At 36.9% G+C, this 72,089-nt stretch overlaps 1 pseudogene; it reads right to left on the reverse strand.

The window, feature by feature from the left end:
• Positions 1–18,599: 18,599 nt before the first annotated feature.
• LOC123592713 lies at positions 18,600–49,630 on the reverse strand (annotated as a pseudogene).
• Positions 49,631–72,089: the final 22,459 nt, after the last annotated feature.

Below are 72,089 nucleotides of genomic sequence, written 5' to 3' on the forward strand. Positions count from 1 at the left end.
AGTTGAGAAAACAAACAGCTAAACTATGTGAGTAAGTGTTAATAACTACTCTATGTCTACCTTTTTATAAGTAAAAAAAAAATTAGGACTATAGATCTAGGTAGTAACATGGAAAATGCAGATGGGGAAAGGGTGTTTGTGATAAGATTCTTGTCTTTTGGGAGAGAAAAAAGATATTAAATAATTTTAGAAAAAATATTTTCTTAGGTATGCATGTTGACAACCTAAAGGTTATCACTGAAGAATAATAATCAAATATATAACTTCTAAGCCATGAGATATATTAATATACATTTCAAGTCATTTTTCTTCAGATGTTTTACTCCTTGAATAGAGACATGACCTTACTCTCCTTTTTCCCTCTCATCTCCTACTGGGACTTCTCACTCAGTAAACCCAATGGGAAGCCTTAGGGAAAGGAAACTGGTTGATGTGCCCACATAGGTAGATCCACCACTTGGGACACAGAGTAGAATGGAGAATTGGGAGATCTGATCTGGAGGTGGAAAGGAATATATTTGGTAAAACCTCATCACAAAAATAAATCCCAGGTAGAATAAAGGCCCTTATGTGAAAAACACAGCATTGAAATTATTAAAAGATAATGAGACTATATCTAGGGAGTATGGGAATATTTCTTTACCAAGATCCCAAAAACACATCTCAAAAGACAGATAGATGAATGGAACTATAGTAAAATTAATTTTTTGGACAGTAATACGCAAAACAATCAAATGTCAATAACAAACTACATATATAGCACACAAAGAGTGGCATTCCAGGATATATAAGTACTGTGAATCAATACAGTTGGCCAAATAATCATTAGAAGATGTAAACCATTATACAGCAGTTAACATGAATTGGTTGGATCTTTATTTGTCAATGTGGATAAATCTCAAGACAAAATACTGAATTAAAAAAACCTCATGAAATGATTATGTATAGAATATATTTAATATGATTGTGACTGGAATAATCCCATTTGTGAAAATTAAACTAAAAGTACAATAATGCCGTGTATTGTTTCTGGATAGATATGCAATAAAAGTACAAACAAACAGATTAGTTATAGTAAAGAAATCATGTTAGTTACTTGCAACTAGGATTGGAGGGGATTGGGAGTGGGTAATGTAATGTTGGTGTTTGAATGTAATCTCTAATGTTTTATTTCCTTTTTTATTATTGTTTAATTTGTATATATTTTTTATTTTAGAGAGAGAGTGCGAGTGGGGGAGAGGGGCAGAGGGAGAGAGAAAGAGAATCTTAAGCAGGTTCCTAACTCAGCACAATATGGGGCTGGATCCCATGACCCTGGGATCATGACCTAAGCTGAACTCGAGTCAGACACTTCACTTAACTGACTGAGCTACCTAGGTGCCTCCACCCCCACAGATGTTTTCTTTCTTTTCTTTTTCTTTTTATTTATTTATTTTACTTTTTTTTAACGTTTATTTATTTTTGACAGAGAGAGAGACAGACAGACAGACAGAGGACGAGCAGGGAGGGGCAAAGTGAGAGAGAAACACACACAAAATCTGAAGCAGGCTCCAGGCTCTGAGCTGTCAGCACAGAGCCTGACGCGGGGTTCAAACCCATGAATTGTGAGATTATGACCTGAGGCGAAGTCAGACTGACTCAACTGACTGGGCCAGCCAGGTGCTCCTATTTCTTAAAAAAATCTTAAATATGACCAAATGTCAATTTTACTTAATTAAAAGAGGTATAGGTACATTTTATTATCCTTTTTTTATTTTCTGGGCTTTAAAAGCTTTTTGGGGGGGGCTTTAAAACTTTAAAAAAAAAACAAAAAGGAAGAATACTTTATTAATGCAATACAAAAATACTTTCTCTCAGATATATGAGTGTGATTAGGGTCATCATGAGACTACTAATTTTAATTCTGTAGACCGAGTTCATGATGCAAGTTAAGGAATTCCTTTTGTGCTTTTTCCAGTCCTACTGTTTTTCTGGTAATGGAGGCAAACAAGCAAGACGTATTTTTCCTCTGTCTTTCCTTCCCATAGCAAAAGAGTATTAAAAATAGTCCCAGGAGTTCAGGAACTGAGCAGCCAGAAAGTGGTTCTTAATTCATGCATAAGTGTTAATTGATTTCTTAATTGAATAAGCACAATTGTACAAAACAATATTCGGGGCTATATAGATAAATACAGAAATGATCTTAGAGGAAAAGCAGGTGGCAGGAAATTAACATTTACTAAACACCTCTTGTGTGGCAGGCTCTAAACAGGAATTTGAGGGCACAATCAGACTATTAATATGGAATCCTTTAAATCTGATGTTTTAAAATATATACTCAGTGTTTACTTAATTTTGGCACTTAGAAACTTGTTTCCTATCAATAAAAATGGAATACTTGTGTTCCACATAACAGATTCATTCCATAAACTCATTATCACAGCATTTAACTTGTGTCTGCTGTACTGTTTGGTCGTTCACACTGTAAGGAAAGAAACACCTCTCTTGGACAGAGTTTAGACTGTATTTGAAGTTTCTTTTCCGTCTTTTCTGTTAGCAAAACATTTCCTATTTTCCAGGGGATTTTATTTCTCTGACTTTCTTTTCTGATACTCTGAAGTGTAAAGCTAATTGGTTGACATAAAAATGAAGAGCAAGGAAGGTCCTAAGGTTCGATTCTTGATTTTTCACTCCCTGTTTGACCCCTGTTGGGCAACTGCCTTTTTAATATTCCAGTTGCCTCATCGGGCAATTGAGATGTTAATAGTGCCACCTAGCTCAGAGGGTTGTTGGGAGTGGAGGGAGGGAGGTTAAAAAAGTAGGAAATAACACATCTCTGTCACTTCGACATTGAGCAGCATTAAGCTTCTGCAAGTGTAACCTATGGTTTTTTTTTTTTTTTTTTTTTGAAAGAATTACAAGTTAGGTGATAAAATAACTCATCTGTTCTTGGAAGATAGCACTATACCACACAATCGTGTGCTTCAGATTTTCAGACTTGATGCCCGAGGCCATGTCAGCTGTTCAGTCTCCAGCCTGGGGTATAGGTGGGAACCTGTACTATGCCATTTTCATCTTGCTCCAAACGGGTCCATTCTGTAGGGAGTGCTTTTTAAAACTTCCACTTGAGGGCGCTGTCTACTTCTGTGGGAATTAGAATATCACAAATGTCCAGTTACACAAAGAACCTTTTTCGATTTAGCCCATATCGTATTTCCAATTTATTCCAGGGTCATGTTAGTTCTCCTTATTGATTGTTGCCCCAGGCAGATGCCATCCTGACCTATGCTGAGCACTTTATATTAGACATTTCATTACCTTGCATTAATCTTCTCAATTATCTTGAGGAGAATACTTGTCCCAATTTTATAGATGAGCAAAAAGCCTGAGAAAGGTTAAGTAATTCTCCCAAGTTGTCCTAACTAGCATGTGGTATAAAACTCAAACTTAAGCCTAGATCAGTCTAACTACAAGACTAGTTGATATTCTTTCATGATGTCTGTCTATTTAATATATATATTTGTTTACAAATATGTGTATATATATATATGTCTATATAGTACATGTATATGTGCATATACATGTATATGTACATGTGTGTATATGAGCATATGTGTATATATTTATTAATGTAATTTTAGAATTTAATGGACAAATATTTCATATATAATTATTATATTTAGACTACATTTTAATTTTTTTTAATTTATTTTGAGAGAGACAGAGGCAGTGCCAGTGGGAGAGGGGCAGAGAGAGGAAGAGAGAGAGAATGCCCAGCAGGCTCTGTGCTGTCAGTGCAGAGCCCAACGCGGGGCTCAAACTCATGAAACTGTGAGATCATGACCTGAGCAGAAACCGAGAGTTGGATGCTTTACCAGCTGAGCCACCCCGGCGCCCCTAGGCTATATTTTAAAAACTACATTTAGATTATACTTTAAAACCGGTCCAAATTAAAGATCCTGATGAAGAAAATACGCAGATAAAATTGTTTGCCTGCAGAGGAAGTTCTGGTATTTTTGCTGAATAATTATGCAATAAATGTGCTAAAGCAGAGCCAGCATGCCCAACTGTTTCATCACATTGGCAAGCTATAATAAAACACCAAATTACTGTCTAGAAACAAAACACATTGTTGTTACCATGAGTTGCTTTAAGTAATAGGAAAGCATCCTGGCCCATTTAATACATGAACTCCCCCTCCCCCCTCACCCCCCTGCCATTTCTTGTAAAATTGAATTAGGTAAAGGCTATAATATTATTTGTATTTATAGAGAATCACTTCCTGGAGCAGGCTAAGCCACTAATTCACATAAAGTTACTATTTCCCAACATAAGTAAAAGCAAAAGAGATAGCATGAATTACTATTCCATTTGTATGCAAATGTATAAAAATTCCTCCAGGTAACCTGGCTGGTATTTGCCACTTCTCTTTTTTAAATGGTGCCAAATGGAATGCTCTTTTTTCAAAATTTTCAAACTTGAACAATCTCATTAACAGAAAGGTGACTGAGAAGAGCATTAAAATAATCATCACTCGAGCTTTATATAAGTGAGCACTTTCTTCATAACAAATAGTAAGCACTTATTGAATGCCTGTTGTGTCTGGGGCATTGTGCTGAGCAGGTCGAAAGCATGTCTCCTGCCCTATTTGAAAGGGGGGGCTTCATTTGGGGAAGGACAGAAGGTATTTTCAGTCAGAGTGAGGACTCCGGGAATGAGGGAGGTGGACCACAGAGAAAGGCTGGGCCCTGACCAAGATGTCCTCATTTCTCAAGACTTTGCCTGTACAGTGTTTTGTTACATGCAATGTAGTTAATATGCTCTAGGCATTTGGAGGAGAGAAAATGGTCCTAGATAGCCATGGAAGTGCATTCCGTCTCATCTCTTGGTAGTTTAGCGAGCAGCTTGGCTCAGCAGCTTTGAAGAGAAGAGGCTGACACTAGAGACTGAAGTCCCTCCCCTTCCCCATCATTTCTAGCAGTGCCCTTCTGTCACCAGGTAGCCACGACTGGCTTTCAAAAACCGGCATGTTCCCTGCAGTACTGTTTTGCCCTCTTTCCCTCTGTGCAGAAGGTTATGAAGTTCGATTCCTTCTCTGGAGTTTTTCCGTGCTGCGTGCAATATAGCTATGCCTGGCCTAAGCACAGCCACGTCTGTGGGACAAACAAGACTTTGAGAGATTGTGTGTGTTCTGCTGCTTCTCTGTTTTTTAATTAAAAAGGAAAAAAACCAAACCTCAAAACATCATCTTAATGCTGCTGATGGTGCTATGGTGTGTGTGGTTGTGATTTCGTTACATTGACACGTTTATTTATAAAATGCCATGTGTGAGCAAGGAGGGCAAAGACCACCAAATCAGTTATAATTAGAGTCACAACAAAAATCATCTTTTCTTTGAAGTCTGGCATGTCACTTGTGCTCAGAACCAGAGGACCGACTAATTCACAACCTGTGGATGTGTCTGCATAAATATTTCAATGAATCGACTGTTCTGTCCGTGCTTGTTGTGAAGGGACATGTTGAAGAATCCAGATTGTGAAGCAGACTTTAATTCAGGCACATCAAAGCGAAAATTTTTTGAGAATACATGGGCAGAAGCGTTAATGCTAGATAATATGTTATAAATTTTAACAATGACCTTTAACACTCCAAGAGCAGGAATTGCCAGAGGCTTGCTACTGTCTTCGCCTCAAGTTCTAGTTGAACAAGCTTTCATTTGGCCCTCCAGAGGGACTACTGATGAAATCACTTTGAGAAATGTCAGAACTGGATAAAACATTTTCACACACATTGCCCCTGACAGGCAAACCTGGTGGGCTGATGTCAAAAACATAACACCACATCCTAGACTTTTTTGAAATACTTTGCCTGTCCCCTCTACAAATATAGAGCCATTTAAGATTAACTTCCTTGCTGAGACCTCCGTGTGTGTAAAAAGACAGGTAGGGTTGAGAGCATTGATCTCTGCTGGGGCTTTGAGATGGAGATGTTGTCTTCCAAAATCTGGAGACTAAAAGGGAAAATTATGACATTTACTTTCCATGGAGAGAGTTCTATAGTTCTGTGAAAATTTGAAGCAGAGGGTCAAACCAAAAATAAATATGCAAAAAAAAAAAATGCTTGGATTGTAAAGGCTCTTTGGAAATGACAACCATTTTAGCTCAATGGAATATATAGCTAGCCATTTGAGGTTTTTCCTCGTATTAGAATGTACTTGTTAAAAAAACAATCAAACAACATAAAAAGACGTACAATAAAACAGAACTGTCTTACTGCCTCTTCCCCACCCCCCCGCCCCTATTTTTTAAATGTTTATTTAGTTTGAGAGAGAGAGGAAGAGAGAGAATGCCAAGCAGGCTGCATGCTCAGCACAGAGCCAGATGCAGGGCTCAATCCCACTTATCGTGAGATCATGACCTGAGCCAAAATCAAGAGTCCCATGCAAAATGACTGAACCACCTAGGTGTCCTGACTCCTTTTCTTAGTCCCTTTTATTAATTTCTTTAGTATACTTCCCACAAGTTTTTAATGCAAATATAAGCAAATAGGTATTGTATTTTATTCTTATCTTTACCCACCTTTTACATGATTCAAAAGGTAGCACCTTGTTTTATTCATTTAACACTGTATCTTGGCACTATTTCCATATCAAACTCAATGAGATTCCTTGTCTTTCCGTTTCTCCCTTTAAAAAATAACTACATAGTATGTCAGTGTATGGATGTAACAATTCAAATAGTCTCTTATTGAAGGCAGTCTATATGGTTGCTAATTTTGTGCAATTGCGAACAATACTGTGATGAATAACTGAATATGTGTCATTTGCTTGTGGACAATTATTTCTGTAGGATAAATTGAATCCAGGTAATATATAATTTTGAAAGAACTTGCCAAATTGCTCACAATAGGTTAAGCTACTTTGTGGTCTCAGCAGCAACTCAGAAGCATGTTAACAGTGTGTCAGAAATATTTTGGTTCTTAATAGATTACAAATATTTAAGATATCTGGATAAAAATCATATCAATGTAATTTTAATCTGCATTTCTCTTATGATAAGGTTAAAAACCTGTCTTCAGATGTTTAGGGGCCGTTCGCATTTCTTTTTCTATGAACCATCTGTACATATACTGTGCTCACTTTTTCTATTGGGTCATTATATTTTCTTCTTATAAACATCCTGAGGTATGTTTCATCTATCTTTTGACTTAGGGTATTTTTTTGTTTTGCAGGTTTGTTATTAATTATAATTTTTATATAATAAAATACATTTATCTTTTCTTCTGTGGCTTCTGAACTTTGAGTACAGGTTAGAAAACTGCCTACTTTGGGGCATCTGGGTGGCTCAGTTGGGTAAGCGCCCGACTTCAGCTCAGGTCATGATCTCACAGCTCCTGAGTTTAGCCCTGTGTACGGCTGTATGCCCTGACAGCTGAGAGCCTAGAGCTTGTTTCGGATTCCGTGTCTCCCTCTCTCTTGCCTCTCCGTCGCTCATGCTCTGTCTCTCTCTTTCTCTCTCAAAAATAAATAAACATTAAAAAAATAAATAAAAGAGAGTTGCCTACTTCAAAGCAATAAAGTAATTGTTCCAAGTTTTAATCTAATGGCTTGATATATAAAGTAATTATAATTATCAATATATATATTATGAAGATATTAAAATAAGATAAATAAATATAAATAATATAAATAAATGTACAAATATAAAATAAAATATAAGAACACAAATGAACTGATGTAATTAATCATTAATATCCAGTCACTAATAAAACTTCAAATAGTATATATATTTATAGCTTTGACACAAGATTTGAGAGTTTTATTTTTTAATTTCTAAGTGAAAAGGACTCTTTGTTTCTGAATTTAAAGTTATTTTCTATTTTTCTATGTTTTGATCAGTGAATATTATCTGTACTCATTCCAGTTTTTAATATTTATTTTTTGTGTGTGCAGCTTAATAATGTTCTACTACTGATATATTTCAAATTTTTGTTTGTATCTCCTGCATTATTTTGTCCTTTAAAAGGTTTCATATTATGAGATATGTAAAGGTTAATGACTTTAATATATTCATTGTGATTTGTGTTCTTTAGACTTATAAAGTATCCTTTCTAACTTTTTATTTTCTTATGTTTAATACATTGGCTGGAACTCTGCCTCATCTGATTCAACTGAGAGTTATATCCCAATCCTTATCTTTTCTTTTCCCCCTACACTGTGTGGTTTATACTTTTCACTATTCTTTTATTTTCAGACTTTCTGAATAACTGGTTTTAGTAGGATCTGTGCATACAGCACAGAAATAAGTTCATATTTGTAGTGTGATCTGTAGTTTGTAGTCCTGTTTTTCAGTGAGTTATAGATTTTTCGGCCCGTTAAAATGGGAGAGAGATTTGGTTTCATTGTAGCTAATTTTAATACGAATTCTTGATTTAACAATGACTGCATAAATGAATTACCTATAGTCGGACTTTGAGGCAGAATGGAATGTTACTGGCCTTGGTGATGAGAGAAATAATATGGTCAATCATGTACTGGCTTATAATAAACCTTTCTGCCTGGAAGTTTTCATTCACATTTCATTGACACAAGCACATTATTGCTATATTGAAGTTGAAAGCAGGGGGAGGGGTGAACAATCTTATCTTTGACCCGAAAGCATGAGACCAGGAATATTTGTGCATAGTTTATGATTACCACCTGAAGCTGTTTGACATTTTGATTTGTGATTGTCAGGTGGACTATGCAGGTTATTTAGGAGGTCTTGATGTGAGGACTAAAATATACAAGAGAAATATGGTCCAAATACTTTTTGACATTTTCATTATATCAGTGAGTGACTTGGATTATATTTTTTGTGTCTGTAGACAAAATATACTTTGGATATGGAGAAAATTTGAATTTCTAAAATACTTGGCTACCAGGAATAATGATGATGATAACAACGATAGCAATGATAATAACAAGAGGAAGATAATGGTAGGAAAACTATTGCACAAGAAATGTAATTATAGTATGTCAAATGGCAGAACTTTATTTAAAGGCCAATAACATTTATTTTATGGCACTAGGAGATGATCTTTTTGGAATAACAGCTTGGAGCATCACTGACCAGAATGCCTTTCACTCCTGGTTTATGGAACAATCTGTTTCCTTGTTTCCTTGGGCTCACTTTCTTACAATATGTAATTTATGTTCCTGATTCACATTTTTCTTTCTCTTTATTATTGTAAGTACTTCTGTTGGAGTTTACTTGTTGATAATATTTTAAACACAAGAGCCATTAAAACTGTACATCTACCAAAAAAACCTGTATATCTACAGCCTTAAAATTGTGGTAGCCTATAAGAATACTTTGCATGGTACCTTGACCACAGTAATTGCTCAAATTGTGTTTGTTGAAAGGCTCCCTGTAAAAAGGAATTTGATGACTGAAGAGCAGTTGTGCTCTAGGTCTTTTATTACCTTCCACGTAACAGATAAGAAGAACTAAAATTTCAGAGATCACAGGTGTTTGTGCCTTGTGTTCATTAATTGAAATTAGTCCTAATAAAATCCAGGGTTAGATGAGACTCATATAAGGGTACAGAAAAATATTTCTCTCTGGTGAACCTTAAAGAAACTGAGAGAAAATATCAATTTGCTATTACTGATTGAGCATTTAATATGTGCCAATAATTTTATCCTATTGATAACTTAATGAAGTAGAATTATTATTATATTTACACCCATTTTCTGATGAGAAAAGCTTCTTCACTATTCAGCTGGCAAAAGCATGGAAGTATGATTTGCACCCAGAAAGTCTAACTCCAGAACCCATTATGTGACAGACGACCTTGCCACAGTTATTGGAAAAGACTCCATCATTGCATTCAAACTGCATTTTATTCCAAGATACAAATTACAAAGCTATAAAAAAGAAACACTGGGGGGGGGGGGAATAAGGACCCTAATGTTCACTTTGTAGGTCTGAATATATCAAGCTAGCTCTCTGTTTTTTCCTGTGTTTAATATGCAATAATATCTCAGTGCTACCTTAACTATGTACCAAATGCTAAGCTCCTGATAACTAAGAGGCTGATTAGTTTAAGGGAATATCATACTTTTTTACCCACTGAGACTCTAATCTAGTAAATCAATAAAATCTTTTGTTACTTATAAACTACTACAGTTGAAAAGATTATATCCACTTTATTGCAGATATAAACACTTAGGAACTATTCTCAGCTATCATAAACTGTTAAAAATCATGAGTCAATTTAATCTTATTATTCTTGTCATGCCAGAAAAGAGTTAATTTTTGCACGTGGTATGAGGTAGGGGTCCAACTTTATTCTTTTGCTTGTGGCTGTCTTGTCCCAGCACCATTTGTTGAAGACTGTTCTTTTCCCATTGAGTAGTCTTGATACCTTTGTCAACAATCGGTTTACCATAGGTGCTTGCGTGTATTTCTCGATTTTCGATTCTGTTCTATTGATCTGTATGCCTATCTTTATGCTAGTACCATACTGTCTGATTACTGTTGCAGTATAAGTCTTGAAATTGGGAAGTACATATCCCTCCTTCTTTATTCTCTTTTTTTCTTTTTAGGACTATTTTGGCTCTTCTGGGATCCTTGCAATTTCATATGAACTTTAGAATCTGTTAATTTTAAAACACAAATCAGCTGGGATTTTCATAGGAATTGCACTAAATCTGTATATCAGTTTGGGGTCTGTTGCCTTCTTAACAATGTTAAGTGTTCTGATCCATGAACATGAATTACTTTCCCATTTGTTTAGATCTTTGTTACTTTATTGCAACAATGTATTATAGTATTCAGAAGTAAGTTTTGAGCTTCTTTGGTTAAATTTATTCTACTCTATTCCTTTTGATGTTATTGCAAACGGAATTTTTATTTTCAGATTGTCTATTGCAAATGTGTAGAAATACGGTTGATTTTTGCATATTGATATTATATTCTGCAAACTTACTGAACTCACTTATTCTAATAGTTTTTTTTAGTGGATTCTTTAGGATTTTCTCTATGTAAGATCACGCCATCTATGAATAGTTGTTGTTTTACTTCTTCCTTTGCAATCGGCATGACTTTTATTTCTTTGTTTTTGACCTGTGGGAACTTCCTGTATAATGTTAAATAAAGGTGGCAAGACTGGTTACCTTGTCTTGTGCCTGATCTTCGAGATAAGCATTCAGTCTTTCACTATTAAGTATGAGGTAAACTATGAGTTTTTTTCTAGATGCCCTTTATCATGTTGAGGAAGCTCCCTTCTATTCCAAGGCTGTGTAGTGTTTTTTATCATCAAAGGACATTGGATTTTGTCAAATCCTTTTTCTCTGTCTATTGAGATGATTGTGTGAATTTAAAAATTCTATTACTATTATATATTACATTAATTGATTTTCAGATGTTACACCAGCCTGGTATGCTGGGATAAATTTCACTTGACCATAATGTATAATTCTTCTCCTATGTTGTTGAATTCAGTTTGCTAGTATCTTATTGAGGATTTTGCATCTATATTCATAAGAAACATTGGCCTGTAGTTTCTTTTCTTGTGTAGTTTTCTTTCCTCCTCCTCCTCCTCCTCTTCTTCTTCCTCCTCCTCCTCCCCCCCCCCCCCTGCTTTCTTTGCCTAATTTTAGTATCAGGGTAATCCCTTATAAAATGAGTTGGGAAGTACTAACTCCTCTTCTAGTTTTTGAAAGAATTTGTGAAGAATTGGTATTCACTCTCCTTTGAATATGTGGTAGAAATCAATGGTGAAGCCATATTGGCCTGGGCTTCTTTGTTAAATTATGGATTCAGTCTTTTATTCACTTTTTATATAGATCTATTCAGATTGTCTATTTCTTCTTGAGTCAGTTTTAGTAGTTTATGTCTTTCTAAGATTTTCTCCCTTTCTTCTAAGTAATCTAATTTGTTGGTGTGCAACTGTTCATAGTGTTCCTTCATAATCCTTTTTGTTTATATAAGGCTTGTTTTATTTATGTAAAGTTGGTATTTATATGATGTCTGCTCATTCATTTCTGATCCTAGTAATTTGAATCTTTTCCTCTTTTCCTTTTGGTCAAACTGGTAAAGGTTACTTATTTTTGTTGTTGTTGTTGATCTTTTCAAGGAGACTGATTTTCTGTTGTCTGTTTCATTAATTTCCACTACAATCTTTTAACTTTTCTCCTGCCTCCTTTAGGTTTAGTTTGCTCTTTTCCCTCCCCCTCAATATCTGAAGGTAGAAGTTCATATTTTTGATTTGAGACATTTGTTTCTTTTTAAAATTTTTTATTAAAAGCATTTTTTAAATGTTTACTTATTTTTGAGAGAGAAAGAGTGAGAGAGAGAGAGAGTGGGTGAGGGGCAGAGAGAGAGGGAGACACAGAATACAAAGCAGGCTCCAGGCTCTGAGCTGTCAGAACAGAGCCTGACGTGGGGCTCAAACCCACAAACCATGAGATCATGACCTGAGCTGAAGTCTGAGACTTAACTAAGTCACCCAGGCGCCCCTCTTTTTTCTTTAAATACAGGCATTTACAGCTATAAAGAATCACTCTAAGAATTCCTTTAGCTGCATCCCATAAGTTTTGATATATTGTATCTTTATTTTCATTCATCACAGAGTATTTTCAGGTTTACTTTTTAATTTCTTCTTTGACCCATTGGTTGTTTGAGAATGTGTTTTATGATTTCCATATATTTATGTTTCCTTAATTTTTCTGTTTTGGTATCTAATTTTATTACATTATTATTTTTATTGTTTATTTATTTATTTTGAGAGAGAGAACATGGGCCAGGGAGGGGCAGAGAGAGAGGGAGAGAGAGAATCTCAAGCAGGCTCCATGCTGTCAGCACAGAACCCAACAGGGGGCTCAAACCCATGAACCGTGAGATCATGACCGAAGATGAAATGATGCTCAACTGACTGAGCCACCCAGGGACACCTTGATTTCTAATTTTATTTCATTGTGTTCAGGACACATGTTTAGTATTATTTCTATTCTTTTAAATTTATTGAAGTTTGTTTTGTGACATAAGCATATGGTCTATTCTGGAGAATGTCTCATGTGCACTTGAGAAAACTATATATTCTGTTGTTGGATATATAGATGTTTGTTAGATCTAGTTGTTTTATAGTGTTGTTCAAATCTATTTTCTTGCAGATTTTCTCCTTAGTTGTTTTTACTATTATGGAAAGCAGGATATTGAAGTCTTCAACTATTATTATTGAGTTGTATATTTCTCTCTTCATTTGTGTCAGTATTTTGCCTTATATATTTTGGCACTTTGTGATTAGGTGCATATACATTAGTAATTGGTATATATTCCTCATAGATGGACCCTTTTATCATTATAAAATCTCTCTCTTTATCTCTAGTAACATTTGTAGAAGTCTATTTTATTTAGTATTACTGTAGAACTACTCCAGCTTTCCTCTGGGTTGCCCGTTGCATGATGTATCTTTTTCCATCATTTTATTTTTAATCTACTTGTGTTTTTGAATTTAAAGTGTAGTGTGGACAACATAGAGTTGAGTAATATTTTTAAATCCAGTTTGACGGTCTCTGCTTTTTGATTGGCTTGTTTAATCCAGTTACATTCAGTGTTATTATTGTTACGTTGCATTTATGTTTGCTGTTTAAAATTTTGTTTTCTATGTGTCTCATGTCTTTTTTGTTCTTTTATTTCTCCTTTACTGATCTTTTCTGCAGTGAGTAAATATTTTCTCATGTAACATTTCAGCCTCATTATTGATTTTGTCACTATACTTTCTGAGTATAAGTGACATATCACTTTAGTGATAGCTCTAGGGTTTGCCATATATGTTTTTTGACTCATCAGAATCAGCTTCAGATTATGCTAGCTTAATTCCAGAAGTATACAGAAAATACTACCTCTATATAAATCTACTCATTTTGTCTCCTTTTTGTGGTATTATTGTTATACATGTTATGTCTATTAAAATTATAAATCCCAAAATACTACTTTAGTTAGCATCTGTAGTTATTCTCTTACCCTATTAGATATTTGCTTTCTCCTACATCCTCTGTGCTATTAGTAGAAAATATATACAGGGGCACCTGGGTGGCTCAGTCAGTTAAGCACCCAACTCTTGACTTTGGCTCAGGTCATGATCTCGTGGTTCGTGAGTTCAAGCCCTGCATTGGGCTCTGCCCTGATAGTGCAGAGCCTGTTTGGCATTCTGTCTCCCTCTCTATCTCTGCCCCTCCCCTGCTTGCTCTCTCTCTCTCTCTCTCTCTCTCAAAACAAATAAAAATAAACTTAAAAAATTTTTTTAAAGTATATATTATATATAAACAAGTATAAATTACATGTGTATAAAGAATTGGTTGTTAACTCAGTTAAGAGAGGAAAGGAGAAGGAAAAAGAAGAAAAGAGAAAGAAAAGAAGAAAGTTAAAAAAATATGTGGTAGTAGTGTTTTTTATTATTATATAATTACCTGTACTGGTACTCTTCGTTTGTATAAATGTGAATTACCATCCAGGATTGCTTGCTTTCATCAAGGCATTTCTGCTAGAAACACATATTCTGTTTTGTTTTTTTTTTAATATGGAAAATCTTCATTTCACTTTTGAGAATAATCGTTTTGCCAGATACAGAATTCTTAGTTGACTTTTCTTCTTTGAACACTGAATATGTTACCCACTGCCTTCTGATTCCTGCTGAGATTTGTGCTGTTAATCATATTGGAGTGTCATTTAAGTGATGTGTTATTTTTTTCTCTTGCTGCTTTTAAGATTTTCTCTTTGTCTTTGACTATCAGCATTTTTAGCAGGGTGTGTCTGTGGATCTCTTTGTGTTTCTACTTGGAGTCTGTTGAGCTTTCTGGAAATGTAGGCTATACTTTTGCAATAATACTGAGAAGTTTTTAGCCATTATTTTTTGAATACTTTTTTCTCATTTTTTATCTCCTTTCCTTATATTCTTATTATACATATTTTAATGTTCTTAATATTGTCCCACATTTCTCTGAGACTCTATTCATTTATCTTCATTTTTTTCCCTTTCTAGTTGGGCTTGCATAATTTCTATCAACCTATTTTCAAGTTTGTTAATTCTTTCTTCTGCCATTTCATATCTGTTGTTGAGCCCCAGTGAATTTGTTTATATCAGTTATTATACTTTTTAGCTCCATAATTTCCATTTGGTTATTTTATTTTTTAAAATTTCAGTCTCTTTATTGGTATTCTTTCTTTGATGCAACATTGTTATCATACCTTTCATTTCACTAATCATACTTTCTTTTTGTTTTGTGAACAAATTTACAATGGCTCCTTACAAATCTTTTTCTGTTAAATCTGACATCTGGTCACCCTCACAAGTAGTTTTGCCCCTCCTCCCCTTCCAGTGTATGGCTCATATTTCTGTTTGTTTGTTTGTTTGTTTCTTTGCGTGTGTCATAATTCCTTTTTGGAAACTGAACACTTTAAATAACACATTGTAGCAATTCTGGGTATCCTCCCTCTCCTCCTCCATTTCAGGGCAGATATTGTTATTTACTTGTTCATATGTTTAGTAAGTGGCAGGATTATATTAGTGAAGTCTATTGCCCCACCTCCCTATTTTAAACCTCTGAGATTGCTTTTCAAAAACGCATAGGTTTGGATATGCCTACAGTCACCCTACATAACAATGGGACTGGTAGAACTCTCTTCCATTCTTTTTTGGACCACACCCACCTATTAAACTCCACTGATTTCCAGTTGATTGCTTTGTTTTCAACAATACCCTGGGACACACATTCCTCTACAAACTAACAGATCAAATTGTAACTCTTTCAATGGCTGGAATAGTTTCTGAGGTCAGTGTTTGATATTTGTTGTGACTGCAGAAGGATTTTTCCCAGCTGTCTTATTTCCCAGTTATCTCCTGTGAGATAGCATCTACAGTCTAGGCTGTATCTTCATGAATCTCCTCATATTTGAATATTCTTTCACCATGTTGACCTTAAAAATAAAACAGGGGCACCTGGGTGGCTCAGTAAGTTAAGTGACTGGCTCTTGGTTTCAGCTCAGATCATGATCTTATAGTTGGTGAGTTGAATCCTGCATCCCGCTGTGCACTGACAGCATGGAGTCTGCTTGGGATTCTCTGTCTCCCTCTCTCTCTCTGCCCCTTCTCCACTTGCCCTCTATCTCTCTTTCAAAATAAATAAATAAACATAAAAAAAAAAAAAAAAAACCCAGCCAGTCATTTTACCAGCAAAATGACTTTCTTCGGGAATAGTAGAGGAATTATAATTATAGACATGCCAGCCATGGCAAAACTTAGGCAAGTTTGGAGAACAAGGGGAGGAATGCTCTTTTATAGAGGAAAGAGGAGTTAAGAGAGGCTATCATAAAGGAAAGTCCATTGGAGTAAACTAGGAGTTCAAAGTGTAGTGGCTTTTCATTGGCTGAGTTGTGTTAGTGGTAGTCTCTTATTGGCTGGGCTGTTGCTGGGCAAGGAGAAAAATCTTCCTCCTCCTGGGTAGTAAAGTAAAGTATAGGCTTCTCCCTGTTTGGAATACAAAGTATGCCTCTTTGCATAGTTTCTATAAAATGCTATGAGGAGTGGTATGGCATAAGAGCTCCCCCTTCTGGCTTCCCATCTCCATTTTAAATGAGGTTTATTTTATTCATTTTCATAACCACAACCTTCAATAATCTTGAGAGCACCCTCAGGTTTAAACTTCTTCATGTTCAGTTGCAAATGAAGCCAGTTCCTCTGGGAAGAGATCAGCAACCATCTGTTTTACAGTCTGTTCTTCCTCCAGGCAAAATCTCTGAGTCAGAGCTCTGGAGCTGGTAGCGTGGATTGTGGCAAGTGTTTCTCTGAGTGACACCCCTGCTCTTGGAGCTGAGTGCTTGCTGTGTGTTGGGGAGTGCAGGCAGCATAGAGATGCAAATAGAGAAAATGGAAAGCAAGGGGGAACTCTGTGGCATTGGATTAGAATTACAAATATCAGGGTAAACATCATATATACATGTATGTAATACAAACGCGCGCACACACACACACACACACACACACACACACACCTGTACATGCAAGTTCATTCGTTGGTTTTTCTGGTACTCTTCTGTTTTAGGAACCTCGGTGAGGTAGAAGAGCTCCTGTGTAGGTGTAATAGTTGGGCTAATAATATGTGGCTGATTTACTTGATGTATTTTGCATTAAACAGAGACAAAGTCTCATTCCTTGACATAAGGTTGTTTTTGCAAACATATTCCCTTAAGTGTACAGAAGACCAGATAAAAAGCATGAAATTAGCTTTTATTAGAGTAAAAACTATATCCTCTCCCTGATAACTTTTTCAAAGATCAAGTTAATATAGTTCAAAGTTAAATATAAATGGAATCTTGGAGAAGTTGTTAGATTTTTATGGATACAGAATTTTCTTTTTGTGTAGGGTTGGTGATTTGCATGAATCCCAATTTGACATATGTTTTTCACTACACATTAATGAACTGTTCACACTCTATGTGGCAGAAAGCAGTGGAAAATAGAAAGTAAATGACATTAAAATGAATTTTTTAATCTATGGTGGGTATAGATTTGCATTATTGTCCTTGTATGGAATATGAAGGTTGCTGCTTCCTCCTGTCTGATAAATTTTCACATACCTGAGAGAGGGAGAAAGAGAGAGATAGAGTGAAGGAGTATCAAACTAAGTAAAAAAAAAAATTTGCATAAAATTTTGAGGTAATAAAGGGAACTTAAAAATCTAATTACTTTTTTAATGATATGGTTTATGTAAAACAGGTGCTTCAAAATGATATGATACCTAATGAATATTCATATTATTTAATTTCATCTTATTTATTTAATTTTTTTTCAAGGTGGAAAACAGTTTAATGACCATTCACTAAAATCCATGAGAGAACCTTAAATGTTTACAGGGTAAACTTTTACACTACACTTGCTATTACCGTGTTTTACATAGTGGAGTATAGCAAGTCAAAAGTTTCTGGTTGTTCCATCTACTTAAAACCAGAAGGAAGAAATAACCTAAGTTATAGCAACTTCATGCTTCATTATGAACCCATCAAAGCTCTCTTGGAAAGGTTTTCTCTCTGAAAGCAGCTTCCCTGTCTACAGATGCCTAAGGTCCATGTATCTTTCTTCTTCCAAATAGCCAAGAGACAGTTAAATACTTTGAAATGCCCAAATGGGGGCACCTGGGTGGCTCAGTCAGTTAAGCATCCAACCTCGGCTCAAGTCATGATATCGCGGTCCGTGAGTTCAAGCCCTGCGTCAGGCTCTGTGCTGACAGCTCAGAGCCTGGAGCCTGTTTCAGATTCTGTGTCTCCCTCTCTCTCTGTCCCTCCCCTGTTCATGCTCTGTCTCTCTCTGTCTCAAAAATAAATACACATTAAAAACAATTAAAAAAATAAAATAAAATGCCCAAAGAGGTCCCAGTATTTAGTCAAGGCAAGTATGAAACAGGGCACGTGCTTTTTAGATGTGATGAATATCAGAGTTCTGAGAAAGACATTAAAGCCGTCATCGAATCCTTGGAGGACTGAGATATTTGAGCAGCAGCGCAAAAGTCTCATGAAATAGGAAGAAGTCTGGAGCCCGTACTTCTTCCTTCAGTACCAGGCCCTTCTAGGCTTTGTGGTCTAGAAGATGATTTCTTTGTGCTTTGAGTTGGGGATGTGCCCCTTTGACTTTAACCTCTGAACAGTGTCCCTCATATGTTTGAGTTGTAGTTGGTGGCATTTCTCCCCACTTGCCCCACACATCCAGTACTGCTTCTATCATCTCCCCCAGAGAAAACCCTGGAAACACCATTCACAGCAATCCCAACATTCTGAGACACAGGAGGTGCCACATGACAGACTGGATCAGCCCTTTAATGGCTGCCTTAGGGAAACCTGACTGGTGATATCTTTTATAACCGTTCAGCTGCTCCTCAGAAAAAGAAGAAACCAGATCTGCATCTTTAGAATCTCTTCGTCCACTTTTGGCTTCTTCTCTTCTTTTCTTCGGTATCTATTTTCATTTCTTTGGCTGCAGGAGTAAGTAATGATGAGTCCTCCTTTCCAGTTGCTCTTCAATCTGAGATGTCCTGACTCTTGAGCTTGCAGCTTTGGCCATGTCTTCTCTGTAGTCCCCATCTCCATCCCTGTCAGTTTCCTCCGGGAATGTCTCTATATCGGTGATCCTGGGGGCCCTGGGAGCAGTGCCGTTTTCATCTGACTCCCCTGTCTCTCCACTTTTATCCACGGTGACTCACAGGCATTATCACAGCGGCAAGAAAAAATGGAGAGATCACAATCCTGTCAGACTCTGGAGCTCTGGGTGCAGGCGGCCTCCCAATTTTAAATAACAAATAATCGGGGCACCTGGGTGCCACAGTCGGTTGAGCAGCTGACTTCAGCTCAGGTCATGATCTCACAGTTCCTGGGTTCGAGCCCCGTGTCAGGCTCTGTGCTGACAGCTCAGAGCCTGGAGCCTCCTTTGGATTCTGTGTCTCCCTCTCTGTCTGTCCCTCCCCCACTTGTCCTGTGTCTCTCTCTCCCACAAATAAATAAACATTAAAAAAATTAAAAAAAATAACAATCTACATGGTATGCTAATCACATGGAAGATGTAAACATATCACAGTTGTTCTTGAGGAATTTATTAGTGCTCAGATAGATATCTCTGCATATTAAAAGAAAAATAATAAGTAAAAATAATTATTTTTAATACTTACGTACCGTGTTCATTGATGGAAAGAATTAACTTGCTAATCATACTCTGGAAGTATTTTGGGCTTATATTTGGAGTAGCAAATTTCTGTCCAAAGGAAGACTCTGGAGGCCTATGAAGTATCAGAGAAGAAAAACAAGGTTGTTCAGTAGAAATATTTCCATCATTAAACTGTTCAAAATGTCAGTTAAAATCCAGTTATTATTTCTTTTTTTTTTTTTTAATTTTTTTTTTCAACGTTTATTTATTTTTGGGACAGAGAGAGACAGAGCATGAACGGGGGAGGGGCAGAGAGAGAGGGAGACACAGAATCGGAAACAGGCTCTAGCCTCTGAGCTATCAGCCCAGAGCCCGACGCGGGGCTCGAACTCACGGACCGAGAGATCGTGACCTGGCTGAAGTCGGACGCTTAACCGACTGCGCCAGCCAGGCGCCCCTCCAGTTATTATTTCTGAAGCTGGAAGGATACAGTGTGGCAAATTCCCCATAGTACATATTCTAAATTTTGCCATTCAGGTGGAACTTTTTCAACACCCACATTTTGTGCTTTCCTTCCTTCCTTTTTCTGACTTCATTCCCTTTTATTTCTATTGGTAGCTCTTAGATTGATCCTCCCTGCTTTGAATAATTCACCATCTAAATAAAAGTAACAACATCAAAGCATCCCAGACTTAATACACTCCATTCCGTCTTGGGCTCCCGCGGGTTGATCTGAAGGAGCCTGAAGAATTAATCACCCAGGATAAGAGCCTCAAGGTTTTCATACATTTAATGCTCAAGTCACTTGCAGGAAAAAAAAAAAAATTCTCTTTCCCTTTTGTTTTTGTGTTTAGTTTTCTAAACACTGTCATTCTGTTTCCACTTCAGCTCCAGATCCCCGGGACGTCTTGGCACCAAACACATGTAAAACAAATAAACACCTTCTTGCACACTCTAACAAGTGTAGCAATTAGTCGCTGAGCACAGCTTGCTCTCCACCGCGGCAACTCATTTGGTGCTGGTTGTTATTGTAGGAGAACAACTTTGAATCAGCAACATTTGTTTGATTCTGCAGTGTTCACCCCTGTCTGCGTGGCGACTTCTGTACATCCTTTTCAAATCGCAAGTTCTCCACCCCTATGAAATGAGCTGCCACCCAGCATACAGCACTTAACCTCCTGTATGTCACCTTGTCACACCCTCATGGAATTTTCAGCAGTGGGTGATCCTCACTCCATATGGACTGTAATAACTACTTGCTGTGGTGTGAATTACAGATGATCTCAGTTGAGTATTTTTTCCCTTTTTGTTATGTGATAGTATTGGCTTAAAATAGTATTAATAACCTTTGGTATATATTTATAAACAGCCTGTATTCCAAGATACAAAATGTTATTTGTAAGTGCCCAAGTGGTCTCTTTAGTACATAAGTGAGAAAACAACTTGCTTTCATTTTATGTATGCCACAGAGAGGCTAAAGATTTTCTTTGAGTTGATGCAGAAATTGGAAGGTTGAGGGGCGCCTGGGTGGCTCGGTCGGTTAAGCGTCCGACTTCGGCTCAGGTCATGATCTCACGGTCCATGAGTTCAAGCCCTGCGTCGGGCTCTGTGCTGACAGCTCAGAGCCGGGAGCCTGTTTCAGATTCTGGGTCTCCCTCTCTCTCTCTGCCCCTCCCCTGTTCATGCTCTGTCTCTCTCTGTCTCAAAAAAAAAAAAAAAAAATAAAAATAAAAATAAATAAATAAATAAACATTAAAAAAAAAAAAAAAGAAAAGAAGAAATTGGAAGGTTGAACATAAAGTCCCTGTCTGTGGCATTATTTATTTGATATAATATCCTACCATCCCAAATGATTTTATTTCAGAGCTGATGGATTCTTTTGTGGGTGAGGGGTTAAAGCATGTTAAAATATGTTTTTTATCCTGAAATACAGTGTTGTAAGTTATGGAACAGACTAGTATTATTTGGAAACTGGATCAAATGTTTCTAGCTACAAAAAATTGAATTGCTATTGAACTTTGTGTCAGGGTGCTAACTTCTACCTTTTTTCAACATTATAGGTCAAATTCCCTAGACCTCTTCTTCAGTAATGCAGGGCACATGTGAACAAATAAACAAAATTAATAAACATTCACTAGGTTTTAGTCCCAGCTCTGTGGCTAAGTGTGTAGCTTTGGGTAAGCTGAGTAACCTCTGGCATTCAATACTTCATCAATTATACCTAATGGTTCAATGAAGTAGTTTTCTAAAGCCCTTTATGGTTCTCAAATGTACTATTTTTATTCCTACCAACTAATTCTTGCATTAGGAGGATTTGATTTTAAGTGACATCATACAGAACTCTGCTTGATTCTTCTGTGTAAAATATGAAGAAATAGAACTATTTACATCTAACTACTGATTATAACTCTACTTATGTGCTAGTCATTGTGCTGAAAGCTAGATGCAGTGAGTGCAATAAAAAGACACTGGCAGCCCCACCCCCAGAGAGATTGGGGCCCAGTGTATGACAGATAAGCAAGCAATCAGGAAAATGATTATAGATTGTGGTAGGTGGCAAGAAGGCAGTAGAGAGCTGAGACTGAGAACAGTGGGTATAGGAAGGAGGTACTTTACCTAAGGTAATCAGGGATAGCTTTGCAGGTTTTGGTGTCTTTAGAAATTTTGGTTGCAAGAAAAACCACACCAAGTATACTTGATCCCTTTGAGAGGAGAAGATAATGGTGTGGGAGGAATATGAGCTGTGATTTCAGAGAAGGTGAATGGAAATGTGCCGGTGCCTTGCGCTCACAGTGTGTTTTGGACAGAGCCTCTTAGTTCTTCTGGACTTGTTTCCCTGTCTGTTCCGGTGCTTATAGGGGCACTCACTAACCAAACTGGTAAGAACTACAGTAGCTGCAAAAACTCTCAGAAGAGTTGCCAACTCTCAAATGAGTGGTGAGTTGTTGTTGTTGTTGTTGTTGTTTTTTTTTTTAACATATCAGTGAGAGAAAGATTTAAAAATCATCGAACACCTTTCCCTCAATTCTTAATTTTAGCAAGAAGCAAGAAAAGCCATGAGGTAGACAGGCACAGTTGAAAGGCCAAGCAGGAATTCAGAAAAGTAGGCTGGTGAATGAAGACTGGTTTGCTGTGCAAAATGCGATATCCACAGTTTGCTTCCTCCTTTAGTCCCATTTCTGCCACTATATCCACATAGTGTTCCTTCTCCAGTGTAAGGGATTTTTGCTATTTTATCCTGTAAGTTTTGAATAAGGCTTTCTTGTAATTTCCTTATTGCAATGAGCTGGAGTTTAAGTAGATCGTAATGCTGGAAATCTTTCTGTATTAACATTGCAAAGGCTGTCAATATCACTTGTGAAATAGTCATGGAATGGACAGCCTTTCAATTGGAATGACAAATTCAGAAACAGCTATTGGAGTGTTTATTTCCCAGTGTGACAATTTATCATCAATACCATCTCTTAGGTTTCTTATGTTACAAACTTCATCAAGTTTTCTTAGTTGCTAGACCAATAAGAGAAGCTTCTTTGTTATCCATTTACAATATAAAGGAGAATCCCATTTTGCCCACTTTCTTTAAAATGTTACTATCAAAATGCCAAGCCAAGTGTTTAGTGCTGATAGGGCTGCATTTGATAACAGCATTAGCAGATCCTTGGTGGTTCTGCATATATAGCAAAAGCTACAGAGTCCCTTGACAAGGCTTATCCAGTTGTGCCTATGGTATCTCTAGGATGTCTGCATCTATAAATATATAAGCCAGGCTTAGGCTTTTAAAGACGCTGATTAAGAACCACAGAGTGGTTTCTGTTGCCATGCGATAGAAAGTTGTGGAAATCTACAAACTTGTGGGAAAATATAATGGAGCAAGTTGTTCCCCCAAAGGTTTCCATTCTGGTAGGTTAAACATTCTCTAGGGGCACCTGGGTGGCTCAGTCGGTTAAGCATCTGACTTCTGACCAGGTCATGATCTCATGGAGCCACGCGTCAGGCTCTGTGCTGACAGCTCGGGGCCTAGAGCCTGCTTCAGATTCTGTGTCTCTGTCTCTCTTTTCCCCTTCCCCCACTCACACTCTCTGTCTCTCTCAAACATAAATAAGCATTAAAAAAATTCTCTAAACGCACACTAGTATTTCAGAGTGCTGTGCTGTTAGGCAGCGTTCTCTGGCTGAGGATGTTGGATGAATACCGATCAAATGCTGTGCAGAGAGACTGCATGACAAATACCTGATTTCAAAGATGGTAAAAAATTTTAAAGCCTGCATACAACAGTTATAGGTAGAAGAGCTCATTTTATTGGTTGTGGGTATTTATCCATTATGGTAATCACAGTCTATACGTTTGCAGTCAATTGTATCATTAGTGATACCTTCCCCCATTCATCCTTCCTCTTTATTCTCAGCACATTCTTTGATAATGTTCTTTTGCCATTAAGAGGTTAAAAAAGCGATTCAACTAAATTATTTGAGACCTGAAAAAATATGATATACACTTTCTAAAGCATTCTTGGGAGATTTTAACAGCTGTTGGTTTCTTTAAAAAATACCTGTTACACAGATAAAAATTCTAGTTCCATATATTACTATAGAATATCTTTAAAAGACTGGTGAGAAGAGAAGCAAAAGATTAGTCAACGATGTAACCATGTACAAACATTTCTTTGTTTCCAAAAATTTATTTCATTTTTTTGTGACAAATATTTCCCTTTCTAGAGAAAGCTAGGATTTTGTAATTTCTTGGAGTGTGCATGGGAAAGGAAAGAGGTTGAAGAGATATTTGAAATAAAATATGTATCAGAACTTTTTTAAATTTTAAGAAATTTAAACAAAACCAGTACACGCATACTTGGATATTTATATGTTCTAGTCTGTAAAGAACTAGAAGAGACCATTGTCTTGAGGCTTTCTTAAGTGGACTCTCTTCAGAGCTTTGAAAGATGTGCAAAAGCTTAATCTGCAAACCATTGAGATTCAACCTTAGGGATGATCAGAACTTTACATGATTCATCTTTAACTGGCCTTAAAATAAAATAGTCCCTTAAATAACAATACTTATATTCTATCTCTTCTGTTTTCGACAGGGAATGTGTATTGATAACTCAAGTGATTTATCTTTCTTTTTTAAAAATTTTATTCCACTATAGTTAACATACAGTGTTATATTAGTTTCAGGTGTAATATAGTAATTCAACAATTGTGTTTATTACTTATTGCTAATTGTGATAAGTGTACTCATTAATGCCCTTCACCTATTTCACCCACCCTGCTCCCCTCTGGTAACCATCAGTTTGTTCTCTATAGTTAAGAGTCTGTTTCTTAGTTTGTCTCTCTCTCTCTCTTTTTACCTTTGGTCATTTGTTTTGTTTTTTAAATTCCACATATGAATGAAATCATATGGTATTTGTCTTTCTCTGACTTATTTCACTTAGCATTATACTCTCTTTTTAATGGTTGAGTAACCTTCACATATATATCATATATTCTTTATCCATTCATCTATCAATGGACATTTGGTTGCTTCCTTAATTTGGCTATTGTGAATAAAGCTGCAGTAAACATGGGGTGCATATTATCTTTCTGAATTCGTGTTTTCACAGTCTTTGGGTAACTACTCAGTAGTGGAATTACTGGATCACAGAGTAATCCTATGTTTAATTTTATGAAGAAACTCTATACTGCTTTCCACAGTGGCTGCACCAGTTTGCACTGTCATCAACAGTGCATAAGTGTTCCTTTTTTTCTCCACATCTTCATCAACACTTATTTCTTGTGCTTTTGACTTTAGCCATTCTGACAGGTGTGAGGAGATATCTCGTTGTGGTTTTTGATTTACATTTCCTTGATGATGAGTGATGTTGAGCATCTTTTCATGTGTCTGTTCACCATCTGGATGTCTTCTTTGGAGAAATGTCTGTTCATGTCTTCTGCCAATTTTTAAATTGGATAATTTGGTTTTTTGGTGTTGAGTTGTGTAAGTTCTTTATATATTTTGGATACTAACCCTTTATTGATTTTGTTTGTTCTTCTTTTTATGTCTCCTTTAAGTGTAGGTTTAGGTTGTTTATTTGAGATTTTTCTTGCTTCATGAGGTAGGCCTGTATTGCTATGAACTTCTCTCTTAGAACAGCTTTTGCTGCATCCCAAAGATTTTGGACCATTGTGTTTTCATTTTCATTTATCTCCTGGTATTTTTAAATTTCCTCTTTGATTTCTTGGTTGACCCATTCATTGTTTAGTAGCATGTTATTTAACTTCTATATATTTGTGGTCTTCCCAGATACTTTTCTTTTGGTTGGCTTCTAGTTTCATAGTGTTGTGGTCAGGAAAACACGTATGGTATGACTTTAATCTGTTCAAAATTGTTGAGACTTGTTTTGTGCCCTAATATGTGATCCATTTTGAAGAATTTTCCATGTTCACTTAAAAAGGATGTGTATTCTGCTGTTTCTGGATAGAATGTTCTGAATGTATCTGTTAAATCCATCTGTTCTGGTGTGTCATTCAAAACTATTGTGTCCTTATTGATTTTCTGTATGGATGATCTACCCATTAACATAAATAGGGTGTTAAAGTCCCTTATTATTATTGTGTTACTATTGATTACTTCATTTATGCTTGTTATTAGCTGTTTTATACATTTGGGTGCTTTCATGCTGGGTGCATAAATATTTACAATTATTATATCTTTTTGTTGGATTGTTCCCTGTATGCATGTGTGGTGTCATTCTTGGTCTCTTGTTATAGTCTCTGTTTTAAAATCTATTTCATCTGACATAAGTATTGCCACCCCAGCTTTCTTTGCATTTCTATATGCAGGATAAATGCTTGTCTACTCCTTCACTTTCAATCTGCATGTGTCTTTAGGTCTGAAATGAATCTTTTCTAGGCAGCACATGAATGGGTCTTGCTTTTTTATCCATGTGGTCACCCTGTGTCTTTTGATTGGGATATTTAGTCCATTTATATTCAAAGTAATTATTGATAGGTATGGACTTACTGCCATTTTTTACTTGTTTTATGGTTGTTTTTGTAGTTTTTCTCTGTTTCTTTCTTCTCTCTTCTCTCATGGTTTTCTGGCTTTCTTTAGTGATGTACTTGGGTTCCTTTCTCTTTATTTTTTAAATATCTACTACTGGTTTTTGATATGTGGTTACCATTAGGTTTATATATAATATCTTATGCATATAGCAGTCGGTATTAAGTTGATGGTCACTTAAGTTTGAACCCATTATTTACTCCAGGTTTTAGGTATATGGGGTCATACTTTACATCCTTTTATTTTGTGAAATAGTAATCACTCCTGACTGATTTTTTACAGATACACTTAATAGTACTATTTCTGTACTTCATGCTTTTCTTACTCCTTCTTATGGTCTTTCCTTCCCGCTCAAAGAATCCCCTTTATTATTTCTGTGGGCTGGTTTAGTGTCATGAATTCTTTTAATGTTATTTAACTTTTGTTTGTCTTGGAAATTTTATCTCTCTTATTCTGAACAATAGCCTTGATGACTATTCCTGTAGATTATTTTGTTTCAGCACTTTGATTATATTATGCCACTCTTTTCTGGCCTGCAGAGTTTCTGGAGAGAAATCAGCTGATAGACTTGTGGGGTTTCCCTTGTATGTAACCATTTCCTTTTTTCTGGCTGCTTTTAAAATTCTCTCTTTATTGTTACTTTTTGCCATTTTAATTACTATGATTCTTGGTGTGGACCTCCTTGGGTTGATTTTCTTGGGGGCTCTCTGTGCCTCTTGGGCCTGGGTTTCTATTTCCCTTTCTAAATTCAGGAAGTTTTCAGCTATTGTTTCTTCAAATAAATTTTCTGCCCGCTTTTCTCTGCCTTCTCCTCTGGGATCCCCATAATGCGAATGTTATTAGGCTTGATGGTATAATTGATTTCCCTCTGTTTATTATCATGTTATATTATTTTTTTCCTCCCTTTTGTTCAGCTTCATTGCTTCCGTTACTTTGTCCCCAGGTCACTGATCTGTTCTTCTGTTTCCACTAGTCTACTATTTATTCCATCTTGCATATTTTTAAATTTTATTTATTGAATTCTTCCTCTCTGATTGGGTTGATTGGGTCTTTTTAATGTTTTCTGTCTCTGTTAAGGGTCTCACTGAGGTCCTCCAGTCTTTTCTTAAGTCCAGTGAATATCTTTATGAGTATTTAAATTCTCTATCAGGCATATTACTCATTGCCTTTCCATTTAGGTCTCTTTTGTCCTGTTCTTTCATTTGGGACTTACTCCTCTGTCCCCTTGTTTTATCTAACTCTCTGTGTCTGTTTCTATGTGTTAGGAAAGTCAGCTATATCTTTTTGCTCTTGAAGGTAGTGGCCTTATGAAGAAGAGGTCATGTAGTGCTTTGCAGTGCGGTGTCTCCTGTTCACCAGATTCTGGTGCTTCAGGAGTGCCTCCTGTGTGTGTTGTGTGTGCTCTACTGTTGTGGCTGAGCTACTTTTGCCTTTAGTCTGGTCATCTGCAGTGCTCTCTTTGCGTGTTGTGGGCCGGGTTCATTCCCTGTGTTGTTAGCGGGCCAGTATGGGGCTGGCTTGGTCTTGAGTGGAGTCAGACCAGGTAGGTATTTGCCAGAGATGCAATAGCACTAAACTGCAGGGAAATTTTCCCCATGTTATTCCCTGGGAAACTTTTATTGATGGGCAGGGTCTGCAGTCACATCAGATGTCTGACCCCAGCCCCACTGCTGGGGTTGCTGTCAGACTGGTGTATCTTTGGTTATCTTCGCCCTCTCTCCAGGGCAGGAGTCACTTTGGAGAGGATCTGGCCTCTGCTGGGGTTGCTTGCACACTGCCAGGCTTGTGGCACTGCTTTGGAGGTCTCTGGCCAAGGGTATGTTGGATGGGGCAGATCTGCAGGAGAATGCAGGGGCAGGATATGCTATTAGCAAGTTAGGTATAGAATGTTGGTGCTATGTTAGTTCCCATATGTATCCGTGTGGCTAGGCTGGGGGACAGGGGAGGGAAATAGTGCCTTCTAGCTCCTTTATTCCTGGTGAACTCTTCCAAAGATCCCTGCCCCTCCAGCACGGGCTCTGAGATTGGTAAACAAATATCCCTTCTGTGTTTTTCAAACTGCTGCTTCTATTCTTTATCTCCAGGGGGCTGTTTGTTGTGCTGTCTCTTTAAGTGGGGGAACTCAGTTTTCCTTCATTTTCTCAGCTCTGCTAGAGCCCAGCCCACTGATTTTTAAAGTCCTAGGTGTTAAGCCCCACTGATTATAAGACCTCACAAAATCAGGCTCCTCTGATTTTCAAAGCTAAATGCTATGGAGATTAATCTTTACTGTGTGGAGTTGTCTATGCCTGGGGTACATGGTGTGAGAGTCTTTTTCTCTTCTTTCTCTGCACCCCTGGGGTCCCTCCCTCACATGAACAGCCCTGCAGGTCTATCTCTTGACCACATCTCTGCTTTTCCTGTCCTCTTCAACATGGCCTCCTGTCTACATGTAGCCGTGGAGATTCTGCCCTGCCAGTCTTTGGGTAACATTCTCTGGATTATTTACATTGATGCGAGTGTTATCTGGTTGTATCCATGGAACAAGGGGAGTTTAGGATCCTCCTAATCCTCTGTCTTCTCCTGAAGTCTCTCAAGTGAGTTTGGCTATAAAACCAATTCTATTTAACATTCTGGTACTAGCACATTCTATGAAGGAAACAAAACAAATTTAAACCAATCTTTCAAAAGGATTCATTCCTAAAATCACTTACTATTTAACACTTTAATCTGTATATTAAAAGCAATATTCTTTCTTTTACTTTTCTCAAAGATTTAAAAAAAATTTTTTAATGTTTTTATTTATTTTTGAAAGAGAGAGAGAGAGAGAGACAGAGCATGAGCTGGGGAGGAGCAGAGAGAGAGGGAGACACAGAATCTGAAGCAGGCTCCAGGCTCTGAGCTGTCAGCACAGAGCCTGATGTGGGGCTCAAATTCACGAACTGTGAGATCATGACCTGAGCTGAAGCTGGATGTTCAACTGGCTGAGCCACCCAGGCGCCCCACTTTTCTCAAAGATTTTTTTGAGCAACTGGTGTGTGGTGTGAATGTGGAGGCCTACTATATGTGTTCAGGTGTTGATACTTCTGCTTGGCCTTAATTGCTTTCAAGCTATATCTATTTATCGTGAACTTAGGCTTCAAAGAGAATATACACAAAATTTTGAATTTTATTCTTTGGGAAATAAAAATAATCCCTGAATAAATGAAAAAAAATATTTATGTAGTGGTTTTGACTTTATTGCTAAATGGTCTTCTGAAATTTCATTCTTTTAATTGGCTAATTAGTAATTACTAGCTAAGTTAAATAGTTTGTCATATGCAAAAGCATCCTTGGTTTCATAATTAAAACTAGTCAGAAGGATATCATTGGCACAAAAAGGAACAGTTTTGAAATTCAACACATACTCAAAGGAGAAAAGCTTGAGTAGTCAGTTTGACCATTAACATAGGTACATTGCATAAACAAACAAAATTTAGACTCAAGTAGTTCTGATATACTGTGTGATCTTTATAGGACTGGATGAATGTACTTCTCAAAAGTTTTGTGATACAGCAAAATCATTTTTTGCCTTGTTGAAATAACTATGTGATAGAGAAGAGTTTGGGGGAAATTTATACTTTTTTAAAAGTTTATTTATTTATCTTGAGAGAGAGAGAGAGAGAGAGAGAGAGAGAGAGTAGCAGCACACTAATGAGTGGGGGAGGGGCAGAGAGAGGGGGAGAAAGAGAGAATCCCAAGCAGGGTTTGCACTGTCAGCTCAGAGCCTGATGCAGGGCTTGATCCCATGACCGTGCTATCATGACCTGAGCTGAAATCAACAGTTGGAGACTTAACCAACTGAGCTATGCAGGCACCCCAGTAACTACGTGGCGAAGGAGTTTTGGGGAAATTTATACTTGACAGAAGGCATTCTCAATATTTAAACATCTTTTTTTAAATTTACTATTTTTATGGAAAATAAAGCTGATGGGTATGTGCTGTTGTTCTGTGAAACACAAATACACCTATATATACATATACACATAATAAGTCTGTTGTAAATTTAAGCATAAAATGAGGGCTGGGGCGCCTGGATGGCTCAGTCGGTTGGGCGTCCGACTTCAGCTCAGGTCACGATCTCACTGCTCGTGAGTTCGAGCCCCACGTCGGGCTCTGCTGACAGCTCCGAGCCTGGAGCCTGCTTCGGATTCTGTGTCTCCCTCTCCATGCCCCTCCCCTGCTCATGCTCTCTCTCTCTGTCTCTCAAATATAAAATAAAACATTAAAAAATTAAAAAAAAAATGAGGGCTAAAATCGTTCAATTTACTAAGCAATACCAAAGCAGAGGGCAAGTAGTATTATGGTGGATGAGAAGGTCCCATGGACAAAATTGAAACTTCCACCTTGGCTAGGAAATATACTTAGAAGCCTTCAAGATTAATCTTAAATAATGAAGAGGACATGTGAAGGCATACGCATAGAGAAGGGTGTTGCAACTGATTCTGCATTTGGACGATAAGAAGTAAATATGAGATAGTAATTGTAGCACTCTGTATTTATTCAATGACATTTCAGTGTCCCTTAAAGTTGCAGTGGGAGTTGTTTTGGGTAGATGACATATTTGCTCATTCAACCACCCTAAATTTAAGAATGGGAGATCTTTCAAGCCAAGGGAGACCTGATTTGTACCTGTTTGTAGGAAAATCAGCCCAGTCAGCTCTTTTTTGTTCAAATAAAAGCAGAAATAAGCACTACTACCATTTATTGAGTACCTGATATCTTCAGGTACCTTGCTTGCTGTGACTTTTTCAAAGGACTGTATTATTTTCCCTGTTCTACAAATAAAGAAATAAAATTGTCCACGTAGCAGAGACCTAGGATTAATCAATGTTGCAGACAATAGTACAGAAACACTATCAATGAATTTTGAAACCTAAACACAAGCTGTATAAAGTTATTTTAAGTCTGTTTTCAGATTCAAGAATGGGGAGTGCAGATATTACAAGAGGTTAGAAGCATCTTGATAAAGCTCTATTTTAATCATCCTTAACACCCTGGTGGCATTTCCTTGGCTTCTGTAAAATTGTACTTTTCTGTTTATCTTCCTCCTTTCTGACTGAAATTTGCTTTTCTTGGATTTTGACTGCTCTTACTTTTAACATCGCTACCAACATAGTGTACTCTCCCAAGATGATATTAATCGTTTTGAAAAGCTGTTAGCACAGAGCCTGACGTGGGGCTTGAACTCACAAACCATGAGATCATGACCGAAGCCGAAATCAAGAATCAGTCGCTTAACCAACTTAGCCACCCAGACACCCCTATCCTATGTTTTTAATTATCATAACATTTGTAGTATTTACATGTTTTCCCAGGTCTTGACTGTCACCTTCCTGCTATTCTTTATTTTATAGCTGTGTTCAGGACAAGCCAGCATTTACTCCAGCAGTTTCTCAAATACAATCAGTCCCAAACTGAAAATAATCATCCCCACATGTTCCCATTTCTTTTTCAGTTACTCTGCTTTTGTCTCTGTTACATGGAGACATTTTCTCATGTCCCAGGCTAGAACATTTCAAGCCATTTTTTTTTGTCTTCACATTATTATATCTGTTTCTAAGTTCTATAATTTTCCTGTCAGTTGCGTCATTGACTTACCCATTTCTTTCCATTTCCAGCTCCTTAATTTAGGACTTCCGAATCTATGTCCAAATTATCTTTCAATGAGCACTCTGATGTCTTTTCTCACTCTTTGTCTTATACTCAAAATAGCCTCCTTTCCTACACTCAGCTTAATTCTATATATTCTTCTCTGATGATGCCTGTACACCTAAATCTTGGCTTTCTGTAACCAAATCCTAAATCTTAGAAATGAGACCATGTGGTTTAATCCTTTACTGAGTTTTTACTTCATATTGTCTTCTCAGATAAATTATCACCTCTCTTAGGTCACGAACTGTGGTCATGAACCCTTTGATAATTAGAAAAGAATTAGAGCATCGGGACACTTAATAAATACTAGGAATTGACCGAAGGACTTTTTCAAGACTACAGAGAAAGAATGAGAAATGTAACCAGATCGCCAAACAAGACTCCAGATTGATTCAGTATGTGTGGCAGCTAAAAACAGATTATGGAACAAGGTGTATCTCAAAGTTTATACGTTGGCTTTTCTACTTGGCCAAATTAGTTACCTCCTTTAAACCGCAGTGTTCTCATTTGTGACATGGGGATAATCCTATCCATCTTCTGTTATCATTGTAGATACTAAATGGGATAATAATACAAAATTACTAAATTTGTATATTGCTAATACCTTAACTGGATATTTTACATGGGTATTTCATTTACTATGTAATAATGACTTCTTGAAATACACTGAGGTAGGTGCTATTATTATCATCTTCAGTTTACAAAGAAGTTAAGGTTTAGAGATTAAGCAACTTGCCCAAGATCATGAGCAGTGGGACAAGGATGTGAACCCAACGTTGTAAAATTTAACCCCTTAATCAGTAAACTTTAATGTATGTAAGCATTTGACACAATGATGAGCTCATATTACATATTCAATAAATGATAGCAGTTTTATTAGCATGAAGGATGTCTTCGCATAAGATTTGAGGGCTTGCTGTTGAATGCTGTCGGATGAATGCATTCTAGTCTGTCTTTCTATTATTATCACCTACTCTCCTAGACTATATGCCACTATTTTAGCAAGATTGTCCTCTAATGTATTCCTTGGTAAATGAAACAGGAAATTTCTTATTCCCAGTCCCATGATCCAACAGGAAATCAAACATACTTTTCTCTAACAACTTTGTAGCCTTAAGAATAAGTATTCCATGTCCTCCTTTGGTGTCTGTAGGAGAAATACTTAGATTGTGGAATCTAAATCTTAGTGGTGGAATTAACTAATATTGTGACCTTGAGTATGTTATTTTTACCACTTTGGGTTTTATTCTTCCCATTCTAAGAAAGGGGCTTGAGTTATTTATTTTCTTTTTTTTTTTTTTTTTTTTTTTAATTTTTTTTTCAATGTTTATTTATTTTTGGGACAGAGAGAGACAGAGCATGAACGGGGTAGGGGCAGAGAGAGAGGGAGACACAGAATCGGAAACAGGCTCCAGGCTCTGAGCCATCAGCCCAGAGCCTGACGCGGGGCTCGAACTCCCGGACCGCGAGATCGTGACCTGGCTGAAGTCGGACGCTTAACCGACTGCGCCACCCAGGCGCCCCGAGTTATTTATTTTCTAATGGCTCTTACAAATATTTTACGGCAGTCCTAAATATGGAATTAGAACTCTGAGTAAAAATATATAATTGTAATCGTGAAAAACAAAGAATAACTGTAGGAACATTAGTTTTATGTTCAAATATTTCAATGATTATACGTCTTTAACATTGTCTCCACCAACATTTCTTTCCTTTAATTATTCCAACTGAAAACTTTCTATTTATTTATTTATTTATTTATTTATTTATTTATTTAGAAACTAGCCTGCAAGCATCTCAGAGGAGGGCTTGCACTTCTAAAAGTTGTTTTAGTCCCCACCACACCCTTTCTCTTGTGATCAAGAGAATGAGAAGACAGAATGCAAGCATTTGGTAGGACTGCCCTATTAACACTCCTTGCTGTTTGCAGCATAGTTCTCCAACCTGTTTCAATAACAAAATCATTAATTATTCATTAGAACCTTTCTCTTCACGAGTAATTAGTTAAGCAGCCCTGGAAGAAGGTTCTAAGGGGAACATGTTCACAGACCAAGAAGTCAAGGGTGTTAAATTATGATCATGATTATTTTATTTCGGAAAGTGACAGCACATACTACTTATTTCTGTCACTCAGAGGCCAACAACGGCAACGCCGATGGTTTACCTGAGCTCTGCTCATCTGTTTACACTTTTACATTCAATAACGCTGTGCAGTTACTATGGCAACTGGGAGTCTATAAGGTCTGTGTCAAAACCTGTGTTTGGCAGTTTATGTGCATAAATCTTCAACACACTGATATAAGGCTCTAGTCCAGTGTTTCATTAATTTGTATTTTCTTTGTATCTCAGATAGATAGTGTATTATTTTATAAACTGTGAAGTCAAGAAGAGGTTGGCTGAAGAAACAATTTGTCTTGAGAGTCTAACCTTGGAGACTTAGAGAATTCTGGCCTATTAGCATGAAAATAAAGCACAAAGCTTGGCATTTAAGATATATAAACATTAACACTAATTTCTTCTACGAAGTCGGTAAAAGCATTGGATCTTTTACAATTCGGGTTCCTAAGCAGTTCAATAATGACTCCTCTAACTGGGAAGGTAGAAAACCAAACACTGGTTTCCAAAGGAGAATGAGCAGTAATGGAGTACGTTTTCCTCCTTAATATTGATATATAAAACTGTATACTAATAGTTCTATGAGATGATAAAACTATTCTGGTACAGGTGAGGTTGCATCATTTCTGCCCAGAAGAAGTCATTAGAGAAAGAGCTCAACTAACGCATATGATCAATACATCAAACTTGCTCAGTAGACTCCTTTATGTGTCAAAGTGTCTTGTAATCTTCAGAACTTTCTCCAGCAAATATTTGAACTGTATTGAGGAAGTGTGGTCAGTGTGGGTAAGTGTAGTCTATTTGAACCTGCAAGTCTTTAATGTGAGATCAACATGGATTTGAAATCTGGTTCTGCTTAGCAACTTGACCTTTCTGAGCCTCTGTTACCTCATCTGAAAAATTCAAATAGGAATATATATTAGCTGTGTTATTGTTTGAATTGCTATATAGATTACCTTTTTCAATTATGTTTTTCAATTATGAAATAAACATAAAATTTACCATTTTAACCATTTTTAACGGTACTTAAGTGGCATTAAGTCCATTTACATTGTTGTACAACCATCATTGCCATCTATCTCCAAAGCGTTTATCATGTAAAACTGAAACTCTGTACCCGTTGGACAATAACTTTTCATTTCCTCCTTTCTCCAGCCCATAGCAACTACCATTCTATTTTCTCTCTCTCTGAATTTAACTGTTTTAGGTACCACATGAATCTTACAAAGAATCATTTGTTCTTTTAAAAAAATTTTATATTTATTTATTTTTGAGAGAGACAGAGTGTGAGCAGGAAAGGGGCAGAGAGAAAGGGAGACACAGAATCTGAGTCAGGATCTAGGCTCTGAGTTGTCAACACAGAGCCTGATGCGGGGCTCGAACCCACAAACTGTGAGAGCATCACCTGAGCCTAAGTCAGATGCTTAACAGACTGAGCCATCCAGGTGACCCAAGCATTTGTTCTTTTGTGAGATTTATTTCACTTAGCATAATGTGCTCAAGGTTCATCCACGTGGTAGCCTTTTCCTTCCTAAGGCTGAATATTATTCCATTGTATGTGTATACTGTATTTTGTTTATTCATTCATCTATCAATACACAGTTGGGTTGCTTCCATCTTTTGGCTATTGTGAATAATGCAGCTATGAACATGAGTAGAAATATCTCTTTAAGTCCCTAATTTCAATTCTTTTGGGCTTACACCCAGAAGTGAAATTGTTGGATCACATGTATTTGCATTTTTAATTTTTTGAGGAAATGCTCAACTGTTTTCCACAGTGGTTGCCCCATTTTACATTACCACCAGCAGTTCCTGAGGTTTCTGATTTCTCCACATCCTCACCAAAACTTGTTGTTTTCTTATTTTTTGATAATCACTATCCTAATAGGTATGTAGTGGTACTTCATTATGGTTCGATTTGTATTTCCTTACTAATTAGTGATGTTGAGCATGGTTTTATGTGGCAGTTTGTATATCTCTGGAGAAAATGTATTCAAATCTGTTATGGGCTGAATTGTTCACATGTTGAAGCTCTAACCCCAGTGCCTCAGAACGTAACCATAGTTGAAGATAAGGCCTTTCAAGAGATAATAAAGGTATAATGAGATCTTTAGGGTGGGCCCTATTTCAACATGACTGGAGTTCTTGTAAGAGGAGGAAATCGGGACATGCATATGAACACACAGAGGAAAGACCATAGAGAGAGATGGCCATATATGGGCTAAAAAGAGAGGCCTCAGAAGAAATAAACTTTGATGACACCTTGATGTTTGACTTCTAGCCTCCAAAAATATGAGGAAATAAATTTTAGTTGTTTAAGCAACCCAAGTCTGTGGTTTTTGTCATGTCAGCCCTGGCATACTAATATGTAGTCTTTAGCCATATTTTTAATTGGGTTGTATTTTTTGGGTGTTGTTGAGTTATAGAAGATCTTTATATATTCTGAATATTCACTCCTTATCAAGTGTATAATTTGCAAATATTTTCTATCTTTCCATGTATCTAGATTAAATTTTAGAAATGTGTCTGTATTTTATAGTTCATAGGTAACACTCAACAAATGATAGCTGTTGTCAGTAAATGCACAAATGTACACTTATTATAATTTGTAGCCCTCTTTATCTTTTGCTATTTTCCTTTTTTACTGTAAAAATGGGGCAAAAAATGAAAGAATAATTATTTAATGTTAGGGAGTCTCTGGATATCAACAGAAAAAGCATAATTGTCCACTACAGATGACTTGGCACAAACAAATTGGTCAAATACAGCATCTGTTAAACATTAGAATCTAAGAATATGTCAGGCTGAAAAGAAGATATGTACATTCTGGGATATGTAGACCAGACATATAGATAAGCTAAGTGGATAATATATACAGTGTCCTATGATTTGATACTGTAGAAAATTAGTTTTAACATGATTCAAATCCTATGCATTGATTATGATGTGACCAATAGACTATAGGAGACAAAATTAATATGTTCGTTGGAGAAAAAAAAGACACCAAAGTCTAGAACATTGAAAGCATGCTATTTTTTTCTGTACAGAGAATTCCAAGTACAAAAGCTTATAAAGTGAAATTTATTTAGTAGTTTGTATGAGCATTTTCTGTTAGAAGAAATGGAATTAAGTGGTGAAAGGAGTTGAAGTTAAGTGCTCTTACGCATGGGCACCTGGGTAGTTCAGTTGGTTAAGCACCTGACTCTTGATATCGACTCAGATCATGATCCCAGGGTCATGGAATTGAGCCCCTTGTTGGGCTCCATGCTCAATAATAAATAAATAAATATTTACTTATTAATTAAAACTGTTTATTGTTTATTTATTAATTAAATACATTTAATAAATATTCATTGATTTGTTTATTTTGTATTCAAAATAAATAAACATTTAAAAAATGGTCTGATTCAAAACAAAGACAAAAATAAGGCAAAACGAAACAACCAAAATAAATAAGCAATATTTCTAACTTTTTTTAATTTTTAATTTTCTTTTTAGAGAGAGAGAGACAGCATGAGTACTGGACAGAGGCAGAGAGAGAGAGAGAGAGAGAAAGAGAATCTTAAGCAGGCTCCATGCTCAGCACAGAGCCCAACACGGGCCTTGATCCCATGACCTAAGCCCAAATCAAGAGTTGGATGCCCAACCAACTGAGCCACCCAGGTGCCCCAACATCTCGAGCTTTATCTATTGAGCCTCTTGTTTTGCCCTGGATGAGTAAAGTGGGAATATTTATTTTGGAATTGCTAGTAAAATATCACTTAAAAAAGTTCTTTTTGTATTTGTAAACTACAGATAATTGCTTTAAAAAGCAGTATTTTGGGGGGGGCTGCATAACAAGGAATTGTATTTTAGTTTTGTCATTTGAAGTTAGAAATTTAATAATGAAACTAATTTGAAATAATGAGAAACAAATAAGAAATAGATAAAAGAGCAACATGAATTATACCCAGTAAAGCTGGAAAAAGGTAAAACAACAACAACAACAACAAAAGAAAACCAGGATGTCTGTTGTCACCACAGATAATGCAGTAAGGAAAGAAGTAGTCAATATTGGCTTGAATATGATGGAAAGTTTCATAGGAAAGGTGATCCTTGAAAGTTTTAGATAGTTGGTATTGGAAGGAGATGTCTCTCAGGGTGAGAGAACCAAGGTATGAAAAATAAAGAGGTAGGATTTAGTATGATGTGGGTTGATGGAGTTTGATTCTAAGCAGTGCTATTCTGAATGGTTCCTCAAGGTCATTTTTTTGTGAGAGAGCTCAAACTGACAATAATGTTGTCTTTGATGTGTATTTTTATTTCTTCAAGGGATAAATTAGTCTAATGACTGGAGTGACTTACTTGCACTATTTAGTGTTTAGATTATGGTGGGCCAGGATTTAATGAGTTGTTATTGTGTTTTATTATATGTTGTAAATATTTATCTTAGCCTGTTTGCACAGTTCTTTAGAAATGTTTGATTTACATATGTCTTTCCAAGATAGAAATGCATAATTAGTCATAGATGACAAATGGATTTCATTAAGTATTTCAATATGTGGTAAATTGGTTGTATGAAAAATATGATTGATTTCTTTCCATCTGAGATGCATTTCAGGTGACTAATCATTGAAAGCACAGCTGACATGAGGTATCTTTTTTGTTTTTTCTTATCTGTGTGTACTTTGTGGTTGTATATTCAATGATAGGAGGTATGTTGTAGCAAGGTATTTGTTTATCAGATTGTGTATAATAAATCCATTAATTACACTCTTACATAAATTGATGAAACAACAAATGAGGATTATCTGTTAGGTAAGTACAAGGATGTAGCATCTAGGAAAAGATAATATAAAGAAAACTATAGGTTGAGATAGATTTAATAAGGGAATGAATGAGTTATTATACATGTTGAACAGATCCTTTAAGTAAAGTGTATTTGTCTTTAGTTTTTGAGCTTTGAATCACAGTAGATTTATTTTAATACAAGTTTTTAGTAATGCTTTTAAAAATGAAAGATGAAAGTAAAAAAAAATCCACTTTACCAAAATAGAGAATTTTAAGAATTACTCCAATTTCAAATTAAAAGTTAGTAGTGAAAGAAAAATTCTCATATGGTTTTTGTGTTATTATAGTGATGAAGCTCTGGCCTGAAGCTGAAGTATTATATTTACTATAAAATTATGGATGGCCATGTTACATCACAGATGATGAACATAAAAATTTTTTGTACCTTCAAAATTCTGTGACTCTGTGGGCAATTATAAATTTACCTGGGATGTAAAGTATGGTGTTATTCAGAAAATATTATATAAATTCTAAGTAAAAATAAAATCTCTTAAATTCAAGGGCTATAATATTGGCATTTTTAAATGTGATAAATTGATTATTCTAGGAGGAAGAAAAGTTATGCTACTGTCTTGCTTTGATTTGACTGTCTCATTGCCTTTGCCATTCCTGATAATGTTTGGAAGAAACAGACTAATTATTTAGGAAAGCATTCAGTTTGAGTAATGTATGCTGAGTTCCCCAGAGGGAAAATACATTTAATTATTTTGACCAGAATAACACTTAGTTTAATCTTATCACTGATATCTTCTTCACTTTCTCTGGTCATAAATTATTCTTCTCAAGGTAGATAGAAAGTATTAGAGCATTTACTGCCTCATTCGGAATTCCTTCCCAGAACAGGTGCATCAATGTGTTTAGTAGGTGAGGTCAGTGCTGGAGAGTGCTAACCAACTTTATATTCTCTTTGTTGTCTCCCAGCAGACAGAAAAGAACCATAGTCTTAATCTTAATTCTCTTTTCTCTTTAACACTCTCAAATCCCCCAGCGTCATCTAATTTTAAAGGAATAGGTGATTCAGTAGTCAATAGCACTAAAGATATCTGTCCCCAAAACGACTAGTCTGGAGTTAGGAAGGAGTCAACTCCATCTGGAGTTCAATCACACTTTCCCATATGGTTAATCACCAGCTGCTTATGAAGGAGAGTGTTGTCAAGGCTGGTAGGCCCGAAATTAGCTGCGCGTCTGCATTTTGGCTATAGGCAAAACCTATAACAAGCTTAGAGTGTATGAAGGCAAAGATAGCTATGACTCCTTTATTCCCTATTTTTTTTTCAATATGAAAAGTGCTGTCTTAATAAAAGAAAATGTATCTGCGCTGGTAAGAAGCAGCCTGTATCACTTTCTGAAATCCAAATTAAGTCTGAATATAATTAGCATGTGGCTAGACGTGAGTATTATTAATACAAGTCTTGCGACTTTACAGCTGGCATATGCAAGTTTCGGAATTTTATTTATGTGATTCATTTTACTCTTTCCTGATAAGGATAATAGGTTTTGGTTGCTTAAAATTATGTTTGCTTTGTTTATAATTCATGGGTTATATCCTAAGCTTTTTGAAAGCTAACCTAGTGTGGGCACATTGTTGCCTTAGTCTACTATAGAATGCTTTTGAATGCCTGGAAGTTAGTATCACAGATGTTTTTGTTTGTTGTTTTATTTTATTATTTTTTGTTTTTTAGCGATGATTATTTTTTGATTGATGCCTATTTGGAGATATTTAAAACTTCTTGTATGATAATTACTGAAATTATCAATAATATCTCTATCTTGAAGTTTTAACTTTTTTTTTTAATTGAGTGGCATTGGTAGTCTTAGCCATAGATAGGAACAGGAGGCAAAGTATTATTCCGTTTTACTCAAGCAGAAAATTGAATTTAGTATCTGGTGTGTGTTACACAGTGACTATTTGGTTAGGGATATTGGACCTCGTTTCTTATCCAGCATAATATTATGGGAATTAATGCCTTTAAACATTTTGCCACTGAATTTCTTATGTTGAGACACTAGACCAGATCTTTTGGAGGAAGCTTTATGCAAAGTGACCATGAGGGCGGGGATCATTTATTCGCATTGTAACCAGCAATCAAAGTCTATGTTTGTTGTTTTCAGTGGGGTGATTTTCCCCCTCTTTAACGGTCAGCAAAAAAACCCTGTAATGGAATTGAATTGAAACTGTGATGACTTTTGAAAAAACATTTTCCTGTATAAGTTATAATTTAATGCAAAAGGCTGCACAAACCTTTCAGGATACAGTTTGGTGATCTAGATAGACACTGATGATGTTAATTAAGTACCTGTGGTCCATTCCACTGATTTGTGAAATGTATATAGGAGATGGGGGCAGAAAAGCTTTAAAAAAAATTACCATAGTGAGAGCAACACATTTTTTGAATGAGAATATTTTAAGAATACATTTTGGCAGTTTAGGTAAACGTACACTTGTAAAAATTATGTCATATACTTCTCATGCATATGCATGTTGCAAGGTGGTTAAAACATTGCACCAGGGAATTGTTCTTCTGGTCAACCTTCAATGATAAATTCATACAGACTTTTCCAGTGAAGAAGCAAAATGATTTTGAACAACCAGCACTATGAAGAATGTGACATAATAGCCACTAACTGATTTGGATATACTTTAATATTCTCACGTATGTCACAGTAATTTCAAGTTTGTGTAGTCAGCTTTATTGCTTTACTGAATTGTTTGCTACTGCTGTAATATCCCCATTATATAGACTTCATGCAAATGCCCAACACCCCAAATTCTCCTTATTTCCTTTACATACTTTACCTTGAAATTAGGGCATTCTGCCAAAAAGTAAGTGGTTGTGATCACATGATCCAAATAAGCACGTGTCTTTTGTAGTTAACTAATAAAGGTATTAGCACAGTTCAACCCTATTATTTTCATAATTCTTTAAAAATCTCGTTTCCTCTTGGGGCACCTAGGTGCGTGGCTCAGTTGGTTACGTGTCTGACTTTGGCTCAGATTAAGATCTCACAGTTAGTGGGTTCGAGCGCTCTGTGCTGACTGACCGCTCAGAGCCTGGAGCCTGCGTCTGAGTCTGTGTCTCCCTCTCTCTGCCCCTCCCCTGCTTGTGCTCTGTCTCTGTTTTTCAAAAATAAATAAAAATGTGAAAACAATTAAAAAAAAATCATTTTTCCGCTTTATTTAAGCAACCGGGTTAAAACTCTAAAGGCAAAATCATCTATCTATTAAACAGGAATTTAATTGCTGGAAGTAGAAAAAAAATGAAATAATTCTAATGGGATTTAAAAAAATTTTTTTTTCAACGTTTATTTATTTTTGGGACAGAGAGAGACAGAGCATGAACGGGGGAGGGGCAGAGAGAGAGGGAGACACAGAATCAGAAACAGGCTCCAGGCTCCGAGCCATCAGCCCAGAGCCCGACGCGGGGCTCGAACTCACAGACCGCGAGATCGTGACCTGGCTGAAGTCGGACGCTTAACCGACTGCGCCACCCAGGCGCCCCTCTAATGGGATTTTAAAACATTTCATTTCTAACCAACATCCTCTAAGGAAATGTAGCGTTAAGAAATGATCCATGAGTGGCTATTTATCCATTCTGTTGCAGTGGCTCAGCCCAGTTGATATGAGCTGATGTCTACTGGCAATATACGCCATGCACATGTGTTAAATCGTTTAATCCTCAAAACAGGCTTCTGTGGCAGATACTATTATCATCCTCCCTATTTTACAGATAGCAGACCGTGGCACTGAGAATTTAAGGAACTTGCCTGGTGTCATTTGATTAGTAAGCAGAAAAGCTGTGATTTGAACTTTAGGCAGTCTGGTTTTCCAGCCTATGCTGGATTTTGGTATTGTAGGTGGTAATGGATGGATTGATCAAAAATGATTCTTTCAGTTTGCGAAAATCCTGGAAATAGCATGGAACAAAGGTCATTTACTTCTGAGCAGAGGGCACTTCAGACATCCATGTAGAAAGAAAGATGTGCCAAAGAAAAGGCTTAGTAAGAGCAGGTGTGAGACACAGGAGGATTTTTTATAGCATTGCTGCATCATTCTTTCCTTTGCTTTGCACAGATAGCTGGTGTAACTAACCCTGACGATGAATGATTTTGTCACGTCTCCCTGTGAAGATTAACTAGGATTTCCCAGTAAACAAAAGTGCCCCATGATGCAGTTTTACACACTGCAGATCCAGATGCCACAAAACTCAGTTATGACATTGCCAGTTCCAGTCTTTTCTTTTCTTTCTGTGTTTAGAGCTCTAAATACCCATTGTGTTTTCCAAGTTTTTATTTAAATGCCAGCTAGTTAACGTACAGGGCAGTATTCGTTTCAGGTGTAGAATTTAGTGATTCATGCTTCCATACGTCATCCGGTGCTCATCACCAGTGCCCTCCTTCATGCCCATCACCCACTTAATCCATCTCCCCGTCCACCTCCCCTCCAATAACCTCAGATTGTTCTCTATGGTTAAGAGTCTGTTTCTTGGTTTGCCTCTCTTTTTTCCCCTCTATGTTCATTTGTTTTGCTTCTTAAATTCCACGTATGAGTGAAATCATATGGTCTTTCTCTTTCTCTGGCTGACTGATTTCACTTAGCAGAATACTGTCTAGCTCCCTTGACATTATTGCAAATGGCAAGATTGCATTCTTCTTGATGGCTGGGTAATATTCCATTGTGTGTATATATACACTACATCTTTTTTACCCACTCCAAATGTCTAATAAGTCTTTTTGTTATTCATTTATCTTTTCTTCCTTTTTGTGCCACAATGGTGAGGAGACATGAAATCAAGGTTAACGTGCTGGGGGAGGAGGTTTAGAGAAAGGGAGAGAAACCCTAGTATTCTCCTTTCTCCAAGACCCGATACCATCAGGGCTGCAGGAGGGGGAGACAATCCCATTTTAAATTAAGTTCAGTGTATTGATCACTAATGAGACAGGATGTTCTAATTTTTGAACCTAGACTGTGCTTTGAATTTAAAATGGTTTTACAACTGTTGAAAGCCATGGGTCCTACAGATTTTTAATCTAGGGTCAGGGAAAACAATCTTTCACTACTGAATAAATTTTAAAGGGGCAGTGGGAGTCACAAGTAAAGATGTATTTTGATTACATCCCATATGCTGTGCTTGATTAACTTGTGTAGAAAGAAATCATCAGGGGGAGTAATAGCATCTCCAACTACATAGCTAATAAGCTCAAATGTAGCTACATCGGATGGGAAGGGAGCCCAGTAGGCTTGTGGATGCTGAGCTGCAAGCAACCAGGTAAAAGCTGTGGCTGCTTTGATATGTTCTCCACTGCTTTTGATTAGTATTGTAGATGGATTAAGGTAATAGATATGAAAGTACAGTGCAAATTATAAAGTTGATAGAGATGCAAATTGTAGTTTTGTGTATTTCTTTTTACGTTGAACTATGCCAATAATTATCTTTATTACATTTGCTCCACAAACATTTGTTTTCTTATGCAAATTTTATCCTTTAAAGGATTACGTTGCTTCACTTATAATTTCTGGCTGGTATTTGGGACATAACTTTTTTAAAAAATATATAACATTTTACAGGAGATCTTGGTGCAGTTTTCAGATGTGAATCTTTAAGTTTAATTACAACACTGATGAGGAGACAGAAATAATTTGGAATCGTGTTGAAAGAATCTGGAAAACCACACTCTAGATTTTTCTAGTGAAAAATCACTACAATAACATCCATATATTTTTAGCTGAGATTTTTGTATATCCAATGCCAGTAGGGTTACCCATTAGAAAAGAATAAGGTTACAGATTAAAAAAAAATTCAACACATAATTTTAAATTCAATATATAACTTCAGGTGTCATCTAAGCTCCTTTGTGGAACAAGGTGAGATAAATACATAAGTACATCTATAATGTGGCACTTGTGTCCATTTTAAATATACAGAATTGCAGTATTTGTATATATTATATGTAATTGTTTATGGACTGTATTAAAAAATAACACAAATATGGGGTGCCTGGGTGGCTCAGTCGGTTAAGCGTCCGACGTCGGCTCAGGTCATGATCTCGCGCTCTATGAGTTCCAGCCCCACGTCGGGCTCTGTGCTGACAGCTCAGAGCCTGGAGCCTATTTCAGATTCTGTGTCTCCCTCTCTCTCTGGCCCTCCCCCATTCATGCTCTGTCTCTCTCTGTCTCAAAAATAAATAAACGTTAAAAAAAGTTAAAAAAATACACAAATAGATTGGAAGGTTATATACCAAACTTTTGGTATTGATTGGGTAAGATTAGAAAGTAGGATATTAGGAAAGGAATGGGGCTGGGGGAGATTTTCAGAAAAAACTCCAATTTTATTTGTAGTATTTTCTGTCCTTTAGTCATGAAATCTTGAATGAAAAGTAACAAAGTACTAGTAATTAATTCTAGATGGTGGAATCATAAGTGTTTGTTTTATTATTTATTTAAACTCATCTATATTGTTAATTCTCTCAAAAGAGTCAAGTAAGTGAAGGCACTATGAAGCATATTACATAAGCTGTGCTTTCCACTCTGGAGGAATTTACAATTTAAAAAGGAACAAGTCAGCCTGAAGTGAGACAAATGGATGGTGAGTGAAGACCAGAAAAACATGTCTGGATTGGATACACCATGAGATATAGACCCTGTTTTTCTCTTTGAGTCCTCAGCATCTTGCACAATGTCAGATACATGGTAGAGGCTCAGTAAGTATGTATGGGTCTGACCTGAGGTCAGAGATCCAAGGAGAAAGATAGACTTAATTAATCGTTATGGCAGGCTATCAATGTCATAGCAAGCATGTAATCTGTTGTTATAAGGTTTGAGAAGCACATAATGAACTGCAGTCTCAGACTATAGAAGACCATGAACCTGTGAAAGATGAAAAAGATAATTAAATAAGTTACTAGAATGAGAGCGCTGTAAGGTGTTCCTGGCTCACCTGCAGCCTTTGCATATTCTTCCTGCCCCGTGTCACCTCCTAGTTAGGAGGAGATGTGTCCTGTTGGAAGTTTTCTTTGAAAGCCACTTGATTTGGAAACACCTGTAGTGATTTTTAAAAATGAAGACTTCTGATTGCGTTCCAGACCAACCATATCAGATGCTGTACGTGTTTGGCCTAGACAATGTATTTTAATTAACTTGCAGGTGCTTCTTGTTGAGAACTGTTTGATTATGGAATACTGATTTGATTGTAGAGCCTAGTATGAAACATTAGAATGGAACAGCCTCGAAGTCCTCAATTGTGAGACTATATTTCAGGAAGTATGCAAAGTATTATAGAATTAGATAAAAACCTAATGAGTTAAGGGAATGAGAAGACAAACCACAGACTGGAAGAAAATATTTGTAGAAGACATATCTGATAAAGAACTGTTACTCATAGTATACAAGGAACAACAATAAAATTCAACAACAATAAAATGGAAAACCTAATTAAAAATGGGCAAAAAACCTAAATAGACATCTCACCAAAGAAGATATACAGATGGCAAGTAAGTGTATGAGAAGATGCTCCACATCATATGTCATTAGGGAATTGCAAAGTAAACCACTGGTGAGATACCACTAAATACCTTTTAGAATGGCCAAAATCCAAAATCCCGACAACACCGAATGCTGGCAAGATGTGAAATAACAAAGACTCTCATTCATTGCTGGTAAGAATGCAAAATGGTACAGACACTTTGGAGGGCAGTTTGGTGTTTTCTTACCAAACTAAACACACTCTTACTATATGATCAAGCAATGACACTCCCTGGTATTTACCCAAGTATATTGAAAACTTATGTCCACACACACACAAATTTATAGAAGCTATATTTATAATTGCTAAATTTATAATTTGTAATTTATTTATAATTGCTAAAACTTGGAAGTAACTAAGATATTCTTCAGTAAGTGAATGAATAAACAGTGGTACATCCAGACAATGGATTATTATTCAGTGCTAAAAAGAAAGGAGTTATCAAGCCATGAGAAGGCATGGAGAAATTTTAAATGCACATTACTAAGTGAAAGAAGCCAATGTGACAAGGCTACACACTGTGTGATTCCAACTATGTGACGTTCTGGAAAAAGATGCAAAAAGATCAGTGGTACTGGAAGAAGTGGGAGAGATAAGGAGGGATGAATAGATGAATAGGTGGGACACAGGATTTGGGGGCAGTAAAACTATTCTGTATGATGCTGCAGTGATGGATACATGTAATTATCCATTTGTCCAAACCCATGGAATACACAACACCAATGATAAACCTAATGTAAATTATGAACTTTGGGTGATAATGCTGTGCTCATGTAGGTTCATTGATTGCAACTGATGTACCACTGTGGTGTATAGGATGTTGAATGTGGGGGAGGTGGGTGAAGATGGGGAGTACATACACAGGAATTCTCTGTACTTTCCACTCAATTTTGCTGCAAACCAAAAACTACTCTAAAAAAATTAAAGTCTATTCTTTTACAAATCCCGATAAGTGATTGATTCCTGCATTTATTTATTCATTCATAAATATCAATTGCATGTCCATTGTGTGGTTGGCATTCTGTATTGTACTAGGCAAAGTATGCCAGTTTGAGAGACAAATCAGTATATGATAGTGTGATGTGATAAGTACTGCAGTTGAAATAGAAACAAAATGTTTCAGTGGTCACTAACTCAGCTACAGAAAAAGGCAATACAAAAGGAAAAAAAGTTACTAACACAGCTTTAGTCAGTTGGAGAAGTTTCAGAGGCTGTAAGAGTTGAATTGAGTATTGAACAATGACTAAGAGTTTTCTAGTTGAGGTCTTTTAGGGAAAGGCAATAGAAGCATTAAAACATGAAGAACTGTAGCAATCATGAAATATGATTGATCAACTCTCTTGAATGTCATCCACTAGCCCACTATCATCATTCTTTAAAAAAATTTTTTTTTAATGTTTTTATTTTATTTTGGAGAGTGAGACAGAGCGTGAGCAAGTGAGGGGTAGAGAGAGAGGGAGACAGAATCTGAAGCAGGCTCCAGGTTCTGAGCTGTCAGCACAGAGACTGACGCGGGGCTTGAACTCACTGACTGTGAGATCGTGACCCGAGCTGAAGTCGGATGCCCAAGTGAGCCACCCAGGCACCCTCCACTATCATCATTCTAATTATGGTGCTATAGGTTAGTTTCCTGATGGTGAAGCTTCACATATGTAGTGGATAAATAAAGATACTGATTATCTACCTTAGGGGTAGAGAAGAAACATATATTTAGATGTGTATTAAAATATTGTCAAATGTTTCCTTTTATAAATCAAATATATTTTTCTAGCTGTTCTAATTAGTTTACATAGTTTAGATTTAATTAGGTTAAAATGGAATATAATGGAACCTCTGCATTTGTTCAGTAAATAAATGTTTTAGTCAATAGATTGTTTTTTAACAGGGTGTTTACTTATGATGCTCTTTATATCAGTGATTAATCCAATCTAACATCTTAATGGAAAGGTCTGTTTCTTTTCCAGCTAATGTGATAAACACCAACAGTGCAGCAGCATCACCTTAATTGCATACACCGAAGTCTAATATTAGACAAATTGTATTCTGTTGCCTATCTTTGGTTCAGCGGACTTCAGCCATTGCAATAAACTCTTTAAAGACAATAAATGGTGTCTCTGCAGTGTGCACCAAATGCTATTACTGTCATATACTTGCACATAAGACTTTTCATAGAATCCTTCAGAGGGGCCAGGGTTCTAGATTTGATTTCAGTTAACATTTACTGCTACATGCATGGCTGTGTATGAGGCATTTACTGTTATTTTTATTATTGTATACCGTATGTTATCAGTAGGGAACTGGTGCTATTATTTTATGTGGTCTTGCGTTATAATTTTGGAAGCTGAGGCTGGGCACCTTTACAGAGGAAGTTCATCATCCTCAAATACCTCTCTTCCCCATGTCCTCGTATGCAATATCCAATCTATGTGCTTTGTAAAGACTGATTAGAAGGGAAGGCTATTTTCCATAATGAGGTATTTAGTAAACAGAGCACATGATAGATGTTGAAAAAATAAATTGTAAGAAAAATGATGCAACAACACATAATACGTTAACTTGGGAAATTTGGGGGAAGCTGTTGGGCAATAACAGTAAAAAAATAATGAATGAGGGCTTGAGACATATCTAGATTTTTTTTTCAGTTCAGTTTTACTGAGAGCATCTTTTTTGAAAAATGACAAAAACACCTTAGGCTTTTAAGGATCCACTATCAAAACAGTGAGTGGTAAACTGATGAAGCTAACAATATTTCTTGTAAAGAGTTTTGAGTTTTGAATATCCTCGATGACTTTCACAACCATTTTAACCTGTTCACAGGAACATCTGTGAGTAAGCACCTGGCATGGTGGTATGGAGGTGAAGGTCACGTGCCTGGCCTTCAAGGAGCTCACCAAAGAGTCGTAACCAATCATTACAATAATGGCCATAACAACAGCTTACTGTGCACTCTGAATATGCCAGGCTTTGTTCCAAGCATTTTACACATCATGTCATTTCAGCTTCACAATACCAAACTATAAGAACTATCATTAATTCCACTTTGTGGATGAGAAACACAGAGGCATAGACAGAGGGTGAGGACACTTGCTCAAGATCAAACAACTAGTATAAGACACAAATTAAACTAGAATCTGCCTGCCCCCAGGACCCACATGGTTGAGCAATTTGCTATTCAATCTTCTCTCAGTATGTAGAGTTAATGGCTGTGATGCTTGAACTCCTAGAATGGTGAGGCTACCGAGAGGAGAGATACCCAATTCTAGACAAAAGAAATATAACATGGGAGTATATGATGAATTAGAATTTGAGGGGAACTCCAAGTAGTTCATTGTGGCTTCAGTACAGAGCTCATTAACGTTAAGAGATGAAGGAAGAGAAGTTGGCTGGGGCTGGATTATGATGGTTATGGGAAATTGTGAAAGAGAGGTAGGAAAGTAACATGTTTGGATCATCTTTTAGATAAAAAGGGAACAAAACAGGGAGGCAAGTGGAAAGGCAAGTGGAAAGGAGGCAAGAAGTGGGGAGGGCCTGAGCAATAGCAATAGACATGAAAAGTACAAAAACCTTTTTTGAGAGATAGTACTATGGAAAAAGTGACAAACATTGGTGACATTTTAGTTTGGGGTGAAGGGAGGAAAAGTTATAGTCTCCCAGGTTTCTGGCTTGGAGAACTGGGTGGAAGGTGGCGTTCCACCCTTAGATCCTCCCTTAGACAGTGAATCTGGAAACAAAGTTAGATTTGGTGTGGGGAGTGGGACGAGAAGGTGCTGGCTAAACTTGGAATTCACTGATTTGAGTTGGCTGGTTATGTAGATCTGGAACAAAGACTGCCCTAGCCGGCGTCCGCATATGGATCGAAGTTGAAGCCGGAGGTTTAGATGATATCACCCAGGGAGAATTCATAGAACGCCAAGCACTGAGGCCCAACAGTGGGACCCTGTGCAATATTAAAATTATCGAAGGGCAGGAGCATGAGGACCCTGGGAAGGAGTGGCCTGAAAAGAAGGAGGAAACCCAGGAGACAGTAGTGTGAAAACAGTTCCTCTTGGTTGAGCACAAAAACCCATAGAGAAGAGGTGCCAGTTCAAAAACCCTGAACACTAGTTACAGGAACTTAATTCTGTCTCTGATTTCTTTAAAATTACCTTCGGGGTGCCTGGGTGGCTCAGTCAGTTAATTGTCCAACTTCGGCTCAGGTCATGATCTCGAGGTTCGTGAATTCAAGCCCCGCATCGGACTCAGCGTTGACAGCTCAGAGCCTGGAGCCTGCTTCAGATTCTGTGTCTCTCTCTCTCTCTCTCTCTCTCTCTCTCTGCCCATCCCCCGTTCACGCTCTCTCTTTCTCAAAAATAATTAAAGTTTTTTTTTTTTTAAATCACTTTCCCAAACTTTCCTGTATTGCTCATTAAAATACTTCTTATCTCAAATCCTAGGTGATTCCTCCCAGGTCAAATTCTGGATTCCTGAGAAGGTGACATTGTGCATTCACAGGAGGAAATACCGTAAGCCCCAAGTAGAAAAATGTCTTAACAGATAGCATTCTGCATCAGATACCCAGAAGTATTTTCCTTAATTATCCTCGCACACTTATAACCTTTTCTCGAGGTCACTGACGTACCCTACTGCCATGTTAGGTGTAGACAGAGGCAACAGACAGGGAGAAAATCTCTCGTACGTCAAGAAAAAAAAGAAGCGATGAAAGGCAAAGTTGGGCATAATTTTCTTCAGAACCTGGAACACCTGCTACATTTCCTGGAGCCTAAAATGGCCTCTGCTGCTTTTGCTACTGCTCTAAACCATCTGCTGAGCCGCAGAGAGGTGGTCTGCGGCAGCTGAAAGCCACTACAAATGCTTCAAGTCAGGCTCGTTGGCACAGTAAGGGAGCCAGGAGTATATTGGTGCCAAATGCAGGTCCTGTTTCTTTCCCTTTGCTGCCGTGAAAAAAATTAACCAAGGCCTTAAGAGCTGCCATTGACATAAACATGATTTAATGTCTTTTTAGCATTTTTAGGACCACGGCATTAGCAGAAGCCTTGGAGATATTTAAGGGTGAAGTCTCGAAAGTTGTTCTCTGGCAAGTCATCTTAAGAGCAGGTGTCGTGAGCATACTTCAGTACAGCTGCCTGTTAGGTGACAGTACTTCGAATGTATAGGACGTGAAGGAAATGTACATTCAGTTTTCTCTATAGGATGGCAGCCGGCACTTGCCTGTCTTAAGTGTGTACTAGATTTCCTGGTTGTTGCCTGCTCTCCTTTCCGTTTTCCGTGCTTCTCTCCAGCATGGTGAAGAAAGCTCTGATTAAATTAGGAGAGCTGTCAATATGAATCTATAGATGCAGTATCTGAGCAATCATTTATTTACATAACTGTCTGTTTGATTATACAGAGAGCTTCTTGAGAGCTGGAGCCAGATATTCTTTGGGTTTAAGTCCTGATTGCACTTCCCGCTAACTAGTTTGTGAACTTGGGCAAGAAACTTAGCTGCTTCGAGTCTCACGTTCCATGTGAGTCTCACTGGCTTTGTGATGCTGAATGATGCTACCATCTTGAAAAATACCTAATTGGGTACCTGGCACATAATAGGTTCTCAATAAATGTCTATGGACTAAAGGACATCGAAGCTCCTGTTTTAGGGTGAATGTGAAAATTTACATTACATGTTTGCCTTGTAATTGTGTAAAGACTCTTCATCTGGGAAGCAAGTCTGTGGCTAAAATGTGAAGGGATATGCTGGCCTGCTGGCTATTTGTTTAGTAAGAGAATTCAGAGGAACCTTGCTTGCCTTTCTAATCCTTCAAAGAATTGGAGGGTTTGGACATGATCCCTGTTTAAAAATTTTTTTAATGTTTGTTTGTTTATTTATTTATTTATTTACTTATTTATTTATTTTTGAGAGAGACAGATAGATAGAGAGTGAGCAGGGGAGGGGCACAGGGAGAGGGAGACAGAATCCCAAGCAGGCTCCATGCCATCAGCACAGAGTCTGATGTGGGGATTGAACTCATGAACCATGGGATCATAACCTGAGCCAGAACCAAGAGTCGATGCTTGAGCCACCCAGATGCCTCAAGACATGATCCCTGTTTTTAGATCCTATCCTATATTCCCTTTCTTGTCTTACCAAAACGTACTTTTGTTTTAAGACACTAGCTCATAGCTGGTTTTTTGAAAGCTGACTTAAAAACTAATTCATATTGGTAAATGTCTAATCAATGGCTTAAAGCAGTGCTTTTTAAAAACTATGTTCGGGTACTTCTCGGATTCTTCAGGGAAGTCTAATGAAGAGCTGTAGGGATTTGGAGATTCAGTCCAGTGGCTCTGGGCACTCCACCCCAACCCTAATTTTAATCAGAAAAGTTATGCTTTTTATAAAATAATTTATACACATATATGTGTATTTTCTACTTAAGTGTATGTGTGTGTATATATATATTGACTTAATTAAATAATAGATTTACTGTTTTTAAAAAGATTAATCTTTAAAGAAGATTTATGATAACTGACTGACTTATCTCTTTTCAGCTCATGCACTTTTGTCATGAGACTGAATAATTTTACTAACAGGGCATTCTTTAATCCTAGAATCCTAGCAAATGATAGGAAGTGATAGTCACTAAGGATCACCATGTGGTCACTAAGATGTATTTCATTTCTTTCGTTGATAGAGTTGTTAGATTGGTATAAAGCATTTGACGTGGAGCATTTGAACTCCAGTAATTCATTTAGCAAAGTATATCATGTATTCTCATAGATAAGAAGGATAAGTATGAATTAAGTGTCTTATAATTAAGTGAATAATTGACAGAATATTAACCAAAGGACCTGATCTATAGATAAACACGCATCTGGAGAAAAATTTCTATTGACAATCTCAGGGTTATGTTCCATACTCTTGTCATATTTTCTCCTTTCAGAATTTGTGACTTGGGTGAAGCTATAGAGGGAAGTCTCAACAAATTTGCAGATGACAAAGCTGGGAGGGATAAAGAATGTGTCGGATGGCAGAATTAGGATCCCAAAAGATCTTGACAGGGTGAAACATTTTGAAGTGAAAAAACGTAATGAAATTTAACAGGGATAAATATGAGGTCCTATACTTGGGTCAAAAAATAGAAATATAACTGCACTTTCCAGGGATGATGAAGTTAGTAGTTTCTGAGCAGAATGTGTAAAAATGCTTAGAGGTATTAGAGGACAGTCCTATTTCTAGAAGTCAACTCTGTGATGTGCATGTCCCAAAGGCTAATGTGAGTTTGGGGGATGCATCAGTTGAATAAACAGAATGTAGAATGAGGATGGGCACAGACCCACTTTTCTTCAGACTGCTCAGATTTTGCAGGGATAATGTATCAAGAGGTATTTAGACAAACTGAAACACGTTAAAAAGAGAATGAATGTAGGGGCTTCAAACTGTGTTGCATGAAGAGTGTTCAGGCCTGAACATTAGGGAATGGATTCTGTAAGGCCTAGAGATAAGAATAAGATGTACCGTGGGGCACCTGGGTGGCTCAGTCGGTTAAACATCCAGCTTTGACTTTGGCTCAGGTCATTATCTCACAGTTTGTGAGTTCGAGCCCTGCGTCCGGCTCTGTGCTGATAGCTCAAAGCCTGGAGCCTGCTTCGGATTCTGTGTCTCCCTGTCTCTCTGCCCCTCTCCTGCTCACGCCCTGTGTCTCTCTCTCTCAATAATAAATAAACATTAAAAATTTTTTAAAAAAGAATAAGATGTACCAAAGGCATCATCTAAAAATATTTAAATTGTTATCATTGAGAAATTGAGGGTGTGAACAGAGAGGAGAAGTCAGATTGATGAGAAATTTCAGATAGACGGACCGTATCTCAGTATAAAGAAGATTGTTTTAGCAGTAAGAACTGTCCAAAAGGGTGCAGTCTCCAGGAGAGAATTTGCTCCTCTCAATGCCAGTACTCGGTTAGACTGGACTTCCCATGACAGAGATGTAGAGTGAATGCATTTTAAAAGACGGCCAAATGAGATAAATTGTGAAATATCTCCCAGCCTGAGATTTTATGACTTGGAAGAGAGTTTAAGACACATTGAAAACCACAGGGGATGATGTTTCAAGTCAAAATGGCTCTTCCTTCACTTTTCACCTTGGATGCAACTTCCTAATTACCTCTTTCCCATATTAGCTAAAAACATGCTCAGATTTCTAAAGCTGAGCGCTTTAGAAAACAAGTAATAATAAAATTTGAAAGAATCCCTTCATTAGAAACTCTGGGTAATTAAATCAAATAAGCAAACAAAAACAAACCACAATAATGGTGCCTTCTAGAAGTGTTTCACTTTCTAGACTCAATTTAGAATAAAAGATATTGAAAAGAAATGTCTTTATTTCTAGGTAAGAAATACTCTGATTTTTTTCTAGTTTTTCTTTGAATCTGCCAAGCCATACAAATTCCATAGGTCTATAATTAGGTAACCCAGCATAATGCAGCCTCCTAACAAAGGCAAGTAGTGATTGGTAGATACGCCAATCAGGGCTCTTAATTGCAAATAGCAGAAAAGAGATTCATTAATGGCGTGGAACTTGAGCATGCATTTAGAATTACCTGGAAAGGCTTTTTAAACACAGATTGTTGATTCAGTGGGTCTGGAGTGGGCTTAATGGCTTAAATTCCTAATAAGTTCTCAGGAATGTTGCTGGTCCTGGTTTTAGACCATACTTCTGAGGATTACGCACTGAAAGATAGCAGAGTTTTCAGAATTCTTGGGAATTCTGGAGGAGCAGACTTGAGGCCAAACTTTTAAGAACACCACCCATACTCCACTGAGCTTGATGAAGAAAATTGTGCCTGTTCTGTTGGCACTATCAGGCTGTGTATTTCAGGAATTCGATTTTTCTACTTCTAATGTTACCAGGGATGATGCTGATTCTGCAGTGGGAATTCAACTTGCATCCAGTGATCCCTCCAAAATCCAGACTTCTCTGATGTTACCTACCCCATACTCCTGTAGTAATGAAGTCTTCCCCATGGAAGGAAGGCTATGGGGCCAGGATGACCTGGCTGTTGGAGCATAGATTACATATGGTTTTGTGGCTGTGAGTACTTTCTCCTACAGTGGAGAAGCAGGACTCATATTTGCAGAAACATCCGTGTTAATATTAGAAAATTCTACTACATTAACCTCACTAGTACATTTTAAAGCTTAATTTATTGACTTCAGATTTCTGCTTCTATGGGACATCTGAACTCCGGGAAAACAAATTTCTTCTGGAAACTTCTATGGTGATGCTGTGCAAGTAAAGCTATGCAAGTTCTTCTAATATGACCCGAATGGGATTCTCTAGAAAGCTTTCATAGTGAGAAATGATTCTGCATACGAGGAATTGTTCTGGGTGCTGAGATGTAAGGAAGAATAAGGCATGAATCTTGCATTAAAGAGTTTGCAGTTTAGTAAGGGAAATAGTCAAGTAAATAGAATATTCCAGTATAGACACTTATTTTTTTTATAGGCAAAGATTAGATGCCAGAGAAAACATGGGCTTATGTAAGTTCATATGTTCAAAATGGTGTGTGTATACTATACCAAAAGTTAGTGTAAGAGCTGTAAATGTTCATTGGTCACTTCTTGCTTCTTTTCCATCCTATGAAAACTGTAAATATAGATGTTTGTATTTTGGATTTTACTTTTCATTGTAGGTAAATATATAACAGAACAGTGCTTCAAATACAATGCACATGCCATAGACCATTACATTATTCAAAGACCACATCTACACTGGGAAAGCGCAATCACTCATGATATGGAGATGCTGAGTCAAACTGACATTTTTCTACGTTGTGTTCCATTTCTCCCAGTATTGAGTCTGTGTCACCTGAACCATTATTAAGCAGAGGAGCATTCTTTATAATGTGCAGAGTGAAATGACAATGATATGGTACTAAGAGAGTAGACAAGGGTCTTGTAGTTTGGTCTGGAGAGTGAGGGGTGCTTTGTTGAAGGATAGCGCACTTAAGCAGTTTTCAACGAAGACTATCAATTAGTCAAGAGAAATCAGAGGATGGGAAATGGATGGGCAGAAGTTTAGAAGTGTGGAATGGTATGTTACATCCAGAGGAAATAGAGGCACATAAAAAACTTGCGTGACGAGGGTTAGGAGAGAGGGAAGGTGAGATTGGAATGAGCAGAAGCTACATCACAATGGGTCTCTCCAGCTATGGTAGAACTTCAGAGAGCACCCTCCATATGATGCTTGTGTCTTCCAGTATCCCACTGACCCTCTGACGGGAGAACAGTGAAACTGCAAAGGTGAGCAGAGAGGCCATAGAATACCTCATCTGCCACATGGGGCTCAGTGTGTGTCCTTCCTTGGTGGTGGCTAATTATCCTCCAGCATCTATTTTCCCTTATTCCTCTTGCAATTCAAATCCCCAGAGGGTGAGCTGGACATGTGGCTGCCCACTGAGATGCTAATTTTTTTAGTTTTTATCGAAACTGGGTATGGCGTGGATTGAATAAACAACACATTTTGTCAAGTGCCAATTTTATGCAGGACCCTCTTTTATGTCTGGAAACATACCGAAAGCCCAGAAATTGGGATTTTCATGTCACTAGCCAATTTTTCTCTTTTCTTTTTCTTCCCTCTATCTTTCTTTTTCTTTCCCCCTCTTTTTCTTTCCTTCCTATCCCTTCAAGGGATACCATTTAAAAGGACAAAATGAGCGGATGGAATGATTAAACCACTAATATTCCCCATTCTAATCAATGGGATGTCTGGAAGTGCCCCTGTATATTCATCAATAAAGCTGACTTTATGATACTACATCATAAATGTTTCTAAGGAAATACTATCTTGTTCTACGATTTCTTTTTTACATATTTAGTATTTAAGGTTCTAAGAATTGAACAAAGAAGGAATATATTTAGTGTATCTCACTGTATACATAATCAATGACCCTTTAAACATTTTTTCATGGTCAAGAACATTGGTTTCTGTAAGTAATGAGTTAGCCATTCTTATATTAAAAGTGGATGCTTTTAAAATTCTATCTTTAGCATTTTCTGAATTATGTAGAGGCTTTCTGTAGTAGGGTTTATTTAAACATATTATAGTCTAATTAATCATTTATGTTTATGGGCTTAGTGAAGATTGTTCTTTTTGGCTGTTCATTTTCAAAACCAGAAATTTATAAATGGAGAGACCCAGTAAGTCTCAAGTGGCTTTGCTTCTTCAACGCTGTGAAAAGAAGCTTGCTATGCCATGCTTTGGCCACACGGGGGCATTACTGACCTTCTCTTTTGTATTAGTCCTCTAAGGCAAGAGAATAAACCCCTAGAAACTCATTTTTCATTACTTTAAAAGGAAAACAATATATTAATATGCACACAAAACCCCTCAGAGTTAGTGGCCACTTACAAGTTATGTGTGATTTTTAGTCTAGAGAAATATTTTCCTGAATAGATTATCATAGGCAGCATAATCCTTTACATCTTCTCATGACCGAAGCAATTATTTTTCTAGCTATTTCAAATTTCCTTATGTAAAATACTTCGATATTTCAAGAAAAGCTATGACCCTTATTTCAATAATGCTGGGCTAAATAAGGCTTGGAGAAACAATGCGTCTCATTGGCGGCCACTGCCATCTGAAAGAGAACACGACTCTCATTAGAGAATAGTCATGCTAGAAACATATTTTGAAAATGTGGTCTCTATTTCCTGCTGTCAGTTCCTGTCCTCCTCTTTGCCCTCCCAAATGGCTGGTGCATATGCTGTTGCTGCTTCCTGAACACACATCATATCAGGTTTCAGAAGGAGGAAAGAAACCAAGAAGAGCTAGAAAGAACAAAACACTAATAAGGTCCTGTGTTTGTACAATACTCCCAGTACAAATGGCACACACTTGGTTCCTCATATCTAATACAAGGTAATGGAGATGATTATCCAGTCCAGTTTGAGTCTGAATCTAAATACGATCCTAATTAAGATCGTGATCACAAGATTCACACACGCACAATACTTTCAAGCAGAGCCTAATTAAAATAGCACTAAAGAGACAGTCTTCTGACATTTCCTTTTAGAAGAAAAAGCATCAACACAGCTGCGGAGAGTTGTTCTCTAGAAGTTCCTGTAAAAAGGAACAGCAAGGCAAAGGCCCCCGTGCAGTGGCTAAGCCACAAGCTCAAATTAAATCGGGTAAGTACCTTCTTTTCCCCAATTCCTGGGGGTTAATCATGCCTTGGTGTTTTCATTGCCTTTCAGCCACGGGGTGAATGAACAGTTGATCACATACTCAGCTTGGATTTGGGGGAGCTGATTAATTTCCTTTCATCACCTCAAACTTAGTATTGTACTTCAAAGACACTAAAATATTGTCATGCCAACTGACCTTGAAAATTTATGAAAATTACAATTTCTTCTTGCTTACTGCTTTTCTTCATCTTTTCTCTTTTCAACCATTTCATCCATTTCCCCTTCCACCGTTTGTCATCATCTCCCTTCTAAACACTTCTTTCCCTTGTGGTGTTTGAAATCATTACCAACTTCTCCTGGGAGAAGCAGCAAAAACTTGACCCAGGACTCTGCCAATCCCTCAGCAGTTGTTAGGGCCACAGAGAGGCTCAGTGCTGCTTGGTATGTGGTACTACGGCATGGGAATCCTAGATTGACTTGGGAAAGTTTAAGGGCATTTATGGCACCCTGTTGGTTTCTAGATTGGTATCATGATGAACATAGAAATCCCTTGGCACTTAAGTGGGCTCCCAGCCTGTGGGCTACGAGATTAGATCTCTGGCACTCCCTGAGGATTCAGGGGTGACCAAAAGCATTTGAAGGTTTTATTCTCTAAATTGGATAAAAAACGGGATTCTTTTACACACTCTGGTTCCATCCCAGGAATTCTTGGATTTTACAGTGTCTGATTCTGGCACAGATTCCTCAGCTTTCAGCTTTTATCTTGTTTCTCCCATGGCTGATTCCCCCAGATTCATGTTGCAACTGTATCTACCAGACTGCTCTCAGATACAGGCTCAAAAAGACCTTGGTTTCCAAGCCCATCTGGATAGACATATTTATATCTTTACCACACCCCCACCACCTTGGAATTGATTCATATACTCAGAATCTGGAAGCCAGTCTGCACAGCCAGGCTTCTGTGTTACTCTTCTAATTTCTTTTACCACCAACAAACATTGGATATTGACTCCTAATTTTCAGTACTTCCCTCTCTCCCACTTATCCCATTAAAGGTCTGAAACATACGATGAAGGGTGAGGCTTCTATCCCGGTCTCTTTTCCCACCTAGTATCCTACAAACCTCCTCTCCTCCCCAACCCAGCTCAACCCATCAGTGCTCAGCACTGAACACTGAGGTGATTAGACTTGGTACCATATTTTTCTTCCTTCTTTTTCTTTTCTGTCTTTGATAGAACTGATCGTATGTCTACTATGAAAAAAACTAACAATTTACAGAATATTTGCAATTTACTAATAATTTACAGAATATTTGCAATACATATCAGGAGCTTTATACAAACTATCTCATTTAATTTTCCCCCTAATCGTCCACTAGACAGTGGAGGTTATTGAGAGAAGTTCTTGCATCTAGTATGTCACAGAGCTATAATTTAAATTTAATTCTCTTCCAAAGCCCTCATGCTTTGCACTCTGCAGCACTGTCCAGGGACCAAGGGAGGAGAAGCTAAGACCACAGTCTAGTCAAGTCAGGCAAATGAGCATCTCACCATATGCAATGCAACTTGAAACATACTCTAATGAAAAAATAGGTCCAAAGTGCACAAAATGCTTTAGGTGGCAGATGAGGAAGAGAGAATTCTTGTTCGACCAGAGAGTGAGGGAGGGTGCTGCCATGGTTGTAAGTTCAGAGAAGTTTTATTTGAGCTGGCCTTTGAACAGTGAGATGAAATTCGTGGAGCAGAAGATGGAACCAATATTTAGAGTTGTTTGCACATTTGTCACTTTCTGTTTTTTCTGTATCTTATTGTCATTCTCCTCCTTAAAGACCTTATTAATCTTCTAGATGGAAAGTTTTCTCCCTTCCCATTTATGACCTCTTATTTTTCCTCTTTATTCTATGTCACTTTGTTAACGTAGTGTCTCAAACCTGAAACTACTTTGTTTATGACATCAGGTTATCAGAGAAATGGAGCAAGACAATTTTTTTGCACTCCAATTTTTCTTTCCTTTTGTTTTGTGTGAATGTTCTGTGCACTGACCAAGAATGGTATATTTTCTAATTAGGTATGTTGGAAAAGACGCATAACAAAGGTAAAATTCAGATGGCCTACCTGGAAAATTAGACATAACATTTTCAAAGAACAAAAGCTATTTTGGTTACAGATCTCTCTGTGACAAACTGTTAAGCTGGATGAGGTGTCTTGAATCACGAAAAATTATATTGGAATTTTGGAGTGGCTAAAAAAGAAACAGGATTGAAGTCAATGAGGTTGGAAAAAAAAGATGGACTATGACAGCCTGATTTATTCGGGTTATTTTTTTTATTTTATTTTTATTTTTTGTTTTGATAGGAGAGACCTTTTTATTTTTTTATTTTTATTTATTTATTTATTTACTTATTTTTTAAACGTTTATTTATTTTTGAGAGAGAGAGAGAGAGAGAGACAGAGCCTGAACGGGGGAGGGGCAGAGAGCGAGGGAGACACAGAATCGGAAGCAGGCTCCAGGCTCTGAGCCATCAGCCCAGAGCCTGACGCGGGGCTCGAACTCACAGACCGTGAGATCATGACCTGAGCTGAAGTCGGACGCTTAACCAACTGAGCCACCCAGGCGCCCCTATTCGGGTTGTTTTTAAAAAGAAAGATTATTGAACTGATAAAATATAGATAGACTGAAACTACATATTTGTTGTGGAGTAGTCTCCAATTATGTTTCTGAGAATCAACATATGAAGTATATAAATGCCATCTGTATTTAATTGTCTTCCATGAAATACTTTTGCATGGGTATTATTAGATATCTCATTAAAGATGAGCTCCATGGTTGAAAAACTGTAGGATTAACTAGGTTAAATAAAACTAAACAGGTTTTTTTCAGTTTACTCTGAGCTTTGTAAAGTTCCGTATTGGCTAATGAACTTTATGACTGTACAAGAAAAAGAAATAGTTTGTAATGTGTTTGACCCAAACATATTTGTACCTTAGAACCTGTGTGTGTGTGTGTGTGTGTGTGTGTGTGTGTGTGGACTATCACTTGCAGTATCCCACCTTAGGAAATGCCAGTTTTTTTTAATTTTTTTTTTCAACGTTTATTTATTTTTGGGACAGAGAGAGACAGAGCATGAACAGGGGAGGGGCAGAGAGAGAGGGAGACACAGAATCGGAAACAGGCTCCAGGCTCTGAGCCATCAGCCCAGAGCCTGACGCGGGGCTTGAACTCACGGACCACGAGATCGTGACCTGGCTGAAGTCGGACGCTTAACCGACTGCGCCACCCAGGCGCCCCTAGGAAATGCCAGTTTAAAGAAAAAATAATGCAAAATAGAGTTGAAAAAAGAAACTCCTTGAGGAATTATAATTGTTCAAAATAAGAGAATATTGAAAAGAGGATTAATGAAGCATACAGATCATCTTAAGCTAACTCATCATTCTAAAAATATTGTAGAATCTACTCTTCTAACTTCTCAGTAAAACCTGCCGTGATTATGTCAGCCTATGTCAATATCTTAAACATCTGAATTACTGTAGTTTAAATGACCAATTTGGCCACTTAGCATAGGTTATATATTTAGTTGTCTTTCAGTGTATGCATTTCATCTTGCCAATTGGACTGTAGGATCTTTTAGAACAGAAGCCTTGTCGTGAAGTGATAATAATCATTTGTATTGATTTTCAGGTCAGTCACAATTTTGAATATTCTATTTTATCAAATCATGTGTCAAAAAATGTATTCCTCTTGATTTCTCAGAACAAGGGTCATTTCATTTACACATTTTGAAACTTGAGTTTCTAGTGTAGTGCCTTATACAAATTGAGACTTCAGTAATTATCTGTTAATTATAACTTAAACATGGTGACAGGTACTTCGTGGTTTCAGGAAGAAAAAAAAAAAGAGAAGGAAATAGAGTAGAATTTAGCCATTTAAACCAAATCAAATTAAGCTATACCTGTAAGATGCAAAATTGTGTGTGGGTGTGTGAAGGGGTAAAATAAAAACTAAAAAATATTTACCCATATGTTAATGGTGATTATCACTTTTGTTAGATTTTTTTCGGGTGGGGGGGTAATTTTATTGTTTGAAAATTTCTATACTTTCTGTGTGAACATGGCTTACATTTCTAATCAGCACAAAAATAAAAGTATTTCATTTCTTTAATAATTAAAATTATACTCATAAAATGCTTACTAAGTGCCAGGCAATGTGCATGGCACTGGTGATTCCTCTATCAAAATATATATGGAGTTCTTGGCTTCATGAAACGTACAGTTTAGTGTGGAATACTAATGTTAAATGAATGTGTGATTAATTAAAATTGATTTCAATGCTGTATGGGTCCATCAGATCAATTTTAAGGGACATCAAGAGTAACTTACCTTAGGAAATGATTTTGCAAAGATGACCTAATGACGAGTAGAATTCAGCTAAGCTGAGACTCGAGTAGCATCTTCAGGATCTAGAGTTAGGAAGAAAATGTTGTATTCAAGAAGCTGATACAAAACCACAGTGTAGGCAGTCAGCCAGACAGTGTCAGAAGAGAAGCCTGAAGAGGCTGACAGGGGCCTAATCACATAAGTCTGGCTAAGAATCTTTTCCTTGATTTTAAGAGTAATAGGATGACATTGAAAAAAAATTTTTTTTTGACTAGTGTATCTACCCTAGCTAGAGTTTAATTTTAAAAAACTCACTCTGGTTATAATGGAGAATGGATATGGGATGGGCATAAAACAAAACAAAATAAACAAAAAGCACCAAAGTGGATACAAGAGTGGAAAAGTTAGGATGATATTGAAAAATCTAGGTAAGAAATTTGCTAAGATGAAAACCTCACATCTGAACACTGACAGCTTCCATAGATGATTTGAAGTCCTCTGCATGCTCTTTGGGAATGTTCTGGTACCAACTCTGGCTGGGGTAACACTGGCATAGGTGGGTAATAGCCTGGGACCTGGAGCCAGACTGTCTGATTGTGGGGCTACCTTGAGGAATTTATTTAACTTATTTTTGCCTTAACGTCCTCTTCGGTAAAAACTGGAATAGTAACAGCAATAATACCTACTCATGGGGCTCTTGACAGGGTTCAAAGAGTTAATATATGTAAAGTACTTAGAACACAGCTTGTCACAGAGTAAATGCTACATAAACATTTCTCTCATTATCATTACAGTCACAGACACATTCAAAACATTTAGAGGAGACTGTGGATTTGGTGATTAATTAGATGGGGCAGGGAGTGGGATGGTTTTGTACAGAGGGGGTTAAAGTTAACTGCTAAGACTGTACTGAGAAAATAAGTGCATGATGACACCTGTTTGTAGAATGATGGAGACTTGGAGGAGGAACAGGCTTGCGGATCAAGCTCATGAGTTCAGTTTGGGGTATGTTGGGTGTGAAGTACCTGTAAGACCTCCAGGGGGATACATTGAGGAGGCAGTGGAATATATATGGTTAGGTTTTTGTTTAGAAGTGGAGTGTTGATTGGAGATCTACTGCCAGAGAATAGATTGTAATTTAAGTCATAATGTTATAAAAGAAACGAGACAGAGAGAGAGAGATGATAGAGAAAGAGAGAGAGACAATTACTATAGAGGGAGAAAATAAGTTGGCCTGGGATTTAGCCCCAAGAGCTTTAACAATAAATGGGATTATATCTTTAGAAATTATATCTTTTAGAAATTCTGACACAACTAGCATGGATTACTTTTTAGAGGTACTTCATGGAGCTTTCAATTCTTTATTATCATTTAGAAGCATTTTGGAGGGGAAATGTCTTAAAGTCTATTGGTATGTAATTTAATTTCTATTCCTTAGCCACCTATGATTTGAAATGTACAGTTAATCCTTCCACAGATGTGATATCTGTACATCAAATGGAGATCATAACTTTGAATACAGTCACAGCCAACTCCCCCAAGGGGGCTAGCCAATGGGCTCAGCTTAATTGTGGATGGGATAGATAACTTCTGTAACTACCCGTTTATCACCCATCGAGGGTATTTTGAATGCTTTTTCTAAACAATTACATGCCCTGAAGTTTAAATGAATTGTTGCTACATGATGATCTTTTCCTTGTACATGCTTTTCTCAGCGGCTGATTATATTGAGAAAGTTCGGTGTTCGCTAATAATACTTTAAATTTATATATTGTGGTAAATTTCTTCTGAAAAACTCAAAGCACTGTGCACGATTTGCCTCAATTATCTGATTCTATACTTGCACTTGTAACTATTCCTCTCATTCTATTCTCTGTCTTTCAGATGCTTGTTATTCTCTTCCCAACTGCAATTTCCTTATGAATCCTTTTGCCTTGAAATTTTCCAAGACTGCTTAACAGGAGTGCCATATTTAGCTTCTAAATGTGTCTAATTCTCCTATACAAGATTGTTCTCTTTTCACTTGGCGTCAAGGGATTGACTCAAAATAACTATCCTTTTGTTACAAAGAAAGAGGAGCAGAACCAAAGAAATTCACTAAAATGGAGGCTTCACAATCAGTTTAAAAAGAAAAGTCATAAAATGTCTGAACACCAGCAGCTTCCAAGGATGGCAGTTTTGAAGCCCTCTATTTGCTCTTTGGGAATTCCATTTGGAAGAAATGATTTGATTTATGAAGTCACACTGTGTAAGAGGGGAGGGGGGTTAAGTACTAGCTTCAAATGTAGATTGGAGTCATAGATATTGAAGCTATTATAAGGCTTATTTTTAGGGTACACTATTCTATAGCTTTCTTCTTCAGCACTTTATACCATCAATGTGACATTCATCATATACTTTGTTTTTTATACACATGTTTTATCTTCCTTAATAGATTTCAGATATCCTCTTTTAAGACAACTCGTGTGTGTGTGTTTCTCTAATAGCCTTTTAAAAATATCAAATGAATAAATATTAATTATGGAGCCACAAACCTGTGTTTTTGCTTTGCAAAATCCAGAATTAATCCTAACATAGAGATCTAGAAAAGGCACCAACATAGTTTATTCCTCTAGGCATGACTTTTTACGCAGGTTAAAAGTAACTTTTTACTTACCACTCCCTCTCCCTTCCACAAAGGGACTCTTGAAATTGCAATATGAATAGTTGTTTGAAATGTTTCTCTACTGGCATTGATAGGCTAATGATGGTGATAATAAACATAATAATGGTTAGTATTTACTGAGAGTTTACTATAGCTTAGAGTGTGGAACATAGGAACTCAATAAATACTTGCTGAAGAATAAATGCAAGGTTGTATATTAAGTGCTTTGTAGACATGATCTCATTTAAGCCTCAATAAATTTGCAAAAAGAAAAGAAAACGAAAACAAAAACAAAAAACAATTTCATACCTATTTCTCACATTAGGAAAATAAAGAGTTTAAGTATATTCCCCAAGGTTACACTGTTAGTGACAGTGATAACTCCATGAGCTATCTGGTATGACTCTCTCCACAAAATCACAGAATCTAGTTCAGTCTTACAAAAAGGCAGAGTACTCCCGAGCTTCAAATGCCTTCTCAGTCATAGATCTAAGGAAATTAAAAGAATCTTGTGCTCCACGTTACTCTAATCCTATCCTGGTCTCTTGGGAAGCAAACCAGGTGATTTATTGTTCACTTCCAATGGGAACAGACTCAACTAAGAAGGGAGAAAACTAGAGAAGAAACTAAAGGTAATAGAATAAAATCAGACTGAGAGCATGCTAGTCAGTGTAATATATCTCTCCATTCCACTTTATCTACAACACAAATATAAAAGGACCTGTCAGCTAAATCATGAAAATTATTTCCATCATGACTAACCTGTAGAATCTGTCAAATTCTTTTCTTTGTTTAGGTTATAAGCCATATGCTGTGACCCAAGGCAGCTAGAGGGTTTATTACATTTTCTTTTGTCCCTGTTTAAATAAATAATGCTAGTTCTTCCAAAGAAGTACTTGACTTGTTATCCTGGCCTAGTCTTTTAGGCTATTATTCTCCAAAAGGATCTGGGATTTTATAAAGGTGAATTTTATGCTCTTTCCTTTGTTTATTTGAAGTTTCTGGGTATCTCTTGATATTGCTTAAATTCTCAAAATTATGTGCTTTAATGTGTGTGTGTGTGTGTGTGTGTGAGATCTTAACATCTTATATATATTTAATCAAACATTTGTCATTGTGTTACTAGACTTATAAAATACTCCACTCAACACTTGATTCTCTCAACTGATTTAATAAAAATAAATCCATAATCAAAAGAATTTGATGAAAAATAATTACTGGACAGTCATTAGTTTTTTTTCCCAATTAACAGAAAGAGAGGATACCTTTATCCCCAACAGACAAAGTCAAACAAACAAGTTAGCTGGCTGCAAAAAAAAAAAAAAAAAAAGAAAAAAGAAAGAAAGAAAAAATTGGAGCCACAAAGATGCCAAATTAAATTAATTAATAATAATTTTAGCTGAAAAATACAGTACAATGATACCATATGTTCTCAATTTATTATTCATGGTTATTGGTTATGGCTGTTACTATTAATTGCATTATAGAACCTTTGAAAGGGGGGAGTCCTAGAGGTCATTTATTCCAACTTTAAAATTTTATATGTAAAGAAATTACTAAAGGCAAATGCTAATAATCACATAGAAAATAACTGATAAAACAAGGTTTGAAGTTGTGCTTTGGATGACCAATATTCCTTAGAATATTAAAATTTTTACGTATTACACACAAGTTAACATTATTAGTAATTTGGTTGAGAAAATAGTGGCATGATTTAGAATTTCTCTATGAACTCCTCCTATGGTAAGAGAATTCTCTTGGTAAATGAGATATCATCTTCTTATTGGCCAACAGGAAACTTTAAGTCTGGAGTTACCCAATTAGTGTGGCTGTAAAAATTTCTGTATTGTTTTAGTCACCCTCAACTTGAGATTTGTTTTTTTCTGTTCCTTACAGGTAAAGAATCCTAACTAAAAACAAATATTTATTGGAGAGCATTAAAAAAACCACGAAGAAGTATATAAAATAAAATGTACACCAAGCATAATTTCACCATAAAAAAGTATCTATTATTATTATTATTATTATTATTATTATTATTACTACTACTACTACTTAATTTCAGTCTTTTCCCCTGAACCCTGATATAGCCTTTATTTATTTATTATTTATTTTATTTTATTTTATTTTATTTTATTTTATTTATTTATTTTAACAGTGATGCGGTCCTCACTAATGCTGTTTACCAGCATTCATGGTAGGATTTTTTTTGCCTTCATGGTGGGATTGCCTTCATTGTAGGATTGCATTTCTTTACACAGTGTGATTGGTTGAACTGCATGTCGGCCAATAAACTGTGAACAAGAGCGTTATGTGCTGTTTGGGGGCTCAAGCATTATATTGTCAGCTTAAGTCCTTTTAGAGCTTTCTTTACTCTCTGCCCTGGAAACCTACAGTATCCTGGCTAGTTACAGCTTTGTCAGTCTAGACCACAAAGTGAGGAGGGTCTCCATTTTAACTGTGGTGGACATGTAGGGAGGAGAAGAAATAAAAATTGGTAACTTTAAGCCATTGAGACTTGGGGGTTTGTTTGTTATTTAGCATAAACTAGCCATGACACTAGGATGAACGATAATCAGTAATATAGGTGTATTAGAGTTCTCAAAAAAAAAAAAAAAAACAACACCCAAAACCAAAACCAAAAAACACCCCAACCCTAAATTAACAGGATTGAAATAGATGTAGATACAAATATAGGTAAGAGGAGATTTATCATAGGAATTAGCTCACGTGATTGTAGAGGCCAAGAAGTCACAGGCTTGACCTTCTGCAATCTGGAGAACCAGGAAACCTTGTGGTGTAATTCAGTCCAAATCCAAAAGCTTGAGAATCAGGGGAGCTGATGGAGAGAAGGGAGACCTTAAGATTGTGAGAAATAAGCCCACTGCCCTATCAAAGGAGGGACACTGAGACTCAGAGACTTGGGAGCACAGTGACAGGAGGCTTTAATTAACCTTCTTGCAAGAGCTGGTGCCTGATGGACAGGCACACTCTGGGAGGTTACAGCAGACAATTTATCTCCTTGCATGAAGTCCCTCCCCGATTCCTCATTGGCTGAGTACTACAGAGGTTATAGCCTTACCTCAAAGTAGCCTATGCCCATGTAAGGCCAAAAAGTAGTCCAATTGGAACAAATGTATGTTCCCTGAGGTGATGCAGAGACTTCAGAGCATGAGGCTTTCATGCTCATTGCAAAACCGTAAAAAAAAGCCCGCAAAATGGAGAGGGGAACCAGGAAGTGAAGTGTCTTAAGGGTTTGGGACTTCACTGTTGTGCAGAGAAGATTTCATACATATTTCCAATAGGTTGTAAACTTATTGTTAACTAGACAGCACAGCTTTTATTTGGTATTTCTGATCATCTCATTTCTTACAAGGTGGAGTAAGTCTTGGTCCAAAGGCCCTAGATCCAGGGGCACCGAGGTTTAAGGATAGTAGAGGATGGTTGTCTCCGCTCAAGAAAAGAGAGCATAGTCCCCCTTCCTCCACCTTTTTGTTTTATTCAAGCCCTCAGTAAATTGAATGGTGTTCATTTGCATTGGTAAAGGAGACCTTTCCTGCTTGGTTTGCCAATTCAAATGCTAATTTGCTAATGTCTTTTGAAGACACCCTCACAGACACACCCAAAAATCATGTTTTACCAGCTGTTTGGGCATCCCTTAACCCAATCAAGTGGACACATAGAATTAGCCATCACAATGTGTGAAGTGCTAATTGTATAAATTCCAAAATCCTCATAAGCATTATTTTACACAACTTGCCTCTTTGCTACTGCATTCTAGCAAGCTCTTTGGTCCCTCAGTTGCACCATGTGGCTTCCTATAGCATTGCTCTCCTGCACACTATTGAATGGGTCCTGAACATTTGCCCCACCCCTGCCCCTCCCTACCAGGTTTATCCATTGATCCTTGAGGTCTCAGTTTAAATATCATTTACTTATCAAACCTTTCTCTCAACTCTAGGTCCTGGGTGCCTTTAATAGTCTCTCTTGATACCCATACTTCATCTGATTTTTTGTTATTACCATGGTAATTAAATTATTCATTATGCAATGAAGTGTTTAACTCTTTATCTTGCACTAAAATAAAAACTTTAGGAGGGCAGGAACTATATGCTTTGCTTACTACTTTATCCCTGATTTTTAGAACAGAGAAGGAACACTAGAGTTTAAAACGGAAGTATCTTTCATCAAAGCCAAGGTTACTAAACACTTTCCCTTTTAGAAAAACTTTGTCTCTTCTTTTTCTTTCTTTTGAATTTCTAAATTATAATATCTTTTTAAATTTGGTGTAGAGTTGCCTTTTAAGAAAAGCTAAAATTTATTCAGTTTGGAATAAATAAGAATGAGGTGTAAGGGAAAGAGGATATTAAAAACAAGTTTCATATTTACCTGAAGAAAAATGATAATAAACATGATAGTAGTTCTGTAATATCAGTTTTATTAGTAGATACTGGGGATGAGATAGTGTTGATTTTGGAAACCAAGGATGGTTTGCTTTCAAAGAGTAACCAATAAACTTTTAGGTAAATGAACACCTGAATCACATATATAGTATTGACATATCAGATGAAAGAACACTTTGTTATTTTAGATGTTCTGTAGACACAATCTCCACATCTTATGAGAAGCATCTCATTTTTGCAAACCACAATCTGAATTTTAAAATAGCAACACCACAAAGGTAGAGGGGCCAGAGAATTTGTTCTAGGTTTGTAAATTTCTGTTGGAATTGATAGGTGTTTTCCGATGCTTACAGGGCTTTTAAACAATTATATTTTTAGCTTCAAGGCAGATGACAGTAACTTAACTGGCATGCCTGCCAAGTGACTTCTACTTACACCTCTTTGGCCAGGATGATGTCAAATATTTATGTCTCGCTTCAAGGGTAGCATGGAGGTTAATGTTTTTAATTAAATACTTTGCCATATAGAATAAAATTGAACTTGTGGATTAATAAGGAGAGGGAAATGGTTATTGGACTGGCAGTTATCTATGTTTGTTGCAATATCTTTTAATAATAAATGATACTTTTAAAAATAATAATAGCAAACAATGACAATACATGCTTTATTGTTTATTACACCATTCAATCCGCACAACAGATTAATGAAAAAGGTATTATTATTGACCCCTTTTACAGATGAGGAAGTAGACTGATGGAATGATTAAGTAACTCGCTTCATGTCACACAGCTATAGGTGCTATAGTCATACCAGGTTTTGAATCTAGCGGCCTGGATCTTAACCATTCCACTAAAAAAGTTTAAAAGTGTGTGAAGATACGTCTTAAAGCACATGCATGTACATTTGTACACTTTAGGGCTAAATATTTAGCCTCGGCTAGTGTCAAAAATGTCAAGTTCGTTGCAAAAAATCATTGTAAGTTTTTATTTAATTTCGGCTCTTTTAAATTTTTTTTAAAACTCTTTTAAAGAAGAGCAGTTTAAGTGAAATAGTTAATAGAACTAAAGTGTACATGGAAGAGAATAGAACAGAATAGGTGATATACACAGATGCAATATGGATGCAATGAGAAGCAAATCTTTCTCTCATCCCATTCTCAAAGTCTCTAGTCTCCCTTGCCAGAGGCAGTTACTCTCATGTCTGAGACTGTTGTTATCCACCAGTATCCAAAAGTTGCCTTCTTGGTTTCTGTAACTGACCATCTAAATTTTACCTGGCTACAGGGAAGCTTGACTCAGCGCTATTCTTTCTGGCCTTCTTAGCTTGTAGCTAGATGTGGACTTTGGACTAAACCTCAGCCAGTGGGAAATTAGTAATGTGATGTGATGTGTGTAAATTCCAAATTATATTTTTTAAAAGGGAACACGAGTTACATTCTGTTTTCTCTCCTTCCACGGGCTATCATGTGAACTAAAGTGGTGGTGATCTACCTCAGTTATGCAGACAATGATGGAAGAAATGGAATTGAACCTGGTTTAGAGCAGAATTTACCTATCTCCTATTCTACAGCTCAACTCTGGACTATTATTGAAGACAGAAATGAATTTTTCCCCTCTTTGAGTTAATGCACAGACTAAATTGCTGTAACAAAAGGTCACCAAAGTAAAAATAACTTTTCTTCAT

Source organism: Leopardus geoffroyi, chromosome D4 (genome assembly GCF_018350155.1).
Source record: "Leopardus geoffroyi isolate Oge1 chromosome D4, O.geoffroyi_Oge1_pat1.0, whole genome shotgun sequence".
NCBI classification, from domain to species: domain Eukaryota; kingdom Metazoa; phylum Chordata; class Mammalia; order Carnivora; family Felidae; genus Leopardus; species Leopardus geoffroyi.